This window comes from Platichthys flesus, chromosome 19, assembly GCF_949316205.1.
Source record: "Platichthys flesus chromosome 19, fPlaFle2.1, whole genome shotgun sequence".
Classification (NCBI taxonomy): Eukaryota; Metazoa; Chordata; class Actinopteri; order Pleuronectiformes; family Pleuronectidae; genus Platichthys; species Platichthys flesus.
The window spans coordinates 15,080,507-15,152,595 of NC_084963.1; the positions used below are offsets into that span (position 1 = coordinate 15,080,507).

The 72,089-nt window shown below is 41.9% G+C and overlaps 3 protein-coding genes across 5 annotated transcripts; all 3 read left to right on the forward strand.

Moving 5' to 3' along the window:
• The first annotated feature begins 9,071 nt into the window (after positions 1–9,071).
• Positions 9,072–12,881, forward strand: dtwd2 (DTW domain containing 2). The gene is made up of 6 exons (XM_062412428.1): positions 9,072–9,306; positions 9,520–9,610; positions 10,520–10,614; positions 10,701–10,899; positions 11,230–11,358; positions 12,107–12,881. Exons 1-6 carry the CDS (start codon positions 9,143–9,145, stop codon positions 12,284–12,286), a joined length of 858 nt encoding a protein of 285 aa, XP_062268412.1. The 5' UTR covers positions 9,072–9,142; the 3' UTR covers positions 12,287–12,881.
• A 1,097-nt stretch (positions 12,882–13,978) lies between these two features.
• Positions 13,979–22,813, forward strand: LOC133974739 (cytotoxic granule associated RNA binding protein TIA1-like). Of its 2 annotated transcripts, none has more exons than XM_062412427.1 (12): positions 13,979–14,186; positions 16,307–16,403; positions 16,848–16,946; positions 18,253–18,307; positions 18,461–18,548; positions 19,096–19,171; positions 19,342–19,447; positions 20,006–20,104; positions 20,189–20,273; positions 20,391–20,529; positions 20,705–20,850; positions 21,267–22,813. In XM_062412427.1, the coding sequence occupies exons 1-12, from the start codon at positions 14,161–14,163 to the stop codon at positions 21,403–21,405; spliced, it is 1,155 nt and encodes a 384-aa protein (XP_062268411.1). In that variant the 5' UTR covers positions 13,979–14,160; the 3' UTR covers positions 21,406–22,813. The 2 variants fall into 2 exon arrangements, with proteins under 2 accessions (XP_062268411.1, XP_062268410.1); XM_062412426.1 differs by having other exon boundaries at positions 13,980–14,186; positions 20,702–20,850.
• A 1,975-nt stretch (positions 22,814–24,788) lies between these two features.
• Positions 24,789–31,508, forward strand: c19h2orf42 (chromosome 19 C2orf42 homolog). Of its 2 annotated transcripts, XM_062413618.1 has the most exons (9): positions 24,789–24,878; positions 26,465–27,634; positions 27,747–27,869; positions 28,054–28,158; positions 28,923–29,027; positions 29,173–29,280; positions 29,997–30,097; positions 30,561–30,723; positions 30,799–31,508. In XM_062413618.1, exons 2-9 carry the CDS (start codon positions 26,506–26,508, stop codon positions 31,041–31,043), a joined length of 2,079 nt encoding a protein of 692 aa, XP_062269602.1. In that variant the 5' UTR covers positions 24,789–24,878; positions 26,465–26,505; the 3' UTR covers positions 31,044–31,508. The 2 variants fall into 2 exon arrangements, with proteins under 2 accessions (XP_062269602.1, XP_062269603.1); XM_062413619.1 differs by lacking the exon at positions 28,054–28,158.
• The last annotated feature ends 40,581 nt before the right edge of the window (positions 31,509–72,089 follow it).

The following is a 72,089-nucleotide window of genomic DNA, read 5'->3' on the forward strand; positions in this document are numbered from 1 at the left end:
GTTGTGTAAGGCAACATTCGAAGGGGGGGATTGGGGAGTGGGAGACAGGAAGTGTCGTTTAGTTACTGGCTCAATCTCCAGAAGCAGATCTTCCGGTCAACGGGTGCTTCCCTACGTTAACGCTACAATAATACATGAGTCACAACGCAAGCTGATAGGATGGGAGATGAACAGGAGGGATAAAATGTGTACGAGTCCATGTTGTGCAACAGGAGTGGAATTAGATATACAGTTGGGTGTATGAGGGCGGTCTGTTTGGGCAGTAACATAGCCTGGTGGTCTGAAGCTCTTCTCATAACAGTGAAAAGGTGTAAAACGGGCTGTTTTCTGCTTGAATACATGTTGCACATATGATTGTGAGTGTAATGTGTAGAGTAAAGGCCTCATAGAAAGTGGAAAAAAAACACTGTCCATATTTCACTGCAGGAGGAGCACGGACACGCTGCTCAAACCTGCTGTCACTGTATTTTCAAATCTACCTTCTCATTCCAAAAAACCTGTGTTTGACTGTGAAAAGCCCTCCACAATCACCCATACACTTTGTGTGTGTGTGTGTCATTACTGGTCCAGGGAGGTGCCCGGCCGAATTGGGTGCGATTTGGACATGTGGTAAGTTTAAACATAATAAAATACGAATAAACAGTTGACCAGGTAAATAAGATTCAAGATTCAAGATTTTTTAAATCAAATGCACAACAATAACATTAAGCAGTCGCTGGCAGTGAAATGCTTGAGTCACAAGGTAGGAGGAACACAAAGTTTTCTGTCTTCACTCAACGATGTTTATAAAAGGCCCTGCACCCATTGCCAGCACGCAAACAATAAAAAGTGACAGTACGTTGTAGAACTGGTTGAGGAGGACTCACTAATGACGAGGATTAAATCTGAAGTAGCTCCGGAGCATTAACGCAGGACAAGAGAACCGGACGTTCCAACAGGCAGGTTTTGAACGGGCACTGCAGTAGTATAACTAAATCCTGGGTCAGGAATGAGTTTCATTCAAGGACACCAAACAAGCCTGATGCCCGGGTTTGCTGCTCCGTGGATGAAGATGTTTCTGTCCCTCCACCTCTTCATCATTCTCTCGGGGCTCTGTCGCTGGCACCATCTGCACCGATTCCCAGAATGTAATGTATACACTGAAAAACACATCTCCCAAGAAGCACAACCTCTCGGTGAAAAACATAATGAAGTGCTGACATCCCATATAGAGGGAAAACCCCACGCTTCAATCATGCCTGCACACGAGCACACACACACGCTAATACATGTGTGAGTTCAAGTTTCCCCTCTAAGAAGCTATACTTTATGACTACGTGCTGGGCTCTCTGCGCTGCTGGGGAGACTTAAAGGCCAAGACGATGACCCCCGGTGTGACTATCACCTACTGCTTCCACACCCAGAGCAGTGCAGTGAGAGTCCCCCCCCCCCCTCTTTTTTAACAAGTTTCCGCAGGCTCATCCGTCTTCCCAGAGAGCCTGTCAGTCTGTGCTCAGGGATTTATCAGGCTGAACCACATCTCACAGGAAAAAGCGCCATCGGAGACAACGGGGCACGAAGGGGCCTAACGTCATTCTGAATGTCGCCGTCAGGGAGCGGCTGCTCAGCTCACGACTCTGCATCCTCTGAACAAAACTACAACTTTGTACTAATGCTTAGACAAATCACTTCTGTTGCCTTACGTCCCGGCCAGTGCCAGATTTAGTTTGCGTATACATTAACAAAGTTATGGCTCTAACAATAATCATATGGTCGGGAGATTATATGTCCTTCCGGGGAAGGAAATGTATAAATAGTAGGCTACTGTCTGGACATGTCCATCATTTTTAGACTGCAAGCAACTCATAGATGTGATGTGAGAGTGAACAGTGGACATACAAAAACCAGGACCTGACACCCAAGAACCCCCATGTGATAATGCCTGGATTAGATTATAGGCCACAGAAGGGTTTTTGGTGAGGCTGAGGTGCATAAAGATAACTATAGAAAGCTTAGATTGTGCTGAAGTTGCAAAAGTATAAATAGTGGAAATCGTGGTCTAGTGATTTAAAATCACTAGATCTAGATTTTTATTTGGATCTGCACCAAATTGCCTACACTCATAAATATCAGTTCTCTTGAATATTTTCATCAGGATCACATGAATTATTCTCTGAGAAATCAACAAGAATGTTGTAAAAACACAAAAATCTACGTTTTTAAACCGCAAAATGTAGTTGGTCTTTCCTTTGGTCATGCCCAGCAGTTTTTGTGTAATCCTGCAAACGAAAACACAATCTTCTTTGGTCGAATCAAATAAATAAATCAATATATTGGTTTTAGTGCAGTCTGTATCTGTTTGGACAACATGGTGTGTGTGTGGGTGTGTATGTGTCTGTGTGTGGCAGTTAATCAGTGCAGTGAGATTTAACAGGAGCACAAACATCCAGTCACACACTTGTACAGATGGTGTGTGTGGTCATTGATCACCAACTTCACGAGCAGCTCTTATCAGTGTCCTGCTCCATTGGCTGTCTGCACTTTCACAGACCAACCAAAGCTTGTGACTCCTTCTCTCTACCCGTTATCTCTGTTTGTGTGTGTGCCTGTGTTTTGTGTGTGTAATCCATGAAGGGGTTGGGGTGGGGGGGTCAAAGAGTAAAGGAGGGGTAGTGAATGAAAAGGATTCCCAGCGTTATGAAGGTTACCATTGGCTTCAGCGACCTCAGGCTCTCCATCTCCGTCAAGAAACTTCAGGCTGTTACCTCTTATCTCTCAGCTGAGCCTGTGGTACCATCCATTCAATCCCTCAGTGTCACTTCACAGCCTTTAGAGGGAAAGTGATATTTGTGTGTGTGTGTGTGTGTGTGTGTGTGTGTGTGTGTGTGTGTGTGTGTGTGTGTGTGTGTGTGTGTGTGTGTGTGTGTGAAGCCTACTTATCTTTTCGAGACTGTTACTCCACTTGAACGGGTGGTAGGAAAATTCTCTTCTCTTTCGGGACGTATTAATGGATTATTACTGACATAAACAACCTTCTAATAAGAGTCTTATTTATAGTTAGCAGTAATTATACTTTTTTTCATGGTTTCATGGTCTTTTTAAGCTTATCCTCTGGAAAAGTCCAGCTGGAAATTTTGAACCAAATCCATTTATAAAATTCTTATTATTTACATGCTTCACCAAACTTTACAACAGGATTATTTCTAGGAAGCTATTACCTAAACATTATATTTCTCAAACATTTTATTGCAACCTCTGCATTTTAAGTTGTCCAACTTAAAATGTTATTCTTCCCATTGTGGTTACAATACAATGGTTTTGCCACAAATCAGCAGCTTATTAACTTCTATAAATTTTATAAATAATTGTCTGTGGAAGTTTCTAGTAAGCAAACATAGAGTAACAGCAGCACCAATAGTCTTTTTGCCGTTCAGATTGAGGTATAGTCGTGTACAGTGGGGGGTTTTCTCAGAAGAGCTGCCGGCTACATTGACACACATGAAACACAATGGTGAGGGGATGGAAACAGTATATTTGTCGGTGGAAAACCAAAACAATGAGATGAAAGGAGTTAAAAAGCTCCATAGAGCTAAGGGACACTGCAGTGTCGGCTGATAATTCTTTGATATGATTACCGAAAACCTTCTACATTATGCATACGCCATCCATTGTTTAAAAAACACTCCCTAAAATAGCTTCAAGTAAGGGACCTGAATATTTCTCCATAATCTGCCCACAAAGAGAACCGTCTCTTCTATCACAGGTTCGTCAAACTCTGGTCAGAAGCTGGTGAAGAGCAGTCAGCGGAGCAGGTGGGTGTAAAACTAGCCCTGTGCTTGTTTGTCTCCCACCCCCCACCTGCTGTTTTTTCCCCTCCTTTTATTTATTTTGGATTTCCTCATTTCATCCCTCACTCGTCCGCCTGCGGCAGGTTGTTCTCAGGACCCTCTCGCAGCAGGGAGCCACAGATGGTCGATAGATAATCCGAAAGTTTCACTTCTGTTTCTGACCCAGTCGTTGCTTTGGTTCAGTTGTATAGTGGACACATTTACAGCACAGTGACTCATGACAGTATAACCAAGGAGACTGAACTGTGGGTTTTAACGTTCAATTTTGTATCCGCGACATTGGAACAAGTCACTCTGATTTCACCTGTTTGGAGAATCTCTGACCCCAGTTCACTGTGTGTTTATTTAGCTTCTAAACCAGAAGGACACTGGCTCACATACACACACACACACAAGCAAACATGAGTGAAGGGCCAGTAACCTTGAAGGTCATCACAGGTGTGTTTGTCTCTGTGAAAACTTTTTTTTGTCTCAGCTGTCTCAGTGGTCTGTGTTTGGCTCGTAAAGTTTAGTGACTCACGAATCACTGAAAGAAGTCAAACACAAGTAACTATAAAAACTAGCTTTGTGTATGCATTAAGGCTTGTTATATGTTTCCTTATATTTCTTTCATTGTGGTTACAGCCCAGTGATTTCAAGTCAGATTTGTCATGTTTTTAGGCGTTTAAAAATAAAAAGGATCACCACTGTTCAACTTCAGTGCTTTTGTAAATGTACCGGACTGATGAGCTCACTCCAACGTTAGGCTCAATTTGGAGCTTGAATCCTCAACCTGGGAATGACAGAGTTATTCACTTTCACTCAGAAAGGAAGAGGGGAACTGGGAGAGCACCTCCACACAGTCTGATTGGAGATCAGAAACCCTCAAAGCTGGTAGATTTAAAACAAATCCTGTAGAGGACAGCTAGTTGAAGATGCTACTCTGGGTTTCTTTATTTCTTTTTTGGTTGGATTTTCTAAATAATGTTGTCTTGTAAGCCTATTTTAGGATGGGCAGATAATGTGGATAAGGTAAGGTAAGATATACACTGTGTTACAGCAGCGATAAAGGAAAAGTGAAATACGCTCTCAGTAAAGGTAATAAATAAGTAAAAAATACAATATAGATCTATAAAAAAAACTTGAATATATACAGTATCTCCTCACAATTTCACCTTTACAAGTTAATTTCCTTAATATAAATAACTTATTGTCATAAAGATCTCTGGATTATTTCTTGAGAAATTGCCAAAAATTAAAAAAAAACATCATGCAATTATGAATTAAGCTAAAAGAAGTTCAAATCGGTGAAAGAAAGTTATTGGACCATAATGTCTCCTAAATGAATGAAACCCTTTTGCATTCTTCTATATATTTCTCTTTCATCCCAATGTCTACCCCTCATTGATTCTCTCTTTTCTCATTACTAAGCACCTACCAACCGTGACATGTGGCCGAGTATATGTTTTAATACGGGACGATAACGTTTTCTGGCTCTGCTCCACGCAGCTTGAACCTTACAGCGTGTCAGTCCTGTTGGTCCGTCTCTCAGCTCCCTGCAGGTTCCTTGGCTCAACTTAATGCTCCAGTGGAGTTGACTGGGTCAATCTGACAGGTCCACGGTGGATATTATGTTGTTTTTCAGATGTAAGGTTAATGTTCCAAAAAGACTGTAAAGATTTAGATTATTACATTTTTATAAACTGAGGAGACATAAACCAGACTTTGTTTCTACAGGAGCAGGTTGGGGCTTGGCTCTGTCCGATTTCATATATTTTACATACCTCTATATCTGCCTCAACATCACTGAACCATGCTTAAGGGTTTAAATTTTCTACAATAAGTAAACATAAAATGTTGCAAACAGGGTGCATGTTCTCTACCCCAGAAAACTGATGAGTTTTAAAGGTACAAACTTAGAGAATGATCCCTTTGTTTCCTCATAAATCAACCCACACAACAGATGCTGCTATAGACATCTAACAGAAAACAAAGAGAGAGATCATGTTACTCAGCTCCGAGCATCACATTATGTTAGGATTGATTTAAAGATTTTATTGATTACGTTTGAGAGTTTGTCATGGCCGGGCTCCAGAGTTTCTTTCTTCTCATCAACAACCCAAGTGCAGCCTGAAGTTCTCAGACAGGTTCCTGCAGACTGTTTGGGTTTAAGATCCGCGGGGACCGTTTTGTGGTCAGAGGTCTACGGTTCTGGAATGACCTGTATGAAGAGGGGAGGCAATATCATGTTTGTGCTTTAAGATACTTCTGAAAAGTCATTTTCAATGATGAACCTACATGTAATTTGTCATTCATAATTCATATGACATTACCTTCATATTTATTTTCTATGGGCTTTGGCCAAGACGATGCCCCCCGGTCAATATATTCAGACATGAACTCCAGATAATTTACATGGAATTGAGTCTCCGAAGTTTGACTTTCTAACATGAACATACATGCTCAAAACAACATATATTTTTGGATTGCTCAGGTGAGGGGTGGTGCAGACAGAGGCCTAATGTAACGTATTCATTCAGCTGTGGATATCACTTGATTTTGTTAACAGCACATCAAAATCAGCATTGGCCCGTATCACCAAAAACTCTCTTGACATCTTTGTCTATGTCTTCTGGGTGTATGGAACGCTCTTGTATTCTTTTTTTATTTCGCCTACATTACATGTTAGAAACCTCATCAACCCCCTCACTTTTACTGGGGGGTTACTAAGGGAGTTTCTATGAGAACCAGAATCGGTTCTGCCCGCTCCGCATCGCCCTCTTCTTCGATCTGGGAGGTCTGCTGCCAGGAACGTTCACCACCTGAGAGGAAGACTGAGGTGGTTGTTGGATATGAAATCACTTCCTGCTCGGGGTCTGAATATAGTCAAGATGGAGTACAGAGGGGATGTTTACATAGTGGTCTACAGGGGCTCCTGACACAATAGCACAGCCTTGGAGCTTGTTTGTTGGATGACGAGAGGCATTGTGCTTCTACACTGTTTTTCTATCTCTATCTCTGTCTCAAAGTAGAGCTCCAATTAGCCCTATGTCGCTCCTGTGTTCCTCTTTTGGACATTCAGCTTTCTGCAGGGGCCGCGGGAAAACACTCGGAGGACGGGCGTTGCTTTGGTTATTATATCACAAACAATGGTGCAACAGGTTATCATCTCTCTTCATTTTCAGCTTGTCAATTATTTGTCAGCCAGCAGAAAAACCAGCTCACTCCTGCACTGAGCACCCAATAGTCTCCAGAGGTGACCGGTAAGCATTTGTTCCAGGTTATATCTGTCAACTGGACTCTTCCTTCATCTCTGAGGCGTGTCTTGGCCCATTTGAGGGTCTCATCGACTTATCTGGACCAAAGTCAATAAAGGTTTCTCTGGTATCCACAAATCCCAGGACAGAAACACACACACACACACACACACACACACATACACACACACACACACACACACGCACACACAATTCATTATCTTAGTGACAAAGGATTTCCCCCCTGTTCTGGGTGAATGGTGCTTGATTTCAGATGGGTTAATGTGGTGAGCAAGGCAACACCCATCTGTGACACTTCTTTGACAGATAATTTACCATAAACTACTCTATTCAGTCCCCCTGACCTCCTATTATCTTCATTCATTGACTCTTCTGGCCACATGGGGGCATTGCAGCATGCAGTAAGAACATGTTATCGGTCTGAATAAGATTACAAATTGATTATAGATTTATTCAAGTTATAACATCAGGAGGAGGAGATAAGTTTCAGTGCTATTGTTAATATGACTTATTGCATATCTTGTCTGTTTTTCAGTTGTAAATTCATGTTTATAGAGTACACAACACTGTTTTCTAACTCAACACACCTTTGGGACCAGGGCCTGTAGGTGATGTTTATGGACCTGTTGTGTTTTCCACTCATTTTATTCCCATTGTGGTTACAATACAATGGTTTAGGTTCAGATGTGTTATGTATTTATGCTATTTCAAAAAAAGAATAAACCAACCCTCAGCTTCAGTTATTTTGCTAATGAAACGGGTCAATTAGCTCAGATCAACTTAAGGCTCAATTCTTCTTAAACGGGAGAAAAGGAGGATGAATATGTTTTTTCCCACAAATACATCACATAATATATAAAAATGTACTTTATTGCTACTCCCCCCCCCCCCCTTTTTTTTTAATTCTACAGGTATTGAGGAACCTTTAGCCTGTAGAGGGAGCTGTGGACCACATGTTCTGCAACATACAAGTCTCAAGTCAAGTCAAGAGTGTGCTGCTTTTTCTGCTTTTTATCCAGCAGCGCCACCATCAGGTGGATCTCACTCAAGACAGAGCAGCTGAAGTTCCTCCGTTCATAACCTCATCTGTGCTCCTCTCCATTGACATGTCAATTACAAATACATTGAAGTTAGTGCTGTTCTTTATTCACTGATCCATTTAAGAGTATAAAAGAAGGAATTTGTTTGTAAAAAGTACGGGTGTGGTCAGAGATGAGATTTAATTCATCTTTATCTGATCATCTGAAAAATTGTGCAGGCAAATCTAATCTAATATGAAAATGTGTTCAGATAAGCAACATGTAACAACTGTCATAAAGATCATAATGAGGATGAAGGTCTTAATTGATGGTCTGAGGATCCTCTTTGGGCTCTAAAAATTGTGTTCATAAGCAAAACCGCTTTTAGTAACACAGAGATTTTACCGCGCAAAGGATAAGGATAATCTGCCATATTGATATCAAAACACTCTGACAAAAATAGAATATGGCCTGTCAATCGGAATATATTACCCTGCTGGGTTCAAATGCCATTGAAAAACAGTTTTACCCGTGTGTGTGTGTGTGTCCCAGTGATAAGAAAAGAGAATACTGGGAAATATATACATTTCATCAGGGAGACAATGTTTAATTTTTACTTTTATTATTAACTATGATTTATTTTGATCAATATCAAAATATGTCTGTCTGTCTGTCTCTCTGAAATTATTACAATATTATATATAATCCTTCAATCGAGGCACAAAAAGTTGACACAGAGATAAAATAAATGTATCAAATTTTCGATACTGTACTAATACTGTACAGATGCTGTATTTATACTATACTACTAATGTCGCTTTTTTTATTTGGAAAGATGGAAGTTTGCAATGGATTGTCCCTTTAAATGACTCTGACTGACCAATCACCACTGTTCTCTCTAAACCTATCACAGAACCGCAGATCTGAGCTAAGCCAATCAGTTGCAGGACATGGGCGGGTCCTTACCCACCTCGGTGGGTAAGGCGTAAAGCCGGTGAGTTTGAGTAGTTGGCTATGTTAGCATATTGCTAACTCCGCCATGGAAGATGCCCCCAGACTAAGCTCCACAGTGTCTGCCGAGGAGAATGGACCAGGGACCTGTGACAGCTCCTGGTCGGAAGACGGACTCGTCGACGCTTTCAGAGACCTGGCCACCCTTCCGGTTGAGCTCGAGGAGAGAAGACCGACGTGTTTACGGTGCCGGTGAGAGCTGAATTAAAGCGAAGCTAATGCTATGTAGCTAGCCTAATGGTCGGTTGTACACATTGTCCCACACAACGTTCCTCAGTGGCATGCTTTGATGAGGGAACAGGTTCATGTCGCTATAGAGCATCTGCACATCAGCTGAAACAGAGAATAGGCTGGGAAGTAACGGATATATCACAGCTTCACGTCTTCAACTTTCCTCCCATGTAGTCGCCCTCAGAAGGTGTGTCTCTGCCCCTTTCTGCCACCACAACCCCTGGAGGTCTCCACATGCCTGTACGTAGTGCAGCATCCCGCAGAGGTGAGTCCATACAGGTCAAAATGGGGCTGCATGCTTCATACATTACATATCATATCGTTAACTACTTACAATAAGTGCATCAGCCATGAGGGTGCAAACCCAGAGCAGCAAGGTTCATGGAAGTACATTAGCTTCAAAATTCCAGTGATGGAGGAAGATTTCCGGCCCTTTATTTAATTGAAAGTAACTACACCACAGTGTAATGACATCACCAAAGTCCCAGGTTTACTGCAGATCATTTCTAATGAAGTTGACTCGACACAAATGTTACAAAATTACATTTAAAGTTCAATACGAATGTTGTCTTAATCATCAATACAACTGACAGTAATTCTCTATTTATTTATTGATTAATTGATTGTGGAGAATATAACGGCAACATTGAAATTTGATTTCAATATCAACCAGAATTACCCTCAGTAGAAAACATACCACCACTATGGCCCAACAGTCCAATTGAACACATCTCACAATGGTAAAGAATGTGACAAACACTTCCAGAATCTGCCCCTTTGTCTTGATCCATGCCAACATTTTCTCTCCTGGCTCACAGCTCGCCCGTCCACCAGGTTTCATTGAAAACTGTTCAGTAATTTTTGTTTACTCCTATTGGTGAACCAATGGGTGTTAACAAACTCATTTAAATGTTCTCATTCTTTACAAATACAGACCCTTTCAGAAGTACAGAAATTAGTCCATAGTCCGTTTCAGTACTGACTAGTTGAAATGCTCATTGTAATGTTTGTTTGCTGAAGGGGTTGTGTTTACTTCATTTTATTTACTCTATTGTATGCAAATCTTTTTTACGATTAAATACTAAACAGACATCCTAGCTGATGACAATCGTTATCATGTCTTTGTTTTTACATTTGTGGCTCTAATTAACTTGTCAAACCACGTGTCTTTCAGGAGAGCAGAGTTCTTCGCACAGTGCCTCTACTTGCTGCTTGTTTGCCTCCAGGAAAATGCAATGTCATAGTAGGAAGGCGATTCAGTGAGGAAAAGTAAGGAGTTTTTTTTTATTCTAATATAAAATGCGGATATCCTGATGACGCAACACTGTTTTTCTCTTAATCTAATTTCCCCTCAGGCACCCAGACCTTGCTGCATTGTGTCGGGACAGCAGGACGCTGATCTTGTACCCAGGCCCTAGTTCTCAAAACCTGGAGGAATTAGTGAAATACCAGGAAGTAGGAGCTGTAAAACATAACATCATCATCATCGATGGCACCTGGAACCAGGCTAAAAGCATGTTCCTGAAAAACAGCCTGTTCCACCTGCCCAAACAGGTTTGAATCAATGTGTCAATGTGGGGTGAAGAAAATTATAAATTTGTCACGTGAGCTTAAGTGTTAAATCGTTCTTATCTGTTTATCAGCTTAAATCACAAAATCTTAGTGATTATAAAGAAGATCCTTTATCCAATAGCCCCTTTTTAAACGAGGATCCCAATATTGGTGCCCCTTTGGTTGATATTTTTCTATGATGGCATGTTATCTTTCCAGAAACAGAGACAGGCTTTGCTGTTGCTAAAAAAGACAAACACAAATGTTATGTAAAGACGTTTTTTTCAATTAATATCTGAAGATCAAGCGGTGACCTTTGCTTTGGTTTACCAGGTGCAGCTCAACAGGACTTTGTGCAGTCAGTACGTGATCCGTACACAACCATCTAACATCTGTCTGTCCACGCTGGAATGTGCCGCTGTCGCTCTGTCTATCCTGGAGCAGAATGACGCCATCCAAGAGGTGATGTGTTGAAATAATTATGATTTATTGTCTGAAAATATAGATTTTACAAGCTTTTTGTCCCACAGATTGCAAAGTGAATATAAAATAACTTACAGAGTCAGTTTAGCTGGTCTTTAATATATAACGAGGTAGTGTAATGTTAAGGGGGGGGCTCCTTTCGGTTTGACTCCTGGCCTCGGGACCCTTAGAGCAAGTCATAGCCTGCTGTGTCTCCTCCACTGTTGTCAAATAGACAGTGAAGCCAAAAATATTTTGTAATGTGGGATAAGAGTCAAAACACATTCCAATTAAATACATTTCAGTGCAACATCAGAATCTACATTTACACTACTACATTTTCTTTTTAAAAACGCATCAACTCTGCTACAGATACACCTGGTAAAAACTGCGATGTTTGGAAAGAATTCACCACTGCTGATTGGGTCTTCTCAGTCATGACCTAACCGTAGCTGATTCATCAGGCTCTTATCACATGGTCCTCTTCCAGAAAGAAACAGGCATAAGTGTCGACTACCACTTTATAACGCAAAATGGATAATCAATTACATGTGTTGCTGACCCTATTGTCTATGATTTTAAAATAATTCAACCGCTTACACTTCATCAGTAGATTATTTTGATAAGGCATATTCTGGAGCTATAACACCAGTGTTTAGTTTTTAATATCATATCAAAAGTAACTGGAAAAAATGTTTTAACAATTGTATTTCTTATTTACTTCTCCCTTTTCAAATTGTATGTCCAGGTTCTATTGAGGCCCCTCAAAGCCCTGTGCTCCTTCCAGCTGGACCACGGTGCTCAGGTTCATCACAGCAAGGAGCATCTACTGAAGAACGGCATGTACGACAAACCTATGCCCAAGAACAAACGCAAGATTAAGAGAATGGAGAAACTCGTCACCGATCACAACATCTGCCCCAGATGAAAGTGGGACTGAGCAGAGAAAAGAGCCTTGACTCTTCTCTGTACATACTGCACAGGACTGTTTCACCCACGTGCAGCAGTGTCAGGGTAAAGGCATGGTGACCTCAGGACTTATGGGAAATAAATACAAAAAATTAGTTGGAAGCAGGTCAATGTAAGTTATGTATTTGTCATTAATTTGAAATTAATTGATGACAAAGCTGTTGTTGAATTGTCATAGAGTGACAATTAATCAGGTTTCTGGACTTTCATTGTTTTAAAACAAGTTTACATGATGTTTTATAAACATTTTGGTAGTTGTGTTCTGCAGGTGCTCAAATCTGGAAGGGCTGATTTCATTCAGAAACTACCAAAGACGCAGTGAGGAGAAAAAAGTGAAACAAATGTGGAAATATTAAATTGGATGTAAGATCTCCACATTTGGCTCAGAGAACTGTTAAATAAACAGTAATAGGGAACTTGCAGGTCTTAAAGTAAAAGCATTGAATTCAATTCAATTGTAAAAAGTTTGATTCGTTTTATCCTAAAAAATATTGTTGTATACTGCTGGGAAGTACGGAACTGTGATATAATAAATAAATCAAAGCCATATCGTACCTACTGGTTTTTGATAACACTTTTGTACTTATTTAATTGCACACTGGTTTTAAATAGGTCTTCACATTTCTCCACATTTAGGAGCAGATGATTCCCACCGCACCACAGCACCAAGTTTGCCATCAGTCTCTAATACAGCCCACGACCAGAGTTATCAAGTGCTCCTCTGTAGGTGGCATGCTTATTATAGAAATCTGAGGAGTGCAGGGTGAACATTAGAGAAGACATGAAAGTGCCCTGTAGCGCTTTCTGTGTTTTAATCACCAGCTTTGACAGGGCTGTCCACAGCCAAACGAGCTGGGTCTATCTGACAGATAGTCAGGAGTCTAGTATTTCTTGGTAGTTGCTTTGTGTCTGTTTCTTAAAATTTGGCAGATGATGATTTCTGACCTCTTGGTGCTGTGGGCCTGTACCTAATGGTCCTATTCAGTAACCTATCCAAAGCTATAGTAATGCATCATAAATTAATTTATCAGTATTACTCAGAATCTGCGAAGTAACTGCTAACTAAAGGTTGCAAATAATTGCAATGTACCAAACTTTAAATTTAAACAAATATTACTTACAATGTGTACTGTGCTTGATTTGCCACTAGTGAGTACTTTGTTATGTGGCTAAGGGTTGCCCTCACAGAATCTGATGAATCATCAACAATTCATTTCTGGTGTATCATTATAGGTTTAGATAAAATAAGGCATTGAGACTGTTACAGGTGCCGATAGAAATAAGGCCTGTGCCTGTTAAGCCTATTCAGTAATCCATCCAGTCTTATTTTATCAATCAGTAATATATACAAATTATCAAACTTAAGTGAGAAAAATGTAACTAAAACCAAGCTTATTGTTCTTCAGTAAATGTGTGTTTCTGTGGACACTGTGCAATTAGTCAGTAATATTAGAAAGCACTTGAATAAAATCTGTGCCTGCTATTTCAAATAAGAAAGTAAATTCAGTGTGAATGTGTATATATTTGTTAAATGTAAAAATCCATTCCGGCAGTAACAAAGTACAAGTACTTGTAATGTAATGTTTACTTGAGATATCTCTGGTGCCCAGAAGTTGCCTTCGATGAACTACTGCGCATGCGCGTCTCATGTAGGCCCGGTCCCTCCGCCATCTTTGTCGGCTCCCCCCATTGTTCACTGAGGAGACAACAGCGGCGCTAAATCAGTTCTACTGCGCATTAAACTCACCGGACGGTGTCACAGGCCGCTGCCCGCGACAGTCGTGGATTTACACTCAGGGTTGCGACTTGTTCTCGGCCAGCAAGTGTGACAGAATGGACGATGACCAGCCCAAGACCCTGTAAGTGTGCGTGTGTCTGCGGTACCGCCAGCTAGCTAGCTAACAGGCTAACCACTTGTATTCGTCACGTAACAGGCAGCGGTGGCTTGTCTCCTCAAAACGAACTCAATTCTCTACACGCTGTTTTTCTTCTGCAAGGGCACATTGCCCCCGCACGTGCTTTCAAATGAACACATTATTGAATTAAAACAGTGTATTGATCTCACCACTGCACATTTATCACATAGGCAGGTTTGCGTGCTAACCAGCTAGCGAATTCAAGAAAAAAAAACAAATCTCTCAAATCCGTCCATTCACACGGATGCATCAAGAAACCCGAATCAAAGAGGAATTGTGATTTGTAATTAGTGTTTGGTGTGTTTTGCGTCTGATACATTTCGCTTATTTACGCATATGATTAATTCGGCAGAGACTGACGATGGGCAGATCATTAAACTACCATCTTTTTCAATGGAGTTTGGTGTATCAGCCTCTGCTTTACTTTGTCTGTATACATGTTGTGGCCGAGGCCTAGGAATCTATGTGTATGGGTCATTCTCCTACAAGCTACGTGGCTAAATGTCAACAAAGGCGAATGCTGCAGATGTTATTGTTTTGGTCTGATATTATTTACCGCCTCAAAAGCAAGCTAAGTCTATTTAAATCCAGCAGTGAGGTAAAGCAAGGTCAGTAGCTGTGTATTTAAATAATACTTGTCCTCGGCTGCTCACTATATTAAGTCGAAGAGATGGTTATTGAATTCAGAATCACTTCCTGCAAAAAGCCTTGAGACATTTACGTGTGGATAAAAAAATACCCATAATGGCTGTATTTGTTGCATATTGCTCAGTGATCGTATGTGTTTCTTTGTTTGATTGAATGTGATGTTGGCATTTACACATACACGTTTCTCAAAAGCTATCAATATTGTTATTGATATAAGTATTTATCCTCAATGAACCCTCAGAACAAAGTGACACTCAAATGTCTTGTTTTCAATAGTCAAGCATCTACAGTTGTTCACTATCGTGTATGACACCGGAAAAATACCTATCATCCCATTTGGGAAACTAGAAACATCTAATTTGTCAAATTTGAGCTAAAAATAATCAACACTATAACACAATGGGAAACCGTTAGCTTAACAAAATAAAAGGATACATTTTCTGATTTGTTTCAATCGTACTGAACCAATTTACACCACTTAAGGGAGGGATGGGGAATTGGCCAGGAAATAACCCATTAAATGTTGATGGAGCTCTAGTTAAAGAAGTAGCAGTTCCCCATGAAATTTCTCAGGAAAATTATTTATGAATGTTGATGCTGATTATTAGACTTCCCTTTTTTTTTTATACAGAGTAACAGACATGTAGGATTGTTTGGGATTGTATTTGGAGTGTAGCCTCTTCTCTTTTGACAAAACAGTTTTGGTCCATTTTAGCAATACTCAAGGACAGTGGCAGCCGTAAGTGAAATTATAGGGAGACAATAGAAGAGGAGCCGTTTGTGTAAATATGGGTTGCAAAAATGCTTTTTTAGTTTTAGGGCTGCCGCTTGTGGCTTCATATACACTAGTACATTTTAGTGTAAAACCAGGTAACTTCCGCTACGTGTTGGCCTGGCATCCGCACTGCTCCAGAGTTTCTTAACCCCTAAAACAGAGAATTGAAACACTGCTACTACTTCTTCCCATCTTGAGAGAGATTGGTTTCGTTTTGAAACGCTGCTGTAAAACTAAAACATATTATCGTAGAGTTAGCCTTTGGTCATTATTGTTTAATCTGCAAACAATTGGATTGCGTAATCATCTAATCATTTTGTGTATTGAATGCGGCACAAAAAACGTTTTCTCAGAATCGTTGTGGACCTCATATATTGTTTTGTATATGTTATGAAAATGGCTGCAGCCATTTAAGTTTACAGTCACTATGTGACAAAAAAAACATGAATAAATCTTATTTGAAAGACTATATATAAGTTAAGTATTTTTGGATTGTGACATGTTTATGAAGTTTAAGAGCTAAATTCTTCTTCCATCACTAATATTAGTAACAGAACTTGTTCACAGAGTCTTCATTTACATGGATTTTGAAACAGCAGCTTGCTAAGCAATTAATGTTGTGTGTTTCTGTCCTGTTTAGGTATGTGGGGAATCTGTCCCGGGACGTGACAGAGGCCCTCATCTTGGAGTTGTTTGGCCAAATTGGACCCTGCAAGAGCTGTAAAATGATTGTAGATGTGAGTTCAGTTGTCATCTTTTTCTAACTTTTGAAAATACTAGTAAAAACATTGTTGCTTCTAAGAAATCAATGAGAGGCGCCTGACTTCCTGTCCTTAAAATCTGCCTTTGCATCTTTTATTTTTCATCCTGTTGATCCACAACTGTTGCCTTTTGATATTAGGTGCTTGACTGATAAGTGTATATTAGCCTCTATTCATTTCTAACATGTAACATGAACTAAGATTTAGTTTGATGCTTTAGTTATTGAGTGGGGTGCAGGGACCATCCTAATCTATTTTTACTGTCATTAAGTGTTTTTTGCTGAGCTAATGATCCCTCTGATATGACCAGTTCCAGCCAGCTTTACTTCCCACCATTTTAATGCCAAATGAGGTCATTATGTTTCCTAAGAATTGCACAGAAGCCACACTGACTTACTTTGTGTTTCCTGTACACTCCAGACGGCAGGTCATGATCCGTACTGCTTTGTGGAGTTCTATGAGCATAGACATGCCACTGCCACAATTGCAGCAATGAATGGTCGGAAAATACTGGGTAAGGTAAGCTATCATATCTCCTGGGTGAGTCCACGGGGGCAAGGCTTGATGGGCAGGGTTGAAATGAAGCAACTGGCAAAGCTTGTATCTTATAAAACCTTATCTCACTCATGTTATTTCCCTCTTCCACTTCACTTAATTTGTTTTATTCCCATGTGCGCAATATTTGTCTGTGCACTCTCTGAAAAGACTGGGGTGGGAACACGACTGATCTCTGCCATATTAATGCTGTAAAGAGTCCAGAAAACATAAAAACTAAACTTACAACAATGTGAGATTTCGGGTTGTATTTTTATGGTATAAAAACATTTGGTAGAATAATCAGCAACTTGTTGTCCTAAACTTATAAACAAATTTGTTGACCACGGTAATTAATTATTATCTTGTTTTATGTATTCCCTCACATTAGTCGGCGCAGGAAACCGAAATATATCTGAGTGTAGTCATGTTGCATCTTGTTTCAACACATGCTTAACACTAATAATCTTTAAAGGTTAATTTTCCAAATAACATAACTGGTCTTACTCATTAACTGATAAAAGTCATAGTGTAATTTACATTGTGCCTTAACACAGATTAACACACAGTTCTATGTGGAATTTTTTTAATTGTCACTTCATGCTGTCTCTTTTAATGAGGTTTTTCCTTGAGTGCGTTTCCAATCTGTGTATGAATTAATTATTCGTGGCCCTGCTGTGTAATCATTCTACATGTTAGATTCTCTGATCTACTTTACTTGATGCTCTTCTCTCCCCCTACATCTTTACTGCTGTGTGTTCTTTTTGCAAAGTTATTTCCACATAGAATCCACATAAGAGCAACTTCAAGAAAAATACATTCAGTTGAAAATATTCTATCCTCAACAGGTATTGAAGGACCATTTGAGGAGTATAACAAGTTCGTAAAAATCACTTGTTTGTAAGTCCCTTGTTATTTGGACCTTACTTCCTTCAGTTTTGCTCCAAATTTGTTCTAGACTGAGAGTGCAATGTTCCTGATTATGAAGGTGAAATCTTTAAATCCCATTGATATTCTCCACTGTATTTGATTGTTTTATTAATTAATGCAAAGGTATGTAAAATTAGATAATGGTCAATTTTTAGAGGTGGTTTTAAGAACCCAAGTGTGACATACAGAGACCCCACCACCTTATTTAATAAAAAGTTCTCAATCACAAAATATGACCTAAGTAAAAGTGGTGTGACAAATCCTCTAATCACAGAAAAAAAAGCACCTTCCTCTCCTCTGCAAGTGTATTTTACGCCTCACCGTTTTCCTCTTCCCCGTTCTCCACATCTGTCTCTTACAGGAGGTCAAGGTCAACTGGGCCACAACACCAACAAGTCAAAAGAAAGACACAAGCAGTAAGTTGCACAACTAAATATTAAGAAACAAGACCACAATGTTGCCTTGTTTCTTACCTGTCAGTTGGCAAATTTTCTTATTATTAATTGAACGCAATGAACCCATATTGGTATGAATGACCGCATGAAGTACAATTTGAATCTTTCTTTTAGGTCACTTCCATGTCTTTGTTGGGGATCTTAGTCCTGAAATTACCACAGATGACATAAAAGCAGCTTTTGCTCCTTTTGGGAAAATATCGTAAGTGTATTCTCATAATTATAGGTCTGTACAATTCTGTCCTCGGAGCTGTGGCTGTCAGCCCCCAAAACTATTGGTTTCTAACTAAAAAATGTTAAAACGGAAGTCACTTTTTTACTTTTCATTCAGTCATGTCATTTTGATTGGACTTCTCATGATATATATTAAGATCAGATAGATTATTCAAAACGCATGAAGACCTAAAATATGTCACCCAGTGCAACAGTAGTTTACTTGTGTTTTAACAGTAGAGCTCTATGGCACAGGATTTTAATAGACTGAATGATTATTTGTAAACAAAATTCTTCCTTGAATTTGGTATTTTTGATTGGATTTGTTTTGAGACTGATATCTGGATTTTGAATATAATTTTATTTTTATATTTAAACCTTAAATCATTGTCAATTCAGCCCAAATCCCCACCATAGATAAGTTAAACAACAAAAGATATGATATAACATTATTCTGGTACTCGGTTAATATCACAACTTAATCACTCTATTTAAGTATTTTTTTTGATTTACAGAGTGTTTATATATGTCCACAGGGATTGTCGAGTGGTGAAAGACATGGCCACAGGTAAATCTAAAGGCTATGGCTTTGTGTCCTTCTTCAACAAATGGGTAAGTGTGTCAGTAGTGCCTTTGTGATAGAGGACTCAGAAATCATTAGCTCGATAAACAGGTTCTGTTTATTGACTTAGTCGGAGCCAGGGTTCACAGTCAAATGTTTTGCATTTGGTGTCCGTGACCCAAGTGTTTGTTCTGTGTGTTTTCCTCCTCTGTACAATCAGGATGCAGAGAATGCCATACAGCAGATGGGAGGTCAGTGGCTGGGAGGCCGGCAGATCAGGACCAACTGGGCCACAAGGAAGCCTGCTCCTAAAACTCCAAATGAAAGTAAGTCCTCAGTAATTAGATTGACCAGTGGACTTAAATTGGTGCACAGTGGGCACGCGCACACTTAAGGAATGTACTCGTGAGATGTCGATCCAGCAGCAGATCTGTTTCATCACTTTAGACGGAAGTAGTTCATCAGATAATCATGTGTCCCCAAGGATACGCATTTATTACTGGATATCAAGTGATCAGTTAAATTTTATTATAGTTTGTGGTGATGAATACATTAAATAGCTAAACTGTTTGAGTTTTATTATATCAATGTTTACAACAACGTAAATAAAATGTGTCTGTAAAATGACCAAACAGTTCAGAACAAAAACTGGAAAAACATTTGTCAGTCAGGTCCAAAAAGGAATAAAAATAAGATATAAATATCAATCTCATGCACTCTGTCGTGCACTCCAGGCCTTTATATTCCTACTGATTTATGTTGATTCTATTTAACATTCTTTGGCTAGTTTTAAGTTGAAACCGGTAACAATTCACCATGAATGTGTTGTAAAAGGTCTTATTCACACGTAAGATCAAATCTAAGTTGATCTCTCTTCTCTTTAGCAACCAGTACCAAGCAGCTATCCTTTGATGAGGTGGTGAGCCAGTCCAGCCCCAGCAACTGCACCGTCTACTGTGGAGGAGTCACCACAGGCCTCACGGGTGAGTCACAGCTTGTTTGTCCATGAGATCAAGCTGCAGGTTGAGAAACAAATGAAATAATAACCACTTTTTCTTTGTTCATAGAGCAAATTATGAGACAGACCTTCTCACCCTTCGGCCAAATAATGGAAATCCGTGTTTTCCCAGACAAAGGCTACTCATTTGTTAGGTGAGATCACTCTCTGATTTATCTGCTTACATGATACTATAAATACATTAACCTAATATCTCGATGGAATGACTTGATATGGAGCAATCTGATTTTTATGATCTCCTCTGCGTGCAGGTTCAACTCCCATGAAGCAGCAGCTCATGCCATTGTCTCGGTCAATGGCACGTCCATAGAGGGCTATGTTGTTAAGTGTTACTGGGGCAAAGAAACAACAGACATGGTTAGCCCCATTCAGCAGGTTCATATGCCACAGGTATGAACAAGGATCACCCCCAACATCTTTTAATCATCACCCTGAAATTCTAACATTCAATTAACCTCCTACTGGTGAACTGCTGTAGTGACTGTGAGATCCTGACATGGCTGCTGTATGAAGCTGCTGTCATTTGATACTCCGCCACCTAAAATATCATTCTCTATGTCAGCAGAACACGGTGAGCTTTGCGGCGCAGCCCTACAGCCAGTGGGGTCAGTGGTACAGTAACACGCAGCAGATTGGTCAATATGTGCCCAATGGATGGCAGGTGCCGAGCTACGGAGTTTATGGACAGACCTGGGATCAGCAGGGCTACAAGTGAGTAACAGAGTGGAGCCTGGAGAAGAAGAAGTCCACAGGCAAAGATGATCTTTTGCAAATATTGGTGTTCTGCATGCAAACATATCTATTTTTATTTTGCTCTTCTCAAATCGGCTTATCTCATAGCTACATGTCCGTACTTCCTCTCTGAATGCACATAACTGACTCACTGCTCTGCCTCGGGTCTTCCAGCAGTGTTGATTTGGCTGTCTGATTAGTTTTAATCATAAATAATTAATACGAAAATGGGGAATACAGCTACAGTTTGTACTCAGTGTGTACAAGACTTGGAATCACAAGACAGCAAGCCCTGTGGTGTCGACCGTGCAGCAATCTGACTATGTCGTGCTTATTTAAAACTGGTTTACTTGACTTTATTTGTCTAACTGTTTTGTTTCTCTCTGCTCTTACAGTCATTTACATGCTGGTGCCGGATGGACAGGAGTGGGCGCCGTGAGCAACGGCAGCATGGTAGAGCCGGGACAGGGAGTCAACGGAACGATGCTAACCAACCAGGCCGGCATGAGCGCTGCTGGCTACCACACCCACTGATCACAGTAGTCCCCTCTCTAAGCCTCTGAGGTCACAAAGGATGATACTCTGCTGGGGAAGAAGTGCATTAGATGTGCTCTCTCTGTTACCACAAGAAATTATTCTCCGTTAGGCAGGCTGGTGCGCCATTTTATCAGCCTTACAGCTCATAACCTCACCCACTGCCCAAATCTGCAAGTGTAATCAAATCTCTCCACTCCAGAACACACACAGCTAATGCAAATGCACTGTGCATTCCTGGGCCCATTTTATGATTTGGTGCGTTTTCATAATGACTGCAGATTAGCGGCCAAATGAAAATGATAAATTATGAAGATATTTCTGTCACAGTTCAGTTTAAATAGTCTTTAGTCAAACAGCAGGTTTTGTTTGTTTCAGCCCCTCAGAGCCAAAGAGCAAGGGCAGATTTTATACCAGTGTTTAACAATCATACAGGGAGGAGAGTCGAGAAACTTTGCCACAGAAAATACTCAAATAGTCCATTATAATGCAACGCAACCACAAGATGAGTGTCGACTAAGGGGTGTTTGTTGTTATTTTTTGCTCGATTGGAACATCTCGCTCCCACTGTTCTGTCTGGTCTGTCCACCCGTTACTGACATGAAACATGAAGCCAAGCAAGTTCTCAGGGTGTTGTTAAGTCATTCTGTGAAATGTAGGGAATCACTGAGTAGATAAAGGCCGGTTGAGGGAAAGCGGATACCACCAAAACAAAGAAAGACGAGTCACATTTTCAGCACTCCTTCACTTCATCTCCCGAATGGACTGAACAGGCTGAGCGTCCGGTCTGAGGATACGAAACGTGTGTGTGCTTACGTGTGTGTGCATGAACTGATGCTTTTACACACAAGACAACGTCCAGTTCTTCTCTCCCCTGAGACAAAAAAGGACTACGCCTCCTTTTTTTGCTCCAGATATAATTGAAAAATGTGTCATTTTCTTCCCGTTTTTTTTTCTTTTGAGCAACTTTAAAAACGATGACATTGTATAAAGAGCTTTTGCCTTTTTTGTTGTTTCATTTCAGGACTGTCTTATAAAGAATCGTTGCAGTGACACCATGTGACATGTGAAACCTTTATGTTTGTTTATAAAACACAAAGTGGCTGTCAACTGTCAACCTTATTTTTTAAAATTAGATTTTCAATATCTAAAATAAAACCAATTGCAGGGACTACTGCCACTCTTACCTTACTTTAGGCAGACAACTATTGCACAAATTCTTAAGGTTATCTTTTCGCAAAATTTGAAATACTAGTTTTTTTTTTATGTTTTTGCATTCCACCTTCTTTTGTAATTTCATTTGGAAGTCTGTTTTTATGTAAATAACCAAACAGTCTGTTCAACTGTACTGAATCTGTATAAAGACAACATGTTAATAAAGGAAGCGTGCTTGCTTCTGGTTGGGGAAGTGGATTTCAGAAACAGCTGTTTGACCGTAGCGCCCCTGTCCAGTCACAGACAGTGCAACATTCGATTCTTCCATAAGCTTGGAGGACAAGCTGCATTGCTCTGCAATGCGAACTGCCTTCCGACTGACGAGTGATGCATAACTTAAGTTATTCTATTTTTAAACCTAAATAACGATTGTTTTGTAGTTTAAGAAACAACCTCACAAGGATCAGATTGTTTTTCACTGAGGCCGCCGTTATTTTTAATATAGTAGGAACATCCGTTTTTTTGCCTTATCAGTGAGTTACTTTTAATTTAACCAAAAAACTCCAGAGAGAAGGCGGGAGCCTGAGAATGTTTTCAACATATGTTCGGCGAAAGAAGTTCTGTTGATGCTTCAGTCCCATGGTTTGTGTTTTTGCTTTGTCCCATTAAAAATGCTGATGCTTCAAACAGCTCACATTCACACTGTTTGCATCTTATGTATACAACCAGGCTGTTGACACATAACTCCAAGTGTCATTATACTCCATGTGTTTTTCTCTCTTAGGAGGCCTCCTAACAAGCATCTGATTTCCAGATTTTAGTGTAGAGCTGCAACTTGACTTTAATTTAAATCTGCGGTTTATAAACTGGACGAGCAGTTTTATCATGATTTGGTCTTTCAGATTTTCAAGAAAATGCACAATATCAGGATGATTTCTTCTGACACCTTGCCTGGGCAGATCAAGCAATCTGTTTAAATCGTAAATTTGAATCACAATATTTGGGAATTTTGCATAAAAATAACAATTATACATTTTGATTAAATACAAGGCTATATAGACCACTGAGGACACTATGGTCCTATGATAATGACTTTGATGGTTATAAGCAACATTCAACTGCATTTTTTTTTTTCTCATTTGTAAATTTGATTCCAGGTAGATTACATTTAAATATTTAAATGAAGGATTCAGTTTTTTCCCGGAGGTTTAAGTGGGGTTGAAATAGCCATTTGGCGTTTATATAATTGGGAACTTAAACTTAGATTTGTCTATCTTAAAGGTCTAATCTTGTAACACGTGTCCTGGATGAAACTAATCTGCCAATTGTTGTAGCTCTGGGTTTAGATGGATTTAAGTTAAACGCAGTGCTTTTAAATATATAGACTAAATTATAGGGTTTTAAAATCAGAGGGATGTCAAAGTGGCAAAACTGAGAAAACACTCATGGTCTGGAGTTCTAGACTCTAGACCACATAGACTATATAAACATGATCGACACTGCTGCCCAACCCCCCCCCCAAAACAACCTTAGGCATCGTCTGCATCATTGGTCGTAAACCCTGCCTGCTCCATGTTAGTGGGTGGGACATGGACAAAGCTAAAATATCAAAGCCACATGAGGTGTACGTTTGCTTGTGATTAGTGATGCGATGCTGTAAAAACAGGAAGATATGTCATGATTGACGGCTGAAACTGATCCCCGATTGGTGGAGCACATAGGAACAGGTGACCTCGCGGCCGTGGCTGCATCGCCCATAGTATCTATGGCATCGCCCAGTCACAACTGCAGTGCACAGACTCTGGCTCCTGATGCACAAGATGGCAGCGTTCGGATCTGGGAGGATTTGGCTTCATTTCTGGTAAGTGAGAGGAAGTAGAGGCAGGTCGTTCATCTTTTGTGGCCCAGTCCAACCCTGTGAAACACACAATCTCGCTTAAAGTAGATTCTTTTAATGCTCATCCACATAATCAAGTCTAAATGTATAATATAACGTATTTAATGTACCATACATTTTCTCTAATCTTTAATTTATTTTAAGCTGACAGCTTTTTTTCTCTAACCAGTGTTTCAAATTCCAGCAAACTCGGCCATCGGTGCACGTGAACTCCAGCTCCCATGATTCACCGCTCCGACAGAGTCAATTCCGCCTCCCCCCGCCCTTCTCTCTTGTCTCTTCCTCACGTGACCTTCTCCGGCCAATAGGGAGTGTCGTTACAGGCGCAATGCGGCTGTCGGGATGTAAGGAGCAATGGCGACGGTCGAGGCGGATTTGGAGCCAGAGTGAAGCTGGTCTGACCAAACAGAGCCGGAGACAGGTACTGTGAGCATTTCACTTGCACGCACACACGTGTCACACAGGTGACGACCCCAAAGCGAGCAGCTGCGTGATAAACAGCCATGTGGGTTCAACCCCTGAACTCAATAAGGCTGAGTGCATTTAATTAAAGTTTATCACGTCATTATGCCTCTAAAAACATATAGTTTTAACTTTAATTTTATGTTGTTTCTGCAGGGAAATTAGTTTTGTACAGTGTGCAGGGATGACAATGATAACTAATCTATAATCAAGGACAGTGGGAGAACGTCAGTTATTATAGATTTCTGCTCGTGCAGTTTTAAATGAATTTTGTATTATTAAAGCAGTTGATTTTTTAAAATTTCCGAGTAACATATTCCTACAGTTACTCTCCAATATTGGGTGCAGGTGCTATTATAGGCCCCTATACTTGAGACTTTTAAAATTAAGGTGAAACGTGCGAAAGCCATTAACACTGTCACAAAATATGATAAATTACTACAGATTAATACACAGTCAGTACTGCAGCTTATTTCCATTATCAGCAGATTATTGACTCAATTATTTGATTATTTGCCTCGGCTATAAAATGTCAGGGAATTTTGAGAAGGGCCTGTTGAATCTTTCTGTGTCTTCAGAAGCGTTGTTTAGTCTGAGTAGAAAAATCCACCCAATTAATTTCATTATATCATCATATATGACAAACGAATTTGAATAATATGATTATAACATGAAACCAGTACATGATTTGGGATTGTTGCTTCAAAAAGTTTTAAGACAATTAATTACACTTATTATATATATTTTTTAATGATCTCATGGTATCAGCTCTATATACAGCAGCTAGGTAAGATTATTCCATCCTGAACCAGCTGGCATATGAATGCAGTGCTACTAATGATCCAATAATATAACATGATCAAGCTGCATAATAAGTAGTATCGTTATTTTCGTAGGTTTGTTGCAAAACAGATGCAACATTATCACAGATTATTATTATAATTTTTTTGTCCTTTGTGATTATTTTCTTTTATGCTTTTGTTTGTATTGTATGTTTTCTTTTGTTTTGGTCTGTGTGATGAAAGTTAAATGTAATTAAAAAAAAAGGAATTACCACAGAGACATGGAAAACATCTGCAAACACGCAAAGTGTCCAGAAAGAGACAAAACAACTGCGGAAAGAAACAAATTGACCAAAGCTTGTTGAAACGGAAAAACAACCCTGAACAACTCTGCGGTTTTCTCTTATTGTGTTCGTGTCAGTTGGAGGGTGGGTGTCCATGGGAAGAACAGATCTATTAAATACAGATGGAATAAAGTCATAAAAGCATTTCACACCTTAAAAGATGTAATAAAAGTCTTTGAACTGAGGAACAATATCGACATGCGGTATATTTGAAGTTTGTTTGATACAGGGCTGTAATCTTCTAAAATCAATGATTGTGTCTTTATTTTTTTGTAGATTCGGTCTTGGATAAAGCTCTGAGCAGCACAATATGAAAACATTGACATCAGACTGATGATCAAAGGTCATGACTTCTACCACCACCATCTGAGCTCTGTGTTCAAAATCATCCCTTTGTTTCCTTTTCCCTCTTTGAAAAGGTTCACATCCCGTCACCTCCAGCTGAACTCTCAGGTGCAGAATGGAGACTGAAGTGACAGTGTCCTCCTCATCCAGCGGCGTCACGCCCTCCGCTCCGCAGACGTTGACCACTCCGGCCAACCTGGCAGCAAAACAGCGAGACGGCAGGAAAAGCTCATCCACGACGCCATCCTTCCTCTCCAACCTGGGGAGGGCCACCCTGCGCGGCATCCGCAAGTGTCCACAGTGTGGCGTCTATAACGGCACCCGAGGGCTCAGCTGCAAGAACAAGGCCTGCGGGGTATCGCTCCGAAATGCCTCAGCGGGAGGTAGAACCAGGAAGAAATGTGCGGTGGAGGTGGTGAAGGTGATAATAGACAGCGAGGAGAGGGTTGGGAAGGAGCGCGACGGGGGAGGAGTCCTGGGCGGCGGCTCAGGCGGAGGAGTCCAGGTGTTTTCAGTGTGTCACAGAGGGAGAGGAGCCACGGCTACCCAGCTGGGCTTCGTTGAGCTTGTCCCTACCGACACTGCCATAGCAACTGGTGACGGCGCCACCCTGCTGACCCGCATCAACCTGGGCCGCTGCTTTCTGCCCTCTTGCAGGCAGGGTCAAAGGTCAAATCAGGGCGAGGCAGAATCAGGGGCGGCCAACTCCAAGCAGTCTTCCGACAGCCTCTGCGTCCACATCAAACAAGCCATAGAGTGTCAGAGCCGCGCGACCCCGCTGACCTTAAAGAGCTCCGTGCTGGAGGGTTTGCAGGCCTCCATCCAGGCCAGGGAGGAGCTCTGGAGGCTGGCCACAGAGTCCCCGGGCCCCCTGGTGCAGCGCGTTTCCAAAGACACACTGGTGGTGAAGTGCCACACGGATTCCCATCATCCCCTGGGCCTCCTGCATCTCACCGTGGGTGCCGCCGGACTGTCCGAGGTTTCCAAGAGCGAGAGGAAGGGCAGAGAGATGCAGCAGCACAGCTTTTTCCACTGTGCCTGCCAGATCAGCAGCAGCAGCAGCAGCAGCAGCAGGAGGAACAAACCTGGTGTTGATGGAGCAGGTGGAGCCTCCAGCTTTCACTCTCCTCCCAGCTCGGCCACACCACAACCCTGCCTTCACTTCTACGCCTGTGTGTGCGCCTTCGCCAGCGACGAGAAACTGGCTGCGGATTTCGCTCCTTTCATCGGCTACACGCCCAGTGGTACGCTAGCTTTACGGTGACCTGTTTGAAAGGAATAGCTGAACAATCGTCAGACACTTCCTTTGACTTATTCTGTTTGTGCCTGTGTTTCTCTCATTGTTTTTCCTCTCAGCTGTGCAGCAAAGTTCTCCCAGTGGCTCAGCGGGTCACAGCGAGAAGCCCCTGCAGCATCAGGCCGAAGTAGCCAGCTCTCATCACAAAGCAAAGAAAGTTCGCCTGGAGGAATCTCTCTCTGGTGATTTCCTCTTAATGCCCCCTGACAGACTTGCTACAGAGCGTCAACCACTCAGAAATGCAGGATGAGTCTGCAGCGCATGTTTGTCTGAATCTTCATAGTCCTTCCTTCTGTTTCTGTTTCTGTCTGATCCTTCCCGACTTGTCCTTCTTCTCATTTCCTGCCTCTGTGCGCCCCCCCTCAGCGCCCCCTGCCTCTGGCTCGGGGAGAGAGGGAGCGTCAGCCTCCAGCCTGAGGAGAGCTGGTCAGAGGAGAACCCCCCAGTGGGCTGGTGGGCTGAAGGTTTCAGGTGCTGCCTCCCCCTAGTGAGCCCACGCCCACGCCCACACCCTCTATCGCCTTCTCACCTCCCTGCTGCTTGAAATCTGACCATTACATCATCTCAGACATCTGCTTTTATCTTTATCATCCCTCTGTCTATTCCTGCAGCACTAATCCTCATCCACTTCTGAAAAGAACTGACACAACCAAAGTATCTGCAGATCTTCTTCCAGAAAAGAGCCCTGCAAACCTCTTAAATATATTGCTAGCCTTCTATAGACAAGGAGATTATGTGTGTCTGCTAGTCAGCAGGATAATGCAAGGTGGATTACCAAAACACTAGAGGGATGTGGTTTGAGTCAGGGAAGAACCAATTCAATTTTGGTTTTGGCCCAGATCAATATCTTTCAATGCTAAAGAAAAGAAGAAAAAAATCCTAGATCTGCACCAAACTTGAATGGGTTCTTCTACAGATTGTATTTTAGCCCTCCACAAAAAGTAGTGGAAATGGTTCAGAATTATTTAAAGATTAGATCGTGTAATATTCAAGGTTAATATTGGGATGTATTAACAAAAAAGTGATATCAGTGTCAGTAAATAATCTGTACTTTCTCCATGTTAACCATTAATATTTTCATACTTTAGCTTCCATGACCCTAAGAATAACTTCGGGCCTTTAAATTAATCTTTGAGTAATTTTAGACAAAATATCTTGATGCTAGAAAGAAAGACAATAATGAATGTGAGCTTGTTGTGCTGCTTGATCATCTGATCTGTGTGTTTATGCCTCAGGGGGTTCGCAGGTTGTGGACGAGCGCACAGTGACCTTGGGTTTCCATCAGTGGCTGGCCAGTGTCACAGAGAGGATCCACCAGACCATGCACTACCAGTTCGATGGTAAACCTAAAGAAAATTGAAATCCTGCATATTGGAACCAGTTAGATATGAAGCTCTAATAACTTTGTTCTCAGCAAAGCAACTGAGATGTTGTTAAGTAAACAAAGTTCACAGTGAAATGTTGTTTTTGTCGTTTATCCTTCAGGGAAACCACAACCTCTGGTGTACCACATTCCTCAGGAGTTCTTCAACGCGTTGCAGCAGCGTCTGTCGCTCGGATCGAAGAAGAGGAGGCTGCCAAACTTCACAACAGGTGGGAAAACTTACAGTAAAGTAATACCCGTGCATTGATGCATCAGTATCAACAATCTGACAATACCATATACATCAGTCACAGTGGACAATTCTCTACTCTCTCCCATGCATGATTTAGCATTGTTATATCGGTGTGTAAAGCAACACAATTTTGTTGTTTTTAACCTCACAATAACAGCTTTAAAATATTTTCAGTAGTATACCAACCTATAATTCAGAGAATTGCATTTCTTCCTTTGCCACAGTGCTCCCCGGACGCCTGGAATAGCTCTTTGTAACTCTACCGCACCAACCAGAGCATGAGATGTGAGCTGGAGTACACAGTTAGCTATTAGACAAAGCTAGCTCAGTATTCTCAGTATGTACTGAGGACAGTAAACATTTTATGGATGTTTTAATTGGCTGGTGATTTGTCCCAGTGCTGCTTATAGTCACTGAAGGTAGTTTTCAAATTTTCGAATTTGCATTATTATGAAGCATGTGGGATACATATAGTATCTGTATGTATATATATAGTAGCTTATATAAAACATACACATGTGTGCCGCTGTGTATGAAGAGAGAGTCAAACCCGAATTTACACAAGAGCAAATCTAACATTGTGTTGCTTTAAGAGCAGGATCTGAATTCATATTCCAACACTGGATAAACAGACCCCGAACACGTAAATAAATATGGCCCCTCTTCTTTGTGTCTTTTTTGTGTGGACGTCAGCCTCTGTGAGAAACGATGGACTTCCTCTCGGCTCCTTCTCCAAGTACACCTGGCACATCACCAACCTCGTGCAGGTCAAACGCCTCTTCGACACGCCAGAGGTAAACTCCTCATTGTGTCTTATGCCAGGGTGTGAGTTCCACTGAGGTTGAGGGGACATGTCCCCATCTCTTTTCATCCTGTGTCCTGTGCTTTCTGAATCAGACTGACAACGCTGCTGCTGCCAAAATCTAGATGAAGATGAATCAATTTAAAAATAGCATTCATCTACTTTGCCTTCAAATAAGACTCCAGCATAATATGTAAAACACTTTTTAAGCCCTGGGCAGATGAATTGCATTATGTTGTTACTTTGTTAATGAATTTCAATTATTATGCTTCTGTTATCTCATCTGAATGAGTTGCTGTATTTGTGCTTTTAATACATTTTGGAGAAACAACTTCATACTTTCAGACTGTTTCAGGTATTGTGAGTGGAGTGAAACTGTGATTTCGGTGACCTTGCCACTCTCATCTCTTCTTCTCTCTCTCTCTCTCTCTCTCTCCTCACTATCTGCCCTCCAGCTGCCTCTGGAGGTCTATCAGAGTTTTGTGAAAAACATAGATGGCTCTTATTCCCGTTTTCGCTGTCCCGAGCCTCTTCCCGAGCCAGAACTACCAGAGGGTTACAGGACAGATCGTCCGCAGGCCATACGACCCATGGAGCTCCGCACCTTCCTCAAAGTCGGTGAGTGACCGGATCCAGCTGTGATACCTACGATTGTATAGCTGCACACGTTCACACTGTGGTTCTCTCTGCCAGGACCCGGCATGTCGGCAGATCAGAAGGAGGCCAGTCCCTTTGTGATCGAGTGGATCCCGGAGGTTCTCCCTCGCTGTCAGATGGGAGAGCTCAGGATCAGCTTTGAGTTCGGCCACCAGAAGAGCGGTCAGCCGGAGAGCCAATGTGAGAAAATATGCATGCCGGAGAAAGGGGCGCGCAACAAGTCCGAGTCCACCCAATTGAAACACTCAAAGGCTGTGGACGTCCTTCAGGTGGTCGTCTAGACGTCCTCCAGCCTCCTCCTTATAACACTGTGTTAACATCTCCTGATTTTAACTGCAACGTGTCTGAAAGAGATGAAATATAGAAATATATCTGACTCATATATCCATGTTATATTATGCAAGATGTGGATAATCGTCCGCAGCCCCCGTCAAGTAATATAATATTGTTTAACAGTATTAGTTTGTTGTGGAGTCCTCATGTTAATGCCTTTTCCCTAATGCTGAATATGCACAAAGTAAAGAAGCTAAAGAAACTATATATTTAAAAGTTATTTTTTATATATGTCAAAGACGGATCATATGACCAGCTGAGAGCATTGTAGAATCGTGTGTTTAAAACTAAAGGGAATAGACTAGATAACTTTTCCTAACAGTGTGAAAACCTACGTGTACGTTTAAACTTTCAAAGATAGAATTTTTTGTTTGTTTTCTATGTAAAGATTAAGAAAATAAATTGCATTCAATGGACAAAGATGTGTGTTGAATATTTCCATTTAAATGCAACTGCACTACATCTCCCGGCTTTACAGATAACATTCAATGTATGAACAAATATGATATTCTTATAAAACATGTTTTTAATTGTACCTAAGTTCTTTGGTGAATTAGATGAGGATCAGTGCATTTGGGAAATAGAACTAATATATAAAGTAACAGATTATACAGTTGAGAGAATATATTCAGTGAAATGCATTGCACAGACATGAATATTGCACATATTAGAGTGAAGAGATTTTTAATGATGATGCCAGGTAATTTCTGTCCTTTTACAAAATAAAAATAAAAACTTATGTCAGGAGTCTGTATGAAGTTTTGACTGAGTAGGTTTTGTGTTGGTGTTGTGCAGGAACATGAATTTTCCTTCAAAATACAAGATCCCAACTCATCAAATAAAAATAGATTTGCATGAGAAAGGAATTCCAAAAACATTTACACTTATTCACACTTATTTCAGTTTTCTGTACCTGTGTTTTGGAGTGTGTGGATGTACTGAATGTGACCAGCAGGGGGAGGCATCAGCCTGCTGGTCACAAACAGAGAACTGGCCTGAAAAGGCTTCTCATGCAAACAGATGGAGAAAGTGGAATGACTGCGAGTAATACTGAAACCATCATTGTTGTGTGTCTCTGTTTGTGTGTTACTAACACAAATCAGGTGTCAGTCTTCCTCCCGTCTGAGCTTCACTGAGCTAATATCACACACATGCTGTGAGGACAAATCACAGGAAGCATCACACATGCTCCCAAAACGTGTCCAAATGTTCTTGAATTAATTAAGATTACGAGTTAATACGGAAAAATCACACGCACGGCTCAGAATAGCGACTTTGCACATTGAGTATCTGCATCAGGGGCGTAGGCGTCTGAGAACGACGCCAGCCCTCGGCCCTCGTGCCTCCCTCACAGGCCCCCAGGACATCAGCGTAAGCACAGCCTCTGCCTGCACACAGGGGCCCCGGCTGCCAGACAGCTCTGAGCCGCGCATTTAGCTGTTTACATGCTCTGTCAGTCACAGAGACGGGAGATGCGTCAATCCTCTCCTGGTAGAAACAGAGAGCACATTCTGACGGGGAGACTTCCACCATGAAAGATGTTTTAAAGGCAGTGAAGGCCGGAGAGGGGAGGAGGGAGAAAGAGAGAGAGAGGGAGAAACTCTCATACTGATTTCAAGGACTAACAACCTGTTCACTCGAGAAAGTGATGCAATGACATTTTGTTCTTCTTCTTCTAATTCTTTTGAGTTTGAGGTCTTTTTTATTTATTGACAAGATTTTAGCTGCGGAAGTTATTTCTCACTCACTGTAAAATGTAAACTTCAACTGGTAACACGCAAGTTGATTTAAGTTTTTGCAAATCAAAGTTGTCAATTGTTTGAATAGTGTTTAATTTAATTTAAACAAACTTTAATAATTTTGGGCTACTAATTGAAGTATTTTTTTTTTCAAGTTTGTCCAACACTTTTCATATTTCGAAGTATAATTTTAGATTTTTATTTATTCTAAATGAATGTATTAGGGAATCCATACATTTCTTTCCCTGTCATATTTTACTTTGTTAAATAAGGAACTAGTTATGTAGGAAAATAAATAGAAATAATAACTATGAGTTTCTTTCCAAAGTTACATTTCTAGAATTTTTTTGATGTGAATATATGGATGAATATTTTTTTATTCTTAACATTTTTTAATCAAATTAATAAATATAAACAAATTATATATAATATATATGAATAATACATAATTCATAAAATAATTGAACACACAAAGAAATAAAGAGGATATTGTATGGTTGCAATCAAATTACCTAGCAAAAATGTCGACCTCATGGTGGAAAAGTCAAGGGATCCCTCAGTTAGGATCCATCCTCTGGTGACCATGCATACTGTATCTCGACAAACTTTCCTGGCAAATCAACTTGACATTTTTAGAGAAATTTCAGTCATGACTAAAGTTTGACGGCCTGACGGCCAACTTCGCAATCCGTGGAGCAATGCCGCAAGCACGGCGGGAATACATAGACAGCAAGAAACTCATTTTAGGTTTGGGCCGTTCTCACAACCACATGTCAAGTGGAATAAAACGAAGTTCATGGCCGAGGCAGCTCCGTCTTTCTCTGTTATTATGTGAACGAGTGAGTGGAAGCAGCCAAGACACGACTGCACGTCTGTCAACACCAGGCGACAGACGTGCACTGAGCCAACCGCTTTCCTCCAGCTCTGTCATTCCACATGATCCACACAGAGAACTCACCAGTCAACATTTATAAACTCCGCTGCACCATGTTGTGACTAGCTGCACCTCTCGCTGTCCAGGTCTAGCTCCTCACTGATTCAGAAGTGGAGAGGGAGTGAGATCATTTGGAAACAACCCACACCACATGTGTTATTTCACATATTACAGTACTGTTCACATTCACACTCCCTGCAGCACCAGCTCCCATTCATCAGAACTGGTGGGTGGTCATTAATCTACTCTCCACACACACACACACACACACACACACACACACACACACACACACACACACACACACACACACACACATTGCTTTCATCGTCCTCTAATGTCATAATGGTTTTAGGTGAATACACATTACAAACAATACTGTGAGTGATATTTATTCCTGTAAACAGTTTCAACAAAGTTATTAGACTATACAGATTTTGTAGTTAACGTACCTGTCTTAACTTCAAGGAAATACATAAGACAAAAAGTAAAAGTACCATATGTAGCTGCAGGTTTGCCGAGATATGTGCTGAAGTAAAAGTATCTGGGAATTAATCTACAAAACGTTCCCAATTACAGTAACAGAGTTAATGCACTTAGTTACACACCATTAACAAATAACTGTATGCTCATTGTGTTTATAGACTTTGTTGTATTACTTGTGTTTAATTTGTAAGTTTATTTACACTTTGAGTTCTTTACTTCCTGTTTTATTTTGAACCTTTTTCCTTTGTGTTTTTTCCTCTCTTTCACTTCACGTCCTGTCTTTGTCTGCCTTCCCGCCTTTGCTGATTACGCTGTCATTATGGTTTTCAACAGTGTTTTGTTAATTAGTGTACTCCTTGTTTCCTCAACACAGCATCTCGTCAGTGTCAGTGACTCTGTAACTGCTTTCAAACATGCACTGAACTGTATAAAAAAAGGAAAAACCGTGGCATTGTACGAAACAAGGGTCAGATTAACACTAAGCTGGTGGCACTGAAAAACAGTACCACCAGGTCGTGAGCCACTATTGCCAGAGAGGAAATTCTATTCAGACAGCAGACAGAAGACGGCTCTACGGACATCTTGGTTTCAAGTACAGGTGAGTTTGGCATTTATTGCTCCTATTTATCAATATGCAGGTCCAGCATTTTCCAAATGTTTGACACACCTAACTGTTACCAAACCTTGTAAATGATTGTAAATTCTGTTTACTGCGTCATTTGATTTGAGCCTGACAAATCAGCGAAGGCTCCATCGTGACCGAAAAGACCAAATCAGCAGGCGGCTATGAGCGTCTACATCATTGTTTCCAAATGTCTCCATTTCCTCACCCGTCCAGCCAAAAACGCAGCTAAAACAGGATCAGCAGCATTTCCAAACTTCTCTGTTTCAGTGGCTCTCAAACTCCGGGGTAGTGTGGACACCAGGTGTATCAGCAGCAGAATTTTTGTAACGCTATGTGCTACAGTAACAGTCATGGTCGTTTTGATTCATCTTCTGAGGTTCATACCATCCCTGGGGCTAAAAACGTTGAAGGGTATTGAATTTGGATTGGACGCCGGAGCACATGAAGATAAAGATGAATATCAGGTAAACAAAATTACCATATGTCAGTATGTCTTCCATGAAACGTATCTGTGTTTCAAATGAAATGTGTTCTCATGCAAAACCAATCCCTTATCCAGGATTTCCATATTCAAATACACTGGATGAGGACAACCATGAATTGGTTCTGCAAGTGGAATAGTCAATGTTCTCCCTCATGTGATTTACTCAAATACAAACACATACATAGAATACAAAGTTTAATAAAATGTATTAATTAAATAAACATCTTTTGGTTTTAAAGAGATCTGAAGCTAAATAGCTCAGACCAAAAAGTTCCTATTCATTCTTTTAATTCACTGTGGTGGTTTGTTGTTGCACCGTCCTTGGACTGAGAGTTACTGTAAATGTCTATGTCCATCAACTGTGTAATAAACAGGTCAGAAAGGGGAGAGCAATCTGCACGCAAGTCCTGTGCTTTATGTCCTTCTATCTGAGCAAAGGCTCAAACATTAAAAAGGGGAAAAACCTCGAGGAAACACAAATCATCGGTTTACGTGGGGTCAGCATTTTCTGGGCCAAATGCACACGGCAAAACACATTATCTGAGTCAGCCTGGCAGAGTCCCACACATTAGATATGCCTGCTCAGTGCACCTGCACGCAACAAGCACACACGCTAATCTGATGTGATGCCCTTCGGTGTAAGACAAGGGGGAAATGGAGCTGCCAACAGGGAATCTACCTGCCAACTGGAGGAGGTAGAGGCAGACTGACAGGACTTGTCAACACATTCTCGATGACTGACGACAATCCGTGACATGCAGCCTCGATACAAACACGCCTCTCAGTCTGCTCCCGACAGAGAGTGGTTACCTCGTGGCCAAGCTGAGGCAGGACCAGACGCAGGCCGGGACCGGGAGGAGTCGAGGTCAGAGTCACTTCCGAGGCGAGGAGCCACGATAGACCACTTACCCAATGACCTCCGAGCCCTGCCTGTCAATCCCGGAGGAGGTCGAGCGAATCCATCGGCAGTCCCCTGACAACCCTCATCTCAATTCCCCCTCTGTTTCTCATGATTGCTGTTGAATGCACAGCAGCCCATGAAGGCTCATATTAGGAGAGTTAATTCAGCCCTGAATGAATTTTGTGGAATTAGTAAATTTTTGCCTTGTGTCTGTGTCCTGTTCATCAGACCCTCAAACACTTCAAGTTTTTCAGTGAATATATGGACGATCTTGTTAAATATGAGTTCAATAATCAAAATAATAATGGTCAGGGTTGACTACAGGTGAAGTGTCCAGAGATTTATTTGACCCTGGTTATATCATTCCTTCATTTTCTATACCGATTATCCTTTCGAGGTTGGCAAGGGGGAGCCTACAGAAGGAGTCTTTCAATGTGTAAAGTAGAAAAGTAAGGCAGGGTTGGATGTCCGACTCCACACCACACACCGACTTGATTGTGTGCTCAATAAATTATTCCGATTGTGAAATTGAGCTGGTTGTGCTGTTCTTCCTGTGCGAGTCGGTTGACGTTAGCGGTTGAACTCCTCAAATACATCCGAGAGCTCGTTTCTAAACTCGGCTGTGGTTTTTCCTTCCTGCTCACAAGCTCATGAAAATACTGTGAAAGCCACAGAAACAATCATAATGCGATATGTCTGTTGCAAATGGGTGGCTGTTGAGTTATGAACCTTATAAACAGTGTTTGCATAGGCCTGGTTTTGTACTCGACAGTACATAACGAGTGGAGTCAGACCAGCCACAGACGGAACATTACGCTGACGTACATGAAACGTGTGATTTGAACGACAGCTCTGGCTTCCACTGACGAGATGAAAACATTAGATGAGTGCGGAGCGATGAGGAGTTTCCTGCAGTTTGAGGTTTTTTACGGGTCCTTATTTTAATTACAATGTCCTGTTGAGTCTTCTTCTCCTGCATGGGTTTCATGGTGGAGAGCTGACACCAACGTTTATCTTGATGCGTGCAGGGAAACAGTAGTGGAAATGAGACGGCCACTGATTTGCATTTTCTTTTGATGTTATTCTGGAAATTTGGTTATAATTTGCACCGCATGGAAAGTTGACGGATGACTAAGGAGGTTTGTATATGCTGGGGTTGTGGCGTCTGAGGTAATGGTGAGACCATGGGGGGAGAAAAAAAAAAACTGTAAATTAAGCTAGAGTGACAGATTATTGCATTTAAAAGCTTGTCACATGGAGAAACTGTGCAAAACCGTTTGTAATACATTGAGGTAAACAGAAGGAATAGAGTGTAACAGTGAAGGCTCCTGTTGGAAAAGGGAAATAAAGGAAAGGGTAGAAGACTGTACATTATTGTTTTAAGAGTGGATGAACTACACATCCCATAAACCATTGCGAATCACCCCTTTCCAACAAATTCCAGTGGGTCTGCTTTAACTAAACCCTATTGTTAAGATAATGTTGTCATATATCGTATTTTGTGTCTTGTATGACTGTATTTAGAGTTCCATGGTTTATAAGAGAGTAACTTAGTGCAGTCGACATGAGCAGTATCGGTAAACTCAATTCAACAGTAACAGCTTATTCCCCCAATTAGAGATATCGCTATTAAGCCTGAGGATTGTGGGTAGTGTAGTTTTTCTCCTTGACATGGCATATAAAACTTATTTTTGTTAATATCATACAGAGTTGTGGCTTCTTCAAGACAATCTAATACTGTTTCACGTCCTAATAGCGTGTGGTAAGTCTGCCTTGGCGAGTTAAAATGTTATGGCTGATAATAAAAATTTGTATTTAGTAAAATTTTTACATTGTCTATACAATGGTCAGTATAAAGCAGTTCACGATGTGGATGTGTGCTCGCATGTTTTTCACAGGCCAACACAGTGTCTGGATGAAGTTGAATTGTTTTGAAGCTAAAATTGAGGCTGGTTGAACTTTTTTGATGCAAACAGTTTTGGCCAGAGGCCCGTGCATCACCAGATATATAAAACGAGAGGGGTGCATTTTTTAGAGTTGGCCTGAACGCAGCCAAGTAGTGTTTGACCAGAACTCATAGAAACAATTTGAAACAGCAAAGTGATTGTAAATTCCACTTCTGCAGCTGAGGTCCATCAGTGTTTGGATGAATCTGAATTTGTGCACACTTCACACTTGCTCTGCAATTTAGTTTGGCTCAGACACCATTTTACATCATTTTCCTCTTTTAAGCTCATGTGCAAACTTTCTCTCCGCTCTCGTCCTCCCTTCCCTCTGCTCCGACTTCTCTCTGATTGTTGGGCTGAGCAAAGTTATCATCAGATCCATCAGTGCAGAGTCACTGCCTGAGGAAACACAGGCCAATTATGGCCATAAATAATAATGGGAGCATGCATCTGGCATGATGACTGATGGGCCTCTCTCACAGCTCATTTACATGGCTTTTGTGTGGCCATCAGCGGCTTCGCTCTAATGTAATGTGCAGCAAACGAGCCTCTCTGAGAATATTGTACGATTCAAGAGGGGAACCAGGATGCCACTTACAGCCAAAACACACAGACTGGAAAATGAGTACGGCGTGAGAGTGAGGAAAAATGTGTATTTATTGTCCCTCTGCATGCTGCTGTACTTCCTGTGTGTGTGTTCATGTGCAGGCTCGGGGCTTGTCTGTGCACGCGTGTCAGACAAAGAGAAGTCCACGTCCATCCATCAGCATCAATTACCGCGACATGGAGGGAGATTGATTGTGTCTGTGTGATCAGGTAACAAACCAACCACCTCCCACACTTGAACACACACAGTACAGATACTTTACATGTGCCTGCCAGACACCTGTCCTCTTATCAGGCCTCCCCGCTGCCTAACATGTCGTTTTGTGAGTCGCTACGTGAGAAATGATAAGAGTTACTTCAAAACAGAGATTTGTGGTCAGTTTTTAATATCTCAGGGTATGTGTCAGGGGCTTGTGGCAGAGAATCCTTAATCTGTCCTTTGGGTCGGTGGCAGCCTCGTGCCAGAGAACAAAAGGCTGCAGCATGATGACGTGTGTCCCATGAGCTGATAAGCCTGGTTGTTAATGGTGTTAGGCTAGATTTCATTACCCCCTCCAGACTGCTCTCATTAAATAAACATCCCCCTGTCACATCCCTCACCCTATGAGCAGAGGAATAACCCAGGCAGAAGGGGTGAGGGGAGGGGAGGGACAAGGGAGACAGACAATAAAGTGGAATGTTAATGAAAAACTTGTCAGTCAAAGGCAAAGCTGCAGCAGAATTGCAGTGGGCGTTCATGGCTCGCTGTGCTGACTTAGTTGCTTCTCAGCCGTGCTGGTCGAGAATAAAACATCTGCTGGATGGACGAAATACTTCCACGATTCCCAGAAGATGAATCCCACTGACTGTTACGATCCACTGATCCACCAGCAGCTTGATGCTCTGGCTTAACGTCAACTGTCTTGAGCATTTACAATAGGTCTTGACGACTTTTGGATAAACCACTTCCATTTTCAATGTCAATTTGTTCAGACATGGATCCCAGAGGATGAATCCTGAAGATGATGGTGATCTTTAATTTTTTTTATCAGCAACACCAGCACGTCAAAGTTTTCACTCACTATAAAATAAGTCAACATTGAACCATATGGATATCGGCATAAAACGGTTAATTCTTTAGAAAGGAGGATGAATCTTAAAGACTGAGGAAATCCTCTGTATTTACGGGCTAGCATATTGTGGATAGCGTAGACGGTAATGGTTAATACTGTCTCCTCATAGCAAGAAGTTCCTGGGTTCAAATTCTGGATCCCATAGTCCAAAAATATGCAGGTTCAATCGCAACATTTCTCAGAGTCCATTGGGGGGCCACTGGGGTCAACATCCAATATTTGGGGCTTCTGGTGTAGACAGTGGAAATCTGCACCAAGATTTCCGTTTGTCGTACACTGTTTAATGTCCAACTAGTGATACTTTTTTAGCTGTAGTAGGCCAATCTCTTTAGCAGCTGCCTGCATATGAATGTAGTTAAATTAAAAAAGCCAATAGTCGATGCATCTTGGTCAATGTGTTCCTCCTCTTTTTGTCTCCACATGGAATGTATACCTGTGGGTTTGACTTCCAGCCCCAAGTGTTGTCCCTCACCTACAGATTCTGCTTATTCTCATTCTGTTTCCATCAAATGGCAACTGGAAATCTGGGCCAGTATTGTCATCAGCCAAATTTCAATCCAAGTCATCAAAAAAACGGGCTTAAAGAAACTGAGAATGAATGCATGTTACCAACTACTATGTGAATACTGAGAAAAACAAACACATACAGGAGAGAAGATGCAACATTGACGTAATCTGTAGAAAATTATCTATTGTACATGTGACATTTCAGTTTGTTTCATGTCTGAATTAGAAAAACGCTATAATCTCTCCATCACCGACACAAATTTGTTTCCATTTGTGGCTATTTTTCATCTCCGTTCATTGCGTTTTGCATTTTTTTTTAATGTTTTTTTTCCAGCTCCTTTAAAACCATCCCCAGCCCCCACATGTTGATCCGAAGAAGCTCAGTTTTAATTTATCACCAGTTGAGCCGCGGTGCAGATAAACGCAGGTGTTACTGTATCATCCATTCATTTACAATGCCCTCATCTCCGAGCTTTTTATTGTGCGCTATCACTCCCTGACCCTTACTCAGTTCCCCATTTCCCACTCCATCAACTCCCCAGTCAGCCTCTTCTCTGGGTCTGCTCTCCATCTTCTCCTCCTTCTTCCATCATATTATTTATACATTTCTTGTTGTCTTTATGGCCGACCTTTCCTCATCCTCTCTCAGACCTCACCTGACCTTGAACGGACTCTCCTCTCTCCTCATCTCCTCCACAGCTCCTCTCCTACGCCCTGCTCTGACTAATCTATGCCATAATCCTCTCTTCATCTATCAGGGTGCTCTCATTGTTTTGACGTCTAGTTAATTCTTGGCTCATGATTTATCAAATTCTTATTACCGCTCGCTGAAAGCCTCATTCATTGTCCTGATGTATGGTAATGATAGTCCCAGTGTGGCTGCCTGAATCCCAACAAACCCACTCATTTTTTCTTAGTTCTTCTTTTTTTTCTCCCTCCTCCCCCCTTTCTCTTCTTGACTGCCTTTCCTGTGTAAACTGTTTTCTTTTTATTCCGTCCCTGTAGCTGTTTTGTCTCATCTCCCAGTAATGCACACACAGGGATTGGTATCTTTCCACACACGCACACAGATAAATAAAAATCTCCTCTTTGAAAATGCCTTTACTGTACCGTTTAATAAAATGTTCAAACCCTTTTTAACAGCTGTGTTTACTACGAGACAAGATGACTGTGAATTTAGGTAAATTAGAGCTTCTTTGCTGCATGTGTTCATTAGCTGTTGACAAGCCATAATCATTTAGAAAGAAAGACGCCACAGATTTATTCTTCATATTTTAGGAAATGTCTCTTTGTTGTTCAAGATCAGTGATTTAAACTTCTTTGTTGTATTCGGACAATTTAAGATACATTCAGATGTATCTTAAATGGCAGGAGATTTTTTTTTTTTTTCACATATAATAACACTTAGTTCTGTAGACCTTTTACCTAAATTCAAAACTTTAGAAAATAGCCCATTACAAGAGAAAGAACTGCATTTTGCACCATCAGGCACCATCATGCATATACAGATTGAAAGTGATATCTGGAAAGATTACCCTGATGACTTTGTAGTACACGCCCCTGGACCACTTAGGCAGCTTTTGAATGCTTTTGATTTTATATATCACGTTAAAAATGTGTTTGTTGTTTTTATTTTCAGCACAATATTGCATATATGATATATAATTATTTATTCTTTCACTTTTTTACATAGTGTATCAACATATTGGATCTAAAAACAGGACACATAATGTGATTAAACAATGTTGACGTTATTGCAGATTTCAGAAGGTTAAATGCAATGATTGAAGTACTGTTCTATAGCCTACAATTAGTTTTTATTCATTAATTTACTTTAACTAACTGCAAAAGAAAAAAAGGTTCTGCACAATGGTCCCTTTCAGAATGAATGTAAATTATTGGAATGTAGTTCATTTGTTCCTGATAAAGGTACATTTGGTTGTTACCTATCCTGTTGGGTAGCTTATTCATTTCACCACATAATCAAGGTTATTTATTTTACCATAATCTAACATCATCATATGTTTATTGATTATATTTAGTTTTATTAAACTGATCTGGAGTGTAAAGTTATCAGATACATGATGTGGGGTAAAAAGTGTCACGATTAGGTAGAAAATTGAGAAATTAAAAAGTAAAGCACAGGTATTTGGTAGAACTTGAGTGCAGCACTTTAAGTCCATGCAATTTCCGCCACTGTTAATATATATCTTTCCCAACAGTCAGGGAGTCACAAAACAAAAGTAAACGTCCGTGATATGATATAGGAGATTGTATCTCTTCTGCTGTTACAGTATGGACCTAAATTGAATCAGATTTTTGATCACATCGCGTCTCTCGGGAGAAATTGGATGTTAATCACAGCAGCTGCCGGCTTCATGCTGCCAACCTGCTCCGCTCCGTTCTCAGCCAACCACAGACCCAGTGGCACTGTGCCTGGTACATCTCCTCACACATTTTTTAGGCTGGAGTTTAGGTATAGGCCACCTCGTGATATAACTCAAAAGAGGACATGAGTGGTGGTGGGAGTATTCAGGTTCGCAGACGCACACAAAGCAATACAGTACATGTAAAAGTGCCACATTACAGTACAAAATTAATTCTCAATACTAAAATAGTTTTGCCTGTGAATGTCGACCTGGTGCTGGTCAGACAAACGTGTAAAAATGTGTGATTTGCTGCAGGCAAGCATACATGTCAACAAAATAAACATAAATTAACATTGACTAGGGTTTAAAGCGTCAGTTTCTGTAGTCATCAAAAGTGTATTCTGTCCTTCTTTTACTTTAGTAAAAGTAGCAATATCACAATTAAATTATTCCACAATTTAAGTCCTAGAGTCCCATTGTTTACTAAGTAATATGAATTAATAACATGGTGTAGTTGACAAATTAATATAAATGAATAGGCATTTGTATATTATATATAAACCGATATGACATATAAAGTATTATCTCATGATTGGATCAATATGATGGATTATTATTTATCCGATAACATGAAAAAAGAAAACCTTACTGTTAATGGATATCTTCATTCCGACAGATATTTTTTGTCTGACTATGATTTGGTAGATAATCCTGCTTTAAGTTTGGAAACTACATTTCCCATGATGTTTCAGGGAATATAATCAGGAAGCACAAACTGAAGTCATAGGCTCCTGTTAGTAGCTACAGGGTCCAATGCCGTATTTAATAACATTAAGGCTAACTGACACAATTTAAAGCATGCCGAATGAGACATCATAAGTTCCTGTTTGCTTGATACCCATGGGTGTATGGATTAATCTAGCTGAAAAACGTTTATACCCAAGTAAAGCTAAAAATGTGATATATCTCAGGCAAGTTCTGGAGTTGAAAGGAGATTCTTCTTTGTCTGGATTCTAAGCGGCTTTGTTCACTTTCTCTCGGGATAGACATCGAGTATAATGACCTCAACAGAAAGAGTAAGTCACACTTAATCTAAAAATGTGTGTTTCACATGTGTATGTCAAAATTTGAGTGAGTTATTGTGGCTCGAAGAAGGAATGTTGACACAAAGTGTCAGCTGTACTCAAATGCATTCAAAGTAGCAGACATTTAATGTGTTTCACCTGAGAAGCATTACTCTTCATTTAAGACAGTTATGATCATATGTTAAGTATGAAAAATCTTAGCATCCTCATCATCATCATCCCCTCATCGTCATCCGCTTATCCGGGGTCGGGTCGCGGGGGGAGCAGCTCAAGCAGGGGGCCCCAGACTTCCCTTTCCCGGGCCACATTGACCAGCTCTGACGGGGGGATCCCGAGGCGTTCCCAGGCCAGTGTTGAGATATAATCTCTCCACCTAGTCCTGGGTCTTCCCCGAGGTCTCCTCCCCACTGGACGTGCCTGAAAAACCTCCCAAGGGAGGCGCCCAGTGGGCATCCTTACCAGATCCCCGAACCACCTCAGCTGACTCCTTTCTAAGTAAAGGAGCAGCGGCTCTAATCCGAGTTCCTCACGGATGACTGAGCTTTTCACCCTATCCCTAAGGGAGACGCCAGCCACCCTTCTGAGAAAACACATCTCGGCCGCTTGTACCCGCGATCTCGTCCTTTCGGTCATCACCCAGCCCTCATGACCATAGGTGAGGATAGGAACGAAGATCGACCGGTAGATCGAGAGCTTTACCTTGCGGCTCAGCTCTCTTTTCGTTACAACGGTGCAGTAAAGCGAACGCAATACCGCCCCGCTGCTCCGATTCTCCGGCCAATCTCACGCTCCATAGTACCCTCACTCGCGAACAAGACCCCGAGGTACTTGAACTCCTTCACTTGGGCTAAAGACTCATTTCCTACCCGGAGTAAGCAATCCATCGGTTTCCTGCTAAGAGTCATGGCCTCAGATTTAGCGGTGCTGATCCTCACCCCAGCCGCTTCACACTCGGCCGCCAGCCGATCCAGTGAGTGCTGAAGGTCACAAGCCGATGATCCAATGAGGACCACATCATCCGCAAAAAGCAGTGACGAGATCCTCAGACCACCGAACTGCAACCCCTCCCCACCACGACTACGCCTCGATATCCTGTCCATGTATATCACAAACAGGATTGGTGACAAGGTGCAGCCCTGGCGGAGACCAGCACCCACTGAGAACGAAACTGACTGGCTGCCGAGGACCCGAACACAGCTCTCGCTTTGGGAGTACAGAGATTGGATGGCCCTGAGGAGAGACCCCCTTACCCCATACTCCCGCAGCACCTCCCACAGTTTCTCCCGGGGGACCCGGTCATACGCCTTCTCCAGATCCACAAAACACAAGTGGACCGGATGGGCATACTCCCAGGCCCCCTCCAGGATCCTTGCGAGAGTGAAGAGCTGGTCCGTAGTGCCACGTCCGGGGTGAAAACCGCATTGTTCCTCTTCAATCTGAGGTTCGACGATCGGCCGAACCCTCCTTTCCAGCACCTTGGAGTAGACTTTACCAGGGAGGCTGAGAAGTGTGATACCCCGGTAGTTGGTACACACTCTCTGGTCCCCCCTTTTGAACAGGAGAACCACCACCCTGGTTTGCCACTCCTTTGGCACTGTACCCGACTCCCACGCGATGTTGAATAGGCGTGTCAACCATGACAGCCCCTCAACACCCAGAGCATTTCTGGCTGGATCTCATCAATCCCTGGGGCTTTGCCACTGCGGAGATGTTTGACCACCTCAGTGACCTCCACCAGGGAAATTGACGACGAAACACCATCAACCTCGAGCTCTGCCTCCAACATAGAGGGCGTGTTATTCGGATTCAGGAGTTCCTCAAAGTGTTCCTTCCAACGTCCGACGACCTCCTCAGTTGAGGTCAACAGAGTCCCATCCTTACTGTACACAGCTTGGATGGTTCCCCGTTTCCCCCTCCTGAGGTGCCGGATAGTCTTCCAGAAACACTTTGGTGTCGACCGAAAGTCCTTCTCCATGGCCTCTCCGAACTTCTCCCACACCCGCTGCTTAGCCTCCGACACGGCAGCAGCTGCAGCCCTTCGGGCCTGTCGGTACCATGCAACCGAGTCCGGAGTCCTCCAGGATATCATATCCCGGAAGGCCTCCTTCTTCAAACGGACGGCTTCCCTGACCACCGGTGTCCACCACGGTGTCCGAGGGTTACCGCCCCTTGAGGAGCCTAAGACCCTGAGGCCACAGCTAGCCACCGCAGCTTCAGCAATGGAGGCTTTGAACACCGCCCACTCTGGCTCAATGCCCCCAACCTCCACAGGAATGCCAGAAAAACTCTGCCGGAGGTGTGAGTTGAAGATACCTAGGACGGGGGGCCTCCTCCAGACGTTCCCAGTTCACCCACACTACTCGTTTGGGCTTACCAGGTCTATCCGGAAATTTCCCCCATTCCCTGATCCAACTCACGACCAGATGGTGGTCGGTTGACAGTTCCGCCCCTCTCTTTACCCGAGTGTCCAAAACATGCGGCCTCAGATCAGATGACACAATCACAAAATCGATCATTGATCTTCGGCCTAGGGTACTCTGGTACCAGGTACACTTATGAGCACCCTTATGTTCGAACATGGTGTTTGTTATGGATAATCCATGACTAGCACAGAAGTCCAATAACAAACGACCGCTCGGGTTTAGATCAAGGAGGCCGTTCCTCCCCACCACGCCTCTCCAAGTGTCTCCATCGTTGCCCACGTGGGCGTTGAAGTCACCCAGCAGAACTACGGAGTCCCCTACTGGAGCCCCATACAGGACTCCATTCAGGGTCTCCAAGAAGGCCGAGTACTCTGAGCTGCTGTTTGGTGCATACGCACAAACAACAGTCAGAGTTTTCCCCCCTACAACCCTTAGGCGCAGGGAGGCGACCCTCTCGTCTACCGGGGTAAACTCCAACACCGCGGCGCTCAGCCGGGGATTTATGAGTATCCCCACACCCGCCCGGCGCCTCACGCCCTCGGCAACTCCGGAGAAGAATAGAGTCCAACCCTTATCCAGGAGTACGGTACCAGAGCTGAGACTGTGCGTGGAGGTAAGCCCCACCAGATCTGACTGATAGCGCTCCACCTCCCTCACAAGCTCCGGTTCCTTTCCCCACAGCGAGGTGACGTTCCACGTCCCCAGAGCCAGCTTCTGCCACCCGGGTCTGGTCCGTCGAGACCCCTGACCTTCGCTGCCACCCATGTGGCTGCGCACCCGACCCCAACGGGTCTTCCCACAGGTGGTGGGCCCATGGGATGAAGAGAGGGGGGGTGCCACGTAGTTTGTTCGGGCTATGCCCGACCGGGCTCCGTGGCAAACCCGGCCACCAGCATCCAGCCATCTTAGCATCCTGTTTAGATTAATATGGAGCTGTAAAAGAACCAGAACAATTTTTTGGGGCTGTTATTAAAGGAGACACAGAGTCCTGTAAAAGTTAGAACTATAATTAATAAGGATCCAACACACATGTATTTCTATTCCATCTTTTTCCATGTGACCAAATCAACATACCAAATTTCATTTATATCTGTAAAGGTTTAGGAACCCAGAAAGCATACATACCATGGCCAGGTCAGCAAGGATGTAGCACTTCTGGCCTTCTTTTGGCCCAGATGAAATGAATGTGAGCCTAATGTTGCCCACTTGTAAAAAAGCAAATGTGGCCCAATGTCTCAAAACCAATGTAGACATTTTTTTTGGCAAACAAATGCAATGGTCTAGGCAAGATGTAATCTGGATGTAGACCTAAAGTGGCTCAAGTGATAAATGGAGAATTTAGCCAAAATAGCACATCGCAAATTCAGGCCATTTTTGGCACCTTTGGTTCACATTCTGTATTTCTATGGACTTGTGGCCCAGATCTGGCAAACAGGAGCAGACCGCCCAAATGTCATCACTCCACAGGTGGGCCTGATGACAGTGTGGAAGTTTGGTCCAAATCTGGGCCAAAACTATTTAGCAATATGGAAAACTTCTCTAAAATGTTTTTGAAAAAATCTACCTGCAAGTTACTCATTAAGTACAATACTTAAATTAAATGTACCCAGTACTCCTGCAGACATTACTCACAAAGCTTAGAAGTAAAGTAAAACGATACTGGATATGCTATTGACAGTTTATATTTAAAATCCTTGATCAGTGGGGTAAATGAATTATTTCTCTCTGAAAAAAATCTATCTCAGCATTTCTCCCTCTTTTAATCATTCTCCTCCTTTTCTTTTTCTCTTTTTCTATTTCTTCTCCACCCCTTCTTCATCCTCCATGAAGGACGGTCACCAGGGTATAGAGGAGGTCAAGCATTAGCACAACTATCTAATCACTACCTCTCCTCCCTTTCTCCTCCTCCTCCCTTGACAAGTCATCTGTCAACAGCCTGGCGGCCCTGGCCTCTCTCCATTAGAGCCGTGGCACCAGGAGTATTTCTCAGTCCTATGCGCACATGCACTTTTCTGTGCACCTCCTTACCCAGACAGCCTCCCTATACAGACTGAGGTGGTGGTGGAGGGTGGGAGGGGGGAGGTGTTGCCATCTCCATGCATCATTTGTCTCACGGCTGCCCTCTCTTTAATGAGCTTGTCTGGCTTCTCCTTCTTTTTCATTCTCCCCCTTTTTTCCCTTCTCACCTCTCATCCCTTGTTCAGCTGACTACTTCAATCTTTAATCATGTACATCCGCTTTTTTTCCACTCTGCACTTGTCCCACTGTCAGACACCACTGACTTCTCTCTCTATTTAGGTAATGATATAAGCGGCGTGCTTTATAGTGGGTGGAAATCGCTAAAGTCACCCCTGTGAGCTGTGCAGGTGGAAGTATTCGGATACTTCACTTAAGTAAAAGTACCAATACCTCAGCTTCAATATACTGCTATTGCAAGCAGCTGTGTCCAGCTCTCCAGGAAAACAGACTTAATAATGTGATATGCAGTGTCACACATTTAGTTTAATTGAAGGTCCGTACAATTGCATCCAGAGGCATTTTGGTCCCATTCAAAGAAGCCAGATTACTTAGGTGATGTCACGCTAGTTTGCAGCCTAATTCCACCAGCAGAATTGTTCTGCTAACTTGCCAGGTAAATCTCTATCGAAATGGGTTTACCGCTTCCACAGCCCAACACAGCAACGAAGGGAGATGACCATAGGAATCTTCCTATTTTTCATCATAGATTTGGACCACAGGGTGAATTCAACCACTACAGGGCCAAGATCAGGGTCATCACTGCTGAGGACAGACAGTCAGTGAACTTAATATATTAATATTAAGTATTAAGGCTGTAATGTACAGGACAATTCATATATTTTGTCTGTAAAATCTTAATTTGTAAAGTAACTAGTAACTATAGCTGTCAAATAATTGTAGTGAAGCAAAAAAGTACAATTTCGCTCTAAAATGTAGTGGAAGGAAAGTATTGAATAACAGAAAAGTATCTCATATTTATACTTGAGTAGATGTACTTCCACTTCTGTATGTAGGTATTAGTCTTGCAGAGTTGGGAGCGTTGCTGCTGGGCCAGTAAATATGTGTCGGGTGTAATACATGCTTAAGTAATAATGGTAGATGTGTAGTGGCCACGGTGCCGGAGCAGCTAATCTGTCTTAAGAAGACCAGATGAATGAGCTGTGCACCAGTTCATCAGTGTGTGTGTGTGTGTGTGTGTGTGTGTGTGTGTGTGTGTGGTTGTTAAACAGAGGGAATAAAAGAAGGAGGGAGGGAGGAGCCGTGAGTGACTCCATTAAGAGATATATGTGGTGCCACTTCTCGTTGGGCTGCCAGGAGTCACCTTACTTGTCTCACAAAAGGTGATGCACGAGCCCCAGGATCCCAAACATAATGCTCATCAGCCTGTATGGCTGTGCACGTAGGCGTGTCGCTGGTGGTGTGTGCACGTGTTTTGTTTTCACCACTCTGTGCTGGTACTGACATTTGTTGCTTTGCATGTTTGTCTCCGAGGCAGTAGCTTCGGATACACTGCGTTTTTCTTCACCCCTTGTATCAGTTTATCTTAAAATAGATGAAAATGTAAATACAGTACTTCAGCTGAGCTACATCTCATTTACTTGAAATTCTCAAATAGAGGGACGCTCCTTTATTCACCTCATTGGTAGAGAAAACCATTTCTAAAATCCTCTCTTCCCAGTTTTCACAAACTCTAAACCTCCACCTCCTTGAGCCAATACTCTTGGAGTATTGGCTCAACATTGATACATTATCATCTATTAAAGGAATCATGTGTGTTTTTTTGCCTCTCATGTTGGCAACATAACACACATTTCGGCCAATGTAAACAATCTCACCGCTCTATAGGTGGCGGTAATGCAGAAAAAATCGTAGAGATGCCAGCAAGAAACTTTTTGGCATTGTAATTGTTTGTGCAAATATTTTATTCTGAACATTTTAATGTCTTTTAAGAATAAACAGAATTCTAAACTGGGGTTAGAACGTTTACTCAATTGAGAGAGTTACAGCAGTTTATTAAGTACAGACACAAATCCTGGATTGATGGTTGATAGCTTTTTAGAGATTCACATATCTGTAATGTGTAAAAAAAAGCACACATGTTTTGAATAAGCAAGCAAATGCATTCAACACATTTGTATATAGGATAAACACAATGTGAACAAACATATCTTCAGTTTACAAGACAATGCCACAAGAAACCTTCAAGGTGACATGGTGCCACATGTTTCTGGTCCAATATTCACTCTGTTTTAGCGCAGATTTGGTCTCCACCCCCTCCACAGAGAAATCTTTGACTCTATAGCTGCACTATGTTCACTATACAGTCGGACATTGGATGTTTGTCTTTTTATTCTAGTCATTTGTTCCATTGTTAGTATATATATTGAGCAAAACAAGTTTGACCACACTGCGTGATGCACAAAGCTGCCTAGATGTGGACTTTAGGATTAAAAAAACTGGTGAGGACACTGTCATCACATATCATCTGAAGCTCTTTGATAGCTGCTGTTTGCACTCTGCTGTTTGCAGCTGTGTAAAGACAGAGTCAACACAGAGAACAATAGCATCTCCACAAAGTCAAACCCTCCACACAACTGGTCAGTTCATGAACTGCAGCTGAATAGCATGGAGTGATGTTGACAATATTTCTCAATAGCAGGACTCAACAGTGCAGTGCTTTAGTGTCGGAAAGGCAGTCACACTGAACCCAACGCTGTGCTGTGCTCAACATTGCTGGTTGTATTTATGCTTTGCTGTCATTTCAGTCTAGAATGAGTGCCAAACAGTGATTTATGAAACATCTGAGCATCCTGAAGGCTGGAAATCACAGCTGTGATGGATGATGTCCTGTGGAAACAGAAACATAAAGACCTGCAGAGCAGGATGCCTGATTCTGTCTGTGCAGAGGAGGCCGACTTCAGGGGAGCATTTATCCTTAGACACTATTTAAAATGCTTTTTTAAAAGCCTGATGGTGATGCAGCTTGTTGTCCCGGAGCCATTTAGATATGTTTTGCTGAATGTTTTTGTCTTCACTATTACCACATCAAGCATACATCAAGTGATGTCACACTGAGATAGTTTCTCAGCTCCTAAATGCGTCTCCATTCCCTGGACTCGAAGAACAGGAGCTTGTTTTCGACTCACATTTGAGACCATCATTCAGTGGAAGATGGTCTCAATTCTTTTACCCCGGTAGTCTCCATACACCATTAGACTATAAGGTAATACAGCTGCAAATACTGTGTCTTATTCCAATAGAACAGGACTGAGAGTGCCTGGTGCATTCTGGGTGATGAAGTGTTTCTAATTTTTGAGCAGAAGGAAATACATCAGTCATTGTTCTTAGTTTTTTACCTTTACCTCTGTCCCATTAGTGAATTATTCCTTTAAGTGGCAAAATATGCCGTTTAGTTTTAATGCATTTCAGTTCAGTCTGATCCGTTCAGTGACACTGTGCAATGCAATGTGATACACCTCATCGTGACCATGTGTTATGATATCGTGTCGTGATTATACAGACTAATACAATACAGATACTTAAGATGGTCTTTATATATACACATTAGCAGATGATTTGAAAAAAATGGTGGGCCTGATGTGTGACACGGCATTTTGTTATGATCAGTGGTATTAAAGAGACCCATATGAGGGTATTTAGAGTGTGGGTCTCTCTGCTGCCCCTACCTGGTTTCCACTGGCTGCTTCCTCTAAATGACCCGGCCTCCTCCTCCTCCTCCTCCACCACCACCACCCCTCGGTCCAGCTGCTGGACCATTCCTCAGTGTTATTATTGGATTTCAGAGAGCGAGGAGGGGGGGGGGGGCATATATCAACCCCCCCACCCTCATTCACACTCTTTCTTTCATTCATCTTTTTCCTTTTTAATAACTCCCTCTCTGCTCTTCGGCCATTAATAAAGATGAACTCACTCCGCTGTCGCCTCGTGCTCTCATCTCTTTCGTCTCCTTTCTCTTTGCATTTTATTGACCCTCTTGCTTAAATCTCACCCCGTCTCACTAACCCTCCTCCTTACAGTTTCCTCCCCCTTAACCCCCACCCATGCCACCGTTCACCCTCATCCTCCCGTCTGTTAAAAAACCCTCTTGTCTTCCCTCCATCCCTCCCTTCCCCTCTCCTTTTCTTTTCTCCTTCACTTTCTCTCCATCTGACACAGCAGTCCATCATTCCGCCGGGCTCTGGACGCCAGCCTCCTTCCCGACGCTCTCATTCATCAGGACTTTGAAAAGCAGAAATCACTCTCTCCTCTCCTCCGCTGGCCGCTGCCACTTATTGCGCTATCCATCACACCTGGCGGATGATCAATACGAGCCCTTCCCCTCATGCCTCTCCCTTCACCCCCCGCTCCTTTCTCTCGCCGCATCTCCCCTTACCTCCACCTCCTCCCACTTTACGCTGCACTGTATTTCTTACATGTCAGCACGTCTTTTCTGCCCAGTTTCACGTGAGAAAATGGAACTTGTCAGCCCTTTACAAACCTGACACATTGGAACCAGACCAGAATGGCATGTGCAGTGGTGGAAAGTATCAAAGCATATTTACTTACGGGCAGTACATGACTTTCTTTACTTACTTGTACTTTAGTATTTCCAGTTTAAATTACTTTTTAGCTTGTATTCCACTTCATTTCAGAGAAAAACTAGGGAGTAAAACATTATTTCACAGGTTTGCTATTTCCTTTCCATAATTTCTTTAAAAGTTTCCTGCACTTAAATAGTTCCAGATTAATGTCATTGATATATTGCTCCATTTAACACCCTGTGAATATTTGTGGCTGTATTTTAGATACATTTAATATTTTACGTGTGTAGCTCACATGCTGCACATCGTCTGTAATTAGAAATAAATGGAAAAGTATTAATGGATCATTTTCTATTTCACCCACAATTACTCCCAAATTTCATATGTTTATTTCCAGGAAGCTTAGTAGGAGATTGTTTGGAAATTTATGAACCTGTAAAAAAAGAACAGGAGTAGCTATTATTTTTCAGATAAACACATTGGATTACATTTAAGTTTAAAATGTGGCTCCCTGTGACTTGAAGCCACCACCAAGGAGCTTTTATTTTCATCGGAATTTGTTTGTCTGTAGTAAGCAGGATTACACAGAAACTCCTAGACGCATGACTATGACACTTTGTGGTATGAGTCAGCATAGAACCTATTAAAGATGTAGCTGATCTAGATCAGCGGGCAGATCCAGGACTTTAAGTTCTTTAACATTGCAAGACAGGAGGGCTTGTACTATTGTCCTTGAGTTATCGGAGAATAATTCATGGATCATGGAAAAGGGACTGATATTCATGAGTTTGTGTAATCTTTTTCAGAATGTATTGAATTTAAAGATGGTTTCATAAGAGTGCTGTTTGGCCTTACTGGAGGTGAACGTTCTACGTCCATTTAGTTTGAGAATAATTTGGAATTAATGGATCTGTAAATAGCCATATGCTTATTACTTTTCAGATTTTAGAAAAACATATGGGATAACATTATAAAATAAAACATACTGTTAAAGTTTAAAGCTGTGGCTCCTGGTCATTGTGGCCTGTTGTCATAAGTTGCTGGAGTTATTGTGATATTTCTGTGCCAATGTGCAGGACAGAGCACCAGAGCCACACAACTGCAATGGCTAAAAAGTCCTATTCTGTAAATATGAGGGAAATAAATGAAGCCAGAAGAGCTATTTTCTTACTGCAGGGACTAACTTGTGTGAATTAATGTTGTTATTCCGACGATCGCTTTTCAGGTAGGACCCAGTTAATGGGGGCAGGCAATAAGAGTGGTTAACAGTGGCTGTAATTCTGCTGAGAGCAGCGCTGCTTTGTAAAACTGATTTGTTCAGGACAGAGGAGTCGTTAAGCACGGAGGCCGAGCCTCCCACATCCTAATGCCTCTCTAATCTCCTTTGGTATCGCTAATTCTTTTTGGTCTATACCACCATTAAACTTTTTCACAGGTTGTTGGCAATGAATTAAATTACTCTGGATGTATTGGACAAACTAACCATAAATTGGCCTTTTGCTGCCCACACTGGTGCAGGTGGAGAGCTGAATACACTGGGTAACTGGATTCAGCTGCACAGCAGATGTAAACGGAACAGAAAATGCACACCAATAAAAAAAACAGATACAGACCCTTGGATTCTTCACCTCAGTTTGTGGCCCTCATTTATTACAATTACATTCAAGCCACAGAGCCGCTGTAAGCATCTGTTTCGCTGCAAAATAAATAACTTTAAAAACCTAATTTAAAATCTCATTCCAGTAACACTTTACATCCCCCCTATTTAGCATTAATAATCAGTAGTTTATAACACACTATAATTCTGCAGGCAGATTATTAATGCCTTTGTCAACAAATGCATCTCCTCCGGTGGTCATCTATGAATGCATGCTACTGTAGAAACAGATAATGAATGATACACGGTTGAAAACAGTTGTAACTAGAGGTTCTCTGAGAGTGCATACCCCCCGAGACCTTCACTATCTCGCCATGTAAGAGAAAGTTAAAAATGAATCCGTTATGACCCGTTTATCCAGACTGGCTCCAAAATATAATGGATTCTTCCTTGGGTCATGACCAGTGGAATTTCAGTGGAAATTGGTTAAATTATTTTTGCGTTGTCCCGTTTGTTTGCAAATTTTGGTTCATGAACAAATTGAGCATAGAAGTGATTTCTGGTTACCACCTTTGTTTGGATTATGAAATATAGGTTTCAATTTTGAAATCGTTCTTCATGACATATGTCCGTATTGTGTTATTGTTCCTTTTCGGAAATGCGGAAATACCTCCAAAAATGACTAGGACCTCATCTTCCAGGGAAACAAATGCTTAGCTTTACGAAATCAAACGAAATGCTAGTACATGAGAGGCACAAACCGCTACCACTGACACACAACCTCATTGCTCTGGTTTCGGCTGTGCACACTGACACAGCAGCAGCGATGTGCCCTGGGACTAGCGTAAAATCAGGCGGGCGAACCTGCCAACAGCTCAATTATCTGTCATTAGCAGGCAGCGCAGCACAGGCACAGGGGTAATTTGACAAGCTAAACTGATCCTCTTTCATACTGGATTGCTTCACTGGACATGGGCAAATATATTCTCAGGCTAATGCATATAAATAGAAGAGGTGTGTTTGAACAGCTGAGAGGCAGTGAAGGGCCAGGACGAGTGGGTGGCAGACAGAAATAAGGGGATTGGTTCGATCTAAGTCGGGAAATCATGATGCATCGTGACAGGCAGGCTGGAGGTTGACAAAGTTTTGTGAATGGCATCAAACCCGATGACACGATCTCCGTGTACGTACTGAAGTGACCAGGGGTTAATCTCTCCTGAACCTCGTTTCTCTCAAAACTGCTTGTTCACACTGATTGTAATAATTCTGAGCTCACAGTCAGCTCCAGACGTCTTATCTCTATGGTCCTTCCCTTTGGAAAACCTGCAGGTGCTGACAGCAGGACCCTGTCTAAACCCTCTCTCTCTCTCCTCATGTCTCTGCTCCACTTTTTTTATTCGCAGAGATTCTTGTAGTTATCACGTTAATTAGAACAGTGCCGTTCTAAACCTTCACGTTTGGAGTGGGCTGTTTGCTTGACCCAGCCCCAGCAAGTAAAGACCAGCTGCAGGATACAGTCCATAGAACCCTGAGGCTGCACCACCACTAGGGCACAAAGAGATGCTCACCTGTTTATTCAAAGTTCACTGAAGCTTGACTCAGAAAAACAACACAACAAAAGAATGGAAGGAAAGACATAATGGATATAAAGAGATACAACAGAGCAAGAGAGATGCATCAGCTGCCTCCTCCATCGCCCTCCACCCGGCTTGTCTATCAGCTGTCAGGACGCTGAGTGAGGACGGACACTTCCGTGTGACACATGGGGGGACAGTTGTCGGGGAAAATAAGTGACAGGGAAACAGGAAGTGACACGGAGGGTGAGAGTTCTCTCCTCACCTTAACATCCGTGTGAACTCTGTTGTTTGAGAGTGAGCGGGTTAGACACTAAAAGACTGTCAGTGAAGAATGAGCTGTATCTAGGTGCCGCTGCAGTAGCTCACCTTTTGATTTACAGCGCACCATACAGGACATTACTCATCGAGTAATGCTTTAATCATCAGTAATAAGCCATAAATAATGTCAAAATTTAGAGGTTGTTTCCCTTCAGCTACAGTATATCCTCCTGCAGAATTATTGTCTTATAAACCTGCTCCTCAATTCATCAACCAGACGGTTCAAGTGGACCAGATCATACACTTACCTTTCAACGTTTTGATGCTTAATAGGTTAGCGAGTAATGTTTATTTTTATCTTTACTCTCTGGCCCTCAGAGGTCGGAGCTGTTAAGACATCTTGCTATCAATGGGGAAAGTTCTCTTTACCACCCCAATCTCAATGATTCAGCTTGATGGTATGTATTTATCATTTTAAATACCAATGTGAGTCTCATCTTCTCCTGTCAATCATTCACCTTCATATTCACACCTGGAGCCAATTTGAAGTCTTCAATTAACCTAGCCCCAATCTGCGTGTTGTGGGAGGAAGCCGGAGTACCTGGGGAAAACCCATGTGAAAGTACAGAGAGAACATGAAACTCCACACAGAAAGGCGCTGGCTGAGCTGGGAATTCCAACCGAGAACCTTCTTGCTGTGAGGTGACAGAGAATAGTCAGACTAGTCTCAGTCTGACTATAATTAATTGATTTAACAATAATTAGACCATTAGTCTAGTTAAAAACTCGTAGCAAAAAGTCATATTCATTAGCACTAAACTGGGCGACTGTGGCTCAAGGGCGGGAGGAAGAATCCTCTAACCAGGACGGTTCGATCCCAGTCTTCCCTATGCCTAAATGCTGTAAAGCGCTTTGAGTGGCTTTCAAGACTAAGTGCTATAGGTCTATTAATACAGATATACATAGCACTCATCAAGTATAAAAGAGAATGGAGCAAATATAAACTATATACACTGACAGTGAGTGATTGATACTTTCCTGTGTTAATGAGCCCTGCTCATCTTTCCCTTCCCTCCTGGTCCCCCCCCGATCCTGATACTGTGTGACATACATTATCACGAGCGATGCAGTGCTCAGGCGAGCCTGTTGATCCTCATACAGTCTTAACACAACCCAGGAACATTCCTCCCGTTGACCTGTCACTGCAAAGTATGAACACTTATTTACTGTATAAGCCTGGGAACAACCTGGATTTCTTTCCGTCTCCATGTTGACCAATATCAGGGTTTTTCCACTTTCTTTCCCCCTCTGAGAACATGTGGCATCAATCGCTTTTTTTTTTCTGGCTAGACTCTCCCACTTTAATCCTTCTTCTTGTGAGACAGAGCGAAAGAGGGGAGAAAGAAAGATGGGAGTGTCAGCGAGGAAGCACACAGCAGCTGAAGGTCATTAATCACTGTCATGACGGAGAGAAACAGAAGATGAAAGACATGCGAGATGGAGCGCAGCAGAGATGGCAGGAATCCCTCTGCAGAGATGAGATGAATCAGCCAATTCAGCCGTCTGAGTTTTGTTGCTGATATGAGGCTGCGACATCACTTCCTGAAGGGCTCAGAGTCAGTAAAGCAGCGACGTACTGGTCAAAAGAGTGGAGAAGGGAATGACCACTAAACAAATAGGGATTTAGCATTGAATTACTGCCAGTCTAGCAGCTCCCAAGGGCCCCAAATATCTCATGAAGAAAACAAAGTTATGGGTCAATAAAATGTTCAAAGGAAAGTCAGCTCTTCAAACCCAGTGTTGACATGTACAAGCCACAGATCAGAGGTTAAGGAGCAAGCTAGGGGCTGGGTTATACCATAAAAGTCCTCTGTGTGGAAGGGGTTCTTATGACTTGTTCCTCAAATGTTGTGTTTTTAGTTTTTTTAAACTTTCTAGTTGCGATCTCTGTTATTAGACACACGTGTCTGAACGGACCACGACCCCTCAACTCACTCATGGACTTGTCTCTTGTGCTTACCTGTGATGTTGAGCCAGCAAATGTCTCAGGGATTAAGGGCCATTAAAAACATCAATATAGCAAAAAAAATATATACCGTTCCTATTTAAGCATATGAAGTGAATCACACATCATATTGTTGATATTGCTGTTGGTCCTATGAGCCGCCCGTTGCTGACCACTGGTTATAGCTGAGCAGAATTTCCCCAGAAGTGATCTTATCCCTTTACATCTTCCCCCACCGAGCATAAAGATTATGTTTAGACGAATAATAACGGCAGCCAGGTTTAGCATTCTTAATAAAAGCAACGGACAGGTTAAGCTAAGAGGCAGGTGCTTGCGTATCCAAAGCCGAAGTAGTACTAGTTTTACTTTGGCTCTCTATTGCGATCTTTTATAGCGTTTTATAGGCAATTTGGGGTTCAAGGACACTTGGAGGAGGAGCCAGGGATTGAACCTATGACCTTCTGGTTAGCGGTTGACCCGCTCTACCTGAGCCACAGCTGTACCTTCCGCCTCTGCACAGCCGACCAAACGCGGCATGAAGTGAATTCCATTGGGTTGATACAGGTTCTACCATCATGAAACCAGAAAATGTAAAACATAATTTATATATTTTGGATTCTGTAAAAAAACATGTGATTTACAGAGCAGCTATGAAGGCTATAACAAGGGATAAATGCAATTTCTTTTCAGCTGGATTTGAAATTATACAAAACAAGAGGGGGGAAAGGAACAGCAGCATAAGCGTGATAGTAACTCCTTTCTCTTGCCCACACTTCATACCACGACGCAGGCCTGCTGTGCTGCGGCCGACACCCCAATATGAACCAGATTCTTGAAATCACGATGCTGTGTTATTCTGGCCGTCCTGCAAATCTATAACATCCCTTCACTTCAAAAGCGGAACGTGCGTTTTGCATGTTCTGTATATATATTTTTCTTGCCTCGGGCTGAGACATTGAGGTGGAGAGTGGAGAAAAAAAAGTTAAGGGTATGATGAATGTGTTCTGGCCACAGGAGTGTGGGTGGTCTGTATCTGTCAGCGCTGCTATTACAGCAGACAGCAAAGTTGCAGGCCAATAAGCCGCACTATCATCACCGTCATCAGCAGCAGATCCCCTTACAACAGCTCTCAGCTGTCCACATCACAACCTAGCACAAACATGTACTTACCCACAGAGCTCTGCTCTCCAGTGTCTCGTATTAAAAAACATTTGGCTGTGTCACCGTATGTTCTTAAAGGGACAGTTTCCCCAAGTGACAATTTCCACTTCCATCTGGTGGTAATCAGACATCATTGTACTTTTCATTCTTTGGCAACGCTTAAAGATATGTGGGCCTGATGTTTTCGCTTGCCAAAACAGCAAAAGTGATGACGTTTAAGAGAAATTACAGCAACAAATGTATTTCCCCCCCTAAAACATTTCCAGACTTTTGAAAACTGTTCTTGCTTGTGGCCCAATGTTCTCAGTAGTTTTGGTTATCAACAGACCTCCTAGAGTAGCAGTTACTACTATAGCTTCTCTAGGAGTTGCTGAATAAAATTGGCCAGCGATACAACATTTTTTGGTACTGAATCTGAATGAGCTGTCAGCGTCAATTACTGTACGTGTGAATGGGTTTGATACGTCCGCCAATGAGGTTTAGTTTTCATGCCATTTCCTTGTTTGTCTGTTAGCTGAATTTCCGACGAACAATTTAACTGATCTGCTTGAAACTTGTGACATGGTCCAAGAATTACCAAGAATTTTTGTTCGGATCCACACACATTGCGATATAGGGCTTTTATGTATTTATCAAATTTCATCTTTTTATTTATGAGGACATTTGTGCCTTGGCGGGGACCTTTTAGTTTCCTGTGTGATTCTGCTGGTAATCTCTAAAACAGATTCTGAATGTGAATGTGCTGCAAGCTTTGGAGGGCCGAGGGCAACATAGACTATGGGCAACATTAGAATAAGTATGAAGCCATATGTCATCAGCTCATTAACTTTTTCCCACTGACGGGGCATGGTGTTAGTTAGCTATTTGGCTTCCTAAGATAGCAAAAGATTAACTTCAAAGCATGCTGACCGTGCTACACTGACGTTGAAGAAGCAACTGGTTCATGTTTTGTTTGCTCAGTAGAACTGTTTTTCAAAAAATAAATGTAAACTCAAGCAAAACCGGGTCAGGTTTACACAAAGGTTTACTTAAGTTATAAAAAAGACATGAGACCATGGAGACCCAACCTCACAGGGATTGGTGTGCTGCCAACAGTGGCGCAGCAGCTCTCGCTCTCCATTACTTTCTTGTTTTGGTGCCTTATCGAGCTTGGTAAACGCCAATGACCATTTATCCATTTATCCAGAGTCTGTCAGTGAGAACAGAATATCATTAAACACAGGCTCACCAAACCACAACAATCTGCATAAGTACGAGGCCACATTTGTTTTCATGGAGAAAAAAACAACAACTGCTGAGAAAGTACTGGCTGGAAAATCCACAACAAGGGAAACAGAGGTGATAATCCTCATTTTCTCTCACAGCATCTTCCCCCCTTTGTTTCCTCTTGTTTACCCGTGTTTTCATGGAACTGTGACGCCCGTTCGCTGGAATTTTTATATGAGATTTACTGGAGCAATACGAGCCTGAGCGTTATAATTACTGAGCTATACAGGAGAGGGCCTCTATTAAAACAGTATGACGTTAGTCGGTAGCAGATTCATGACTGCAAAACCAGGAGACACACACACACACGCACACACACACTCCTAGAGGGCAAACGCAGGCAACATTTTGTTATCTGCGAGATTGGGCAGGAGAATAATGAGGTCACCTATGAGCCAACTCCACTGTATTCCATTAATGAGGTTGCTGTCTGCCACTGTGGCCAGCTACAAGGACACACACGCAGTAGATCACCTCGTGTTATCTGTCCTCTGTCACTTGGCCTGGCGAGCGCACAGAGACGAAGAGAGCGTGCAGCAGAGCAGCACACCTCGTGGACTGTACCACTGCTTTATTCCTCTCCGCGGCTCATGTTCGACCCTCTGACGACGCAGCGTTGATTTATGACTCCTGCAGACTGACACAGCCAGCAGACAACCCGCGTGTGTGTGTGTGTGTGTTTGGTGCTCACGTGATTGATTATCCTGTGTCTGTGGCATTTTTGAAATGTAATCTCTCTGAACAGCATGAAAGGTGTGAGACCCCAGAGAAAACAACCCTCCCACCCGCCCGCCACCCCCGCATGTATCCTTGCCTGTATTGTATTAGCATACCTTTTCTCAAGCTCGCTAGGAAATTGAATTCCCTCTCTTCCTGTAAAACCCTCCGCGGGATTAAACCGTCACCGTGTGATTTACTGTAACCTTGCTATAAACAGCAGCATCCCTCTGCGCTGCGCTGATTGATGTGCCAGCAACTGTTTTGTGTTGCGACATTGTCACGCTATCACACAGTACGTTTCATTTTGCTTACACGGCTGTGAAAACAGCACTGGATGAAATAGAGGGTGCTGGGCTGAAGAGCCGAGAGAGTATCATTCAAGATTTTAAGATTGAAGTGAGTGGAATGATCTTCCGATTAGATTCTGTATTGATTTATTTTGACTCATAGGGTTGGATTTTTTTTTATGGTTCAGTTACATCAGATAAATTCCAATCCTGCATTGAACACTTCTAAGAATTAATAGTTGAAACTTTCAACAATAGTTGAACAAAATGAGCAACACAATTGGTTCCAAGTCAACATTTGTAGACAAAATTGCAAATACATTCTAAATGACCCACATGATAATATAGTAGATGGTAATATTAGAGAGAATTGTGGAATAGAAATACTTAAAACTTCGATGCTCCCATATCATGATGATGATATTGTTGGAAAATTATATGGTATATAGAGTATAGCAAAACAATACAATATATTTTAGAGTATTAAATAGTATAAAGATCCAGTGACTCTTTTAAAGCACACCAATTGTTTTCTTAACCCCTCCCGTGGTTGATGATTGTCCATTCAGAGCTACCAACCCTAAATAGGAAACAACCATAAAGATGGAGGATGCGTCGCTCTTTCATTGCATTTTACAAAAATGAAGCCAAAATATTTTGGGTATAAGTGCCCTTTTAATATTATTTCAAGCCAGTATTGATAAAGCTCCGGTATCAAGATCCATCACATACATGCACTTGACCAATCACGAGTCTCTGTCTCTGCTAATAGTTGTTTTGTTGTGGGTTCTCTATTTTGTTTTTTAGGCGCAATCAAACCGCTATACCAAAGTCCCTGTGTTTCCAGATCTCTGTTTGGTGAGTACAGTGTAATCATTAACTAGCAACCAAAACAAGACAAACATCATAATAAATTGAATTGACCCTTTAAAGCTTCCGCACTGACGCAATCCGCTCAGTCAACGCTGGCACCGCGCCTCGTTTTTCTTCTTGCATATATGTGTGTGTCTGACTCTGTGTAGCTGATGATAAATGAGCACAGCAGCTCCTGAGAGAGCTCACAGTGGAAAGAATAATGGGTATTTAAGCACACTTGTAAATTACCAACACATTTGTCTTAGGCTGTCCCCTCAGGGATGTATGACAGCGCAGCACACAAAGTATATAAAGCTCGCATACATCTGTTCCACATAGTCTTATTGGATCTGCTGACATCACTTAAATGCAAACTGTCACGCCATGTGCCATAATTCATACTTTGACAAAGCGCATAAAGCAGTCGTTGCTGTCTTTGCACCTGCATGTGTGTATATGACAGAGCCTGTCTCAGCAGGTGTGTGCCGGGTCATGCAGAGTGCACAGGCGATGTTTATCTCTAAGTACCGCAGAAAGGCATGCCGGACCGCCTGGTGGGAAAATGGGATAACAGCTATCTGTTCCTCTGCGGCATGCTGGGTGCCATGCCTGTGATTTTGCAGTTACATGCCTCCATCAGCGGCACACATAATGTCTGCCACTTTGTTATGCAAAGTTGTTTGACCCAGCAAAACAGACGCTAAGAAGAAATTATGATGGTTCTCGTTTACTTTTTTTTATTTATTTATTGAGAGTGAGATTTATGATTATTAAATACAGGTTGAAACGGAAAACGGAAAACAAGGGCTCAGTTCTGCACTTGATGACTTTGCTTTGACTTTTTGTCAGACTGTATCCTAAAGAAAAAGTTTTGAGAATTTCCAAAAGGTGGTGGAGACCAAAAACTGATCTAGATGTGAAAAAAGGCAACTTAAAGGTCCGGCATGTCAGTGCTGAGTTCACATCTGCCCCATGTGAAAATAATCTGTTTCATGGAGCAGGTTTTGGGGCTAACCTAGAGGTAGATCTACATGAATGTGCACATTCTCATGAATGGGGCTGGATTTAGCCAAAACTTATATCAAGATATAACTCCAATATCAGTCGATATTGATAATTATCACAATAAATGCCACTTTATTTTTCATTTTTACTTAAAAAATAAAGAGCGAAGGCTGTGGTTTTAAACACACGAAGATGAAATGTCTTAGTTTTTTTATATTGAGTCAGAGTGAGATTTGCTATTATTAAGAACAGATTGAAATATAAAAACAAAAAACAACGTCTTGGCTCTGCACTTGATGACTTTGCTTTGACTTTTCATCGGACTGCATCCTGCAGCAAAAAGCGCCGAGTTGTTTTGAGTTTCCTGCCAAAGTCGGGACCATAACACAGCTTTGTGTTCCTCCAGCCGCTTCCAGCAAACAGCCAGAGAGCTCCAATTCATCATCCTCATTCATAAACAGTCATTAATGTTTATGACAGGTGTCGTGACATGTTTACGACAGCATTATGTCTGCTTTACGAGACCACTGTCAAGTCAGGTTTTACGACCGTGGCACTCGGAGGCAGTGAGGGGACTGCTGGCGGCGCGCCCAAGAGGCTCTGGGATGTTTAATCAGTTACTTGAACACATTCACAAATAAAAAGAGAGAACAGCGTTTGGCAGGGAAGTCGGTCTGTTTGACAGGGGTAGCCATCAAACCTTCTCATTAAACTCTCTGGATCCAGGCTCCCCCTGTTCTTCAGGGCTTTTATTGGAAAATCACTATTCTCAATTTGCTAGTTGTTGTAAAAGTTGTGTTCCAGGTAGTGGTTGTGAGTTCAGGGGGTTAAGCAACGCCGCAAAATCCCCCACCCCTCGAGCTTTATGGTATGCTGTAAAGCTGTTGGCAGGCTGACAGTGGCAGTATCTTTTTATCCGGCTGCTAATTTAAGGAAGGAGATTACGGTTGTGAATTACATTTATGACCTTGTTTGTGTGTGTGCGTGTGTTTGCTGATAGTGAGGTGCTCCCTCTCCGTATTTTATCAATGTTTTTGTTTTACGCTTTGCTGCTCTTTTGTAATGACACTTCATCGGAGGTTAAATAGCCACACATAATTGCCTTCATTCAAATGTTTTTTGGTGTATATTTTACATTTTGTCACATTGTGTTAATGGATGATATTTATGTAGAGCTTTTCTCGTCTTATTGACCACAACAACACTTCACACAGTCACATTCACACTCTGATGGAATGGCCGTCCATGTGTTGCTCAAGGACACAGTGGGGACTGCAGGAACACGGGAGTGAGCCACTGACCTTCGGGTTACATTCTCTGACCCTCAGGGCCAGAATTCAGGTTCAGGGCCCAAGTACCATTCTCAAGTAAGACCATGCTTACTTAAGTTTTATTTCATAACTCATAGTTAATAAATCATATACAAACTAATAGTAGTCAGTAAGTCATTAATATAAATCAGGTTGTGAAAAAAAACAACCTTGGACCATGCATTACCAACATTTATGACAGCGTTACTACAGGTAAAGAATATACCCTTTATGCAGAGGATTTTTGTGTAATTGCAAATTTTCTATATGATAGTATGTGGGAGTTGGTTTATATGGGCTTTAAACTATGGTAAATGGCTTTGTTTTTATATAGCGCTTTTGTAGTCTTGATGACCACTCAAAGCGCTTTAGAGTACAGTTCTACATTCACCCATTCACACACATTTATACAGTGCATCTATTCACATTTGATATTCTATGGGGGGCCATTCGGGGTTTAGCATCTTGCCCAAGGACACTTCGGCGTGCAAATGGGTTGGAGGACGACCACTCTACCCCTCAGCCACAGCCACTATCTATTCTGTTCTCCGGCCCAAAACTCCACACAGACCCAACTGAACCCGATACAGCTGAATTTAGGCCCAGAACCTTACCCAAAGCCTGAGGCTATATTGGAGTTATTTCTTCTTCAAATGTTAAGTAGTATGGTTGCTTTGGAAACATTTTCTCGCTGATAAAAATAACAACAGTGATAGGCCAACACAGGATGTGACCCCACAACCCAACAGCACCAAACATAAAATTATACAGGTTGAGAGCTTTATAATGCGCTTCAGCTCATTGTTCCTGTCTGACTTCAACTTGTTTTACTTTTTTGTTAATCCTCTGCTGTCATTCACTACCTTCTCAGCCCCAAACAACAAGACAAGACACAGTTTTTTCATGGTAAACCTGGTGAAGCAACAAAAAGGCAGATATCACCCTTGGGAGGTGGTGGAGACCAAACATGAGCAGGATGTATAATACGCAACTGTAAATGTGATGATCTGTCAGATTTGTGTTCACATCATGTGTCGGCATGTTTCCAAAAAGTCAGTTTCGGGCCTAACCGAGAGATGAAACTACATTAATCACCTGATAATTTTCAAGATGAATTGATTCATCCCTTGAGAAAGAAAATGTTATAAAATAGAAACATTTGTTTGGGAAGACCTACGTAATGCTGTGAATAATCCTGACACAGCGATGTAGCACTCCATTCAACTGAATCATACTGTAGTAGTTTTGTTTACCACTTTTACATCTAACGGCAGAAAGATTAATCGGTAGACTGACTACCTCTTTATTTTTGCAGCAGAGCTCTCTGTAACCACTATAAACAGGCAGAGAATATGGTGAAGAATTTCTCTCTTTAAGCAAATCTTTCAGGTGAGGGAGTAGCTGTGTGTCGCTGGAGCTTGGACACTCACCGCCCTCCGCTGCGCCCCGGCAAGCACTTTACAAACAAACGTAAGCAGTTTTATTGATAGGGTAATCCTAGACTGATTAATGACCCAATAATCAGCCGTAACCTGCAATAAATCAGCCTCTGATCAATATAGCCTGTGCTCTGCAGCCGTGGCCAGATCATTACCATGTCACTGTATATCCACCATTAGCACAGGAAGGCAGAGCGCTAAAGGGAGGGAGAGAAGAAAAAGAGTTTCCTTTCTAATGTGTCGGAGATAGGATTGATAGAGAGGTCATTTTTTAATTTCATTTGTCTACCCGCCCGCCTTCCTCCCTCCCTCTTCTCTCAGTCTGATTAATGACCGAACAGCACAGGCAGTGATAAAGATGGAGAGGGGTGAGCAGGATGTTAAATTATGATAATGACAGTGCAATTAATGACATTGGGAGACATTCTTCTTCAGCCTTTGGCATATCACAGCTGCTAGTGGTAGAATCGATGTACAGTGTGCTGATGCAGTTAAGGGTGCTCTCTTATAGTTGTGGCAGCCTACCTCAGGTAATCTGTGTCAATATCTAAGAATTAGAGATGAAATACAAGACTTTTTGAGAGTGCTTGGCTGCCGTCATGTCAAAACTGTCCTCCCAAGAAAAACGACAGCGTCAGATGTTTCAGCGAACCTTGAAGTGACAAAGAACTCAGCCATTGGAATTATCCAGACCTCTGCACTGTTCGACTTACTGTAACACTTCAATGTGTTTTAAAATTAATTTCAAATGGATCAAATTTACATTTTCAGATGAATCATCTCATATTCTGAAATCTGTCATTTGTTGAAAGATTCACACCCACAGTTCAGTACTTGTTAGAAGTCCATTTGGCAGCAGTTGTAGACGTACGTTTTCTCAGGTAGTTTTTCTCAAACTTTGTCAGATTGTTTTGGATGCATCTATGATTTAGAATCTTCAGATCCCTCCACAGATGATCTATAGGGTTTGATGGCTGGGCCAATCCAACGTTGTCTTGTCCGAATGCGTTGGGTCAGTGTCATGCTGAAAGGAGAAGATTACTCAAGTCTCAGGTTACATGCGCTCTTGTTTTTTTTTCAAAGACCAATATTTGGTGACAGTTCACTATTTTACCATGAGAATAACCCCAATAGCATAATTTCTCCATTCACTGTGCTCTACAGTATGGATGATATTAGTCAGGTGTTGCACAGTGCCTATTTTTCACACACTTTCTGCCCAAAGGGTTCAGTTTTTGCAGCTCACACTGGAGAATCTTCGTCTTCAGAGTCCTTTAAATACCATTTGGCAAATTCCAAGTTGGCTGTCAGGCGCCTTTTACTCAAAAGTGGCCTCTTTCTCGCAACTCTGCCATAAAGGCCTGATTGATGGAGCGCTGCTGAGATGGTCAACCTTCAAAGATTTTCACATGGAATTAGAAGGAAGGTCATCTCACCACCCACTTAACCATAATGGCTTTTGTCGCCATCATTAAAAGTGACCGGACAACTTCTTCATATTGTTTAATACTATCTGGAACATTTCCAAGCAGAAATAAAAGTGGACTTGCTGACAATCATTGACCTATTGATGTACTGATATTTGTACATAGTACCTTCCAGAATATGTGAATTTTTCACAAGCCTAGAGTTCTGGTCACACACACATATTTATATAAATAATATATATTGCTTTTGGTGGCCCAGATGAAACTTATTTAACAATTTCAACTTATTTAATTCAATAATTGAACATTTTCATTTAAACTTACATACATATTAGCTGTGTCTCAATTCCGGCGCCTGAATTTTCTTTTGACGACTTACTGTATTGTGTCACAGCTGCACAACTAGGCTGTCCCATTTCTAAGGCTCAACAAATGTGTCCCTCCATTCAAAATCAACGAAGCATCCAACGTGTCTATCTGCAGGGAGCCTACCTTTCCCAGGACTCTTTGCACACCGGTGACAAGCTAACGATCTAGCTATCTGGATGGCTGAGCTGCAGTAAGTGCAGCCGATGAAAGTAGTTGCAAAAGGTGGCAATAAAAATGAGAAAATCCTCTGTAGACCAAACCGAATCGATTAGTTGTGCCTCTGTGGTCTGCATAGATTGTGTCGAAGGATGAGGCCCTGAATTGACAAACAGCTGATAACTGACCAGTGAGTATATGTAGAAAAATGTCCATTTCCAAAGTCATTGTACCCTTTTGAGGTCACAGGCAAAAGCTGCGATCCATTATACATATATGTCTGGAGCCAATTCCCCCAATGGAGATATTGGCTGAAGTTTTGCAGTATGTTTCAAAAGTGAACCTATGCATGTTAATGTTAATATATACATCATGCCTTTTATGACGTTGGGTCCTTTTCGCTCATTTCCCTTCATCTCTTGCTTAACCCATTTTTTTTTTGTATTGTTTGGTGCTTTTCCTTTTTTTATTGTTTCCATAATAGCTGAACATTCTTCAACCCTCTGCCAGTTCTCAGGCTGCTCTGTTGACTTACCCAAACTTAATCATCACATCATTAAGCCATTCCTTTTCAGTAAATATTGTTTTACCTTTGTTCCTCATTTCCCCTGAAATGTAATTATGCTGATTAAGATGTGAGCCCAGCTTCGCTCCCTCACATACTCTGTTTTAGGGTAAAATGGAGAAAATCCAGGGGTAATCAAAACCAGTTCTTGGACAAATTAAGTAAGTAATTGACAAAACTGCTCCCTCAGCTGAATTGGCTGAAACTCGATCTGCAGCCTCTTATTTTTTAGTACTTCGACTGTGCAGCTAACTGAACATAAATCACTCCATCAGACTGTTTATTTATAAAACCACAACAACCATAACATAATAAAACCAACTGTGTGTGTGTGTGTGTGTGTGTGTGTGTGCCTATAAACCTTTCACGGATTCCTTGGAGCACAATCTCTGCTGATATGTTCTGCACCTGCTGTACAATCCAAACCTCCATCCAACGCTATCTTGTTTCTTCATAAATTACGTCAGCTGTTTACCCAGTAATTCTAAATGCAAAATGTCTTTGGAACATCTAGCAATCTCTTGTGGTTGACACAAACAATTCCATCATAGTCAAGATGGAACTGCAATCCCTTATGTGAACTCATACACGTCTCAATGGATGTACATGGATTTGGTTGTTATCTTCATCTAGTCCCATTGGATTAAGCCCCACAAATCTCAATATCATTGGGGCCTTTTCACACAAGACTTCGACACATTAAATCAAATGCAAGTTCGACCTATCGACTGTATTAAGATGAATGACATGACATTTCCCCAAAAGTGAATCTAAATCATCATGAACGCCCCCTGGTGGCTGGCTGCATTATAGATCATAAACCCTTCCTCCTCCATGGTAGTTGATGGGACGTGGACCGAACACGCCGAACACATTTATTTTAAGGATGGTTTCTGTCATTTCAGGTAGTTCTTATGACAGCGATGTGTGTTCCCTTGTCCATGTTTCTGATAATATTGATTTGGATTTGTTACTTGATGCGGGGCGGCTATGGCCCAGGGGGTGGAGCAGGTCATGCGCTAACCAGATCACGAATGTGCAAACTCCAAATGACGTCAAAGGATCTGTATCTTATCATATTAGCTTCATTCAAACTGGAGCAAGTTGAGACACATTGTCCAGCTTTATATAAAGTATATGCTTCAATCACAGCAAAGCTGCAATAGCAGTTGTCTAAAAATACTCATAAACGTCATTAGAAATTCGGGTTCAGTCAACTGCAAGTCGTGAAGGAACTTGTACGTTTTAAAACAACGTCAATGACGGAAAACCTAGAAATATATTAAATAGACACTCAGGTGACATTTGTTCTCAGCTCGGTCAGATTAAAGCAAACTCAACATCCATCCACTGAAACATCAGGCGGGGCAAGGAAAGGAGATACAGCATGGACGCAGAGTCGCCGAAAGGGATGGATCGCATTCAAATGAAGTGTACCTGAAATCAGATTAGAGGTTAGGATCTGGTCAAAGCGCATCCCAGAGCCACAGAGGATGAGGAGATCAGTGCAGTGGCGGAGGGGCTTGGTCACGGAACAAGGGAAATAAGGATCAAATCAACTAAGTGAGCACAGGGAGAGGATCGTGCCGGGTAAAAGGAAGTGAGGATGACAAGGTGCATGCAGAGGAAGAGCATGTGGGGAGATAAGATAAAGAGAAGTGGGGGACAGAGAAGAAGAAAGGTAATTTGAGAGAGAGAGCCAGTAGGAGAGGTTGAGGCAGGGCTGACAGTGGGCCATTCATCCTCCATGCTAGAAGAGACAAACTGCTGGCAGAGGAAGACAGGCCCCATAAATCACTTGGCAGCGCGCACACCCTCACACTCACACACACACACACACACACGCGCGCGGTCACAAAGAAAAAAACACAACCACGGCCACACACGTGCAGGAATCCACATGTGAACAGAAAACACACATCTCCTACAGCTTATTTCAATACAGTCTGTCTTTTTGTTTCATTCCAGTCACCTGCGGATGTTTTTTTTCTTTCTTTGATACAATGCTGGAAAGTAACTGTGTTATTTTACACCAGCACTCTTCTCGATTACAATTCTGTTGTGCTACTACTAAATATTTGATTGGACAGCATTGGACGTTTAACTCCAGGACAGTCATTTGGCAGCAATAGTTAGAATTTTTTTTATAAAATTAACGACTGACCAAAAATTACAATATATTGTTTAAAATTAAATTAACTAGAATGGTAAATGGATTTGTATTTATATAGCGCTTTTCTAGTCTTGATGACCACTCAAAGCAATTTACAGTACAGTTTTACATTCATACAGTGCATCTACTCGCCGCACTTTGTTATTCTATGGGGGGCCATTCGGGGTTCAGCATCTTGCCCAAGGACACTTCAGCGTGCAGATGGGTCAGACTGGGGATCGAACTGCCGACCTTCAGGTTGGAGGACGACCACCCTACCCCTCAGCCACAGCCGCCCTGAATGGCACTCGGGCTCAACAGTCCCCTTATCAAACAACATTTAAATATGTTAGAGCTGGATTTGTACTGGATCTGCACCAAATTGCACCACTCGTAATTATCAGTCCCCTAAATTTGCCAGATTTTTTTCATCGAGATCCATGTTCTCTGGGAAATCTGTGAAAATATCCAAAACACCCTATCACTCAATGTTGAAAAAAGAGCTACACATTCACGCCAAGCTGGAAATAATAACTCGCATCAACTAATTACTGCCAATTATTAACTTTGTAATATTAAGTTTCTGAGCATAATATTTCTCACTGAGGTTTAGATGATTAGTGATTGGTCAGTTAGTTTAGCTTAGAAACTGGAAACAGTGGAAACATTTTGGACAGAGGGAGGTTAGCAGTCCTGCTGTTTTCACCCTTCATGCAAAGGTTTTAATTTAGATACTTAAGCAAAATTATCAATTAACTAGTCTACATTTGCCTAAGCAGAGTGTTTAGGGGCTTTTAATGGTAGTTAAGTACTTAGATAAATGTTTTTTACTGCTTCTATCTACGGTGTGTCTATGGTCATTCTAACAACACAGTTTGAAAGGACCCTGTGGTGAAGGCAAAACAACGAGCGAATATTCCCTTAACCTTTTACATTTTCCACTCATGGACCAGTAAGTGCGAGCGGCTGTGTTGCTCTTCCCGTCTGTCTCTCTGCGGCCAAGGCCGGCCGTTCTGTGACTGATCGACTGTCTCTCTGTGGGTTCTGTCAGTCACAAACCTCCCACTT

Bases quoted from the DNA above. Each gene is read 5' to 3' on its own strand.
- c19h2orf42 (XM_062413618.1), top strand. From the start codon at position 26,506: ATGGAGACTGAAGTGACAGTGTCCTCCTCATCCAGCGGCGTCACGCCC. The intron at 27,635-27,746 runs GTACGCTAGCTT...TTTTCCTCTCAG, and splicing joins CATCGGCTACACGCCCAGTG to CTGTGCAGCAAAGTTCTCCC. The intron at 27,870-28,053 runs GTGATTTCCTCT...GCCCCCCCTCAG, and splicing joins CCTGGAGGAATCTCTCTCTG to CGCCCCCTGCCTCTGGCTCG.
- LOC133974739 (XM_062412426.1), top strand. From the start codon at position 14,161: ATGGACGATGACCAGCCCAAGACCCT. The intron at 18,308-18,460 runs GTAAGTTGCACA...TCTTTCTTTTAG, and splicing joins TCAAAAGAAAGACACAAGCA to GTCACTTCCATGTCTTTGTT. The intron at 20,530-20,701 runs GTATGAACAAGG...TCTCTATGTCAG, and splicing joins AGCAGGTTCATATGCCACAG to CAGAACACGGTGAGCTTTGC.
- dtwd2 (XM_062412428.1), top strand. From the start codon at position 9,143: ATGGAAGATGCCCCCAGACTAAGCTCCACAGTGTCTGCCGAGGAGAAT. The intron at 9,307-9,519 runs GTGAGAGCTGAA...CCTCCCATGTAG, and splicing joins CCGACGTGTTTACGGTGCCG to TCGCCCTCAGAAGGTGTGTC. The intron at 9,611-10,519 runs GTGAGTCCATAC...CGTGTCTTTCAG, and splicing joins TAGTGCAGCATCCCGCAGAG to GAGAGCAGAGTTCTTCGCAC.